At 45.2% G+C, this 72,089-nt stretch overlaps 1 protein-coding gene across 1 annotated transcript; it reads right to left on the reverse strand.

Annotated features, from left to right (window-relative positions):
- Positions 1–3,804: 3,804 nt before the first annotated feature.
- On the reverse strand, positions 3,805–27,710 carry LOC8041428 (collagen alpha-1(I) chain). Its single transcript, XM_029987646.4, has 5 exons — positions 27,264–27,710; positions 13,740–13,771; positions 13,062–13,096; positions 6,171–7,379; positions 3,805–5,136 (listed from the first exon to the last, which is right to left on the reverse strand). The coding sequence occupies exons 2-5, from the start codon at positions 13,768–13,770 to the stop codon at positions 4,042–4,044; spliced, it is 2,370 nt and encodes a 789-aa protein (XP_029843506.2). The 5' UTR covers position 13,771; positions 27,264–27,710; the 3' UTR covers positions 3,805–4,041.
- Between the last annotated feature and the right edge of the window lie 44,379 nt (positions 27,711–72,089).

Here is a 72,089-nt window from a genome sequence, read left to right on the forward strand (position 1 = left end):
ACCCAGTCTTTTCATCCCACGTTATTGCGAAGCGCGCAGACTGTGCAAATTAATTACCACAATGCGTCACCCCCATACAGAAGTTGCAAGCGGAAATCCTCCTCCATCACTCCCCGAGTCAAAACTAACCAGATCAGATTCCACGCTGCTCCATCGCCTTCGTGCAAACTGCGCCTACACATCAACGACACTTCACAAGATCTCCAGGTCTAGTACACCCAACTGTGCCAAATGCAATGTCCCAGAGGACCTTGACCACGTCCTCCTAAACTGTTCTCACTACGATCAAGCTCGACGGTCCCTTTTTACCACCATCCTAAGTGCCAGCACAACTGTGACTCAAAAGAACGATATCCTTTTTCCTACCGGAGGTCGACGAAGAAGAGAACTTGTCTATAAATCTCTTCTTGAGTACCTCAAAGCCACTGGACTTGCAACGCGCCTCTAGCCCACCGGCCCGCCACCTAGACCAGCCACGCCTTCTCGTCTCAACTGCCATCGACTAATCTGTGATCTCCATACCAGAAGACAGTTCTGCAGTGTCCCCCCTCCCTCAAGAAAATAGCCTCCTGATTCGACCCTACCCATCCAGTGATTGGTGACCAAATCACCCCCCAACCCCTCTTCTCTTCTTTTCTCACCCTCTTTCCCCGCCTGTGCGAGTCTTGCCCCTGCCCAAGGAGGCTAACATTACGTGCAGGCATCCCCTCTTCCCGTGTGTAACAACACTCAACAACAACAACAACAACAACCACGAGCGCGTGCAAGGACGCGCTCTTTCACGCGCTTCTGAACAAAAGAGAAAAATAAAAGTGTGGGACAAAATGGCCAGATGTCTCCACCTAGCAAAGCGCACATGAAGGCACCCTATGCCTGACGCGTCACGGCCGAACTCGGGTCACACATCGGATCCGCGAACATTGCGTTACCGGTCAGCTCAGGCTCGGTAATGATCGACCCGTTGGCGCCCGTGGTTCATTAGTACGACGATGGAAATCCACGAATTCTAACAGTGTTTTAACCGTGTAGGCGCGTGGCTAGGATCAACATCCACGTCTTGGGATTTTTTTATGATAATATTTCTGTTTACTTTGGCTAACTTTTGATCTTCCGCCGAAATCGATCAACATGTGTACACCCTTCATCACACGTGCACGTTATTTCAAAAAAGAAAATCGTTGACGAGGCTCCAATTGAAGGGAAATTGAAGCGGATCTGTACTTGAAGAAAAACACTTAAATCGTCTTCATTTGACCTCCAAGATCAGGAATACCCAGATTATATATTTTTTCAGTTTGGTGCACGTAGGCTATACAGAAAAATATTTTCAAAGTACCGCGAAGCCCCTCCTTCCCGTAGCGTGACGTCATATCCGGAGTGTTCGGAATCTCCGCGTTCGCGAATCTTCAGTACCTATCAAAGGTACCTTCAGTACCTTTATGAAAATAGCGAGAGTGCACACGCACTCTCGCTTTTTTTATAAAGCTTAAAAAACGACGTCACGACTGATAAATATTCGATCGGCACGGCTTATGTAGTGAAAAGCAGGACTACGGCGTTTTACACTTAGTCGATGAAAAACGAACGCTACAGACGAGAGGCCCAAGCCATGGGCGACTCCAATGCAGCGCTCGCGCACTGGAATGAACTGCTAAGAGCTCGTGCGCAGTATCCTCTCCCCGCTCATTCACACTGGAAGCGGATCCGCGTTCGCAAAGCGGTTGCGAACGCGGTTGTACAAAGATCCAGTACAATTTCACGCGCACTTGATGTCATCGAGTGCGCGTGCAAATGTACTGGATCTTTATACAACCGCGTTCGCAACCGCTTTGCGAGCGCGGATCCGCTTCCAGTGTGAATGAGCGGTTAGTGTGGATGCCTTGTCTCCACCCGTAGTGTGGACAGATGGAATCGCCACGGGCCTCATATATAGAGAACCATGAAGAAACAAGAGCAGGCTTCCCCTAAACTCATTTTGTGTCTCGAGGCGAATAGCTGGCAAGCTCGCATTCGTACGCGCTGCCTACACGTGCGACACACGCTTATTGGCGCCCGAGAGATCTGCGTAGGACGTAACGACTGGTCGAAGGTTGTTCGTGTTTTCTCGCGTTTAATTAGATCTTCGGCGAAAACGAACGTGATATTTATATTCACGGGCTAAAAACACTCTAAAATTTACCTCTAAATTGTTCTTTTATTTTTTTGTTATGCGAATGCGTTAACTGTCTTATGGAGCGCAGCCGGCGTTGTCTGTGACCGCGAAAAACGGCACCTAAATCCGGCTGAGCGAAACGGCACCTCAATTCCGGCTGAGCGAAGCGGGCAATAAATTCCCATTGACTGCCACGCGTTATAGTTCTAAGGAACGCCACCCCACAGTGAAGCCCTCTTCCTGGGGCTGCGGACTGCGCGCGGGAATAAAAGAGAGAGGGTGGTGCACGCGCGGCCGCCGCAGAGGCCGGCGGGCGGGCGGCCTCATCGGAGGACGGTGGGGCGCGCTGCTTGTAGGAATGTGCCGCGTGTACGAATGTTTTCGTATTCTTACACGTAAGCAGTCTTAGGTGTCCTCCTGAAATTTTTTTTTTCTTTTTCAAATACATCTAGTACTAGGGAAACCCACGACTTATCGTCTTTGGACCGTTACAGCTAGGGATGACACTGCATTTTTTTTTTATTCGAAGCATTCTTGGCACAGTTCCGTTTTGCTCCGTTTCACTTTAGGTCAGACCGCAGCCACCGGTACTACCCGATGGGGCCAATCGGGCAGCGCCAAAAGTGCTTCGTCACGGCACTCGTCCTCTTGGTGCGTCTGCTACCACCGACCAAACCAATCACGCGCAGTGAATGCGGCGAGATTCTGGGCTTTTTCTCTGCGTGCTATTGGTTTAGCCGTGGTGATACCCACAAAGACAACGAGTGCAGTGAACATTATGAATGCGCAGTGCAGTTTCTTTTTTAAACTGGTATTGCGACATCTTTATTTAATAGTTACTCCAGTGCCAAATAACCTCTTGGAGAATTGTGTTTGGTTGTGTGTGCTTCAGATTTTTTTTTTTGGGGGGGGGGGGGGGGGGGGCGGGGGACCGTATATCGGGCTGCTCGATATAGCGACTGCGAGTTGTTTTTCTTCAAAACAGTGGTGAGCTTCTCCCATAGAAAGGATTGGCTAGTTACCTTTCATCGCGGCCTTTTGCTTCAGCAGATTCGTTAGCTAATAAATATATCTAAATGATTGTGTTTTTCGATTTTGCTGATTTGTCGACGTTCCATGTTACGCGCTGTTCAGAGTAGCAATTCTTCACCGCGCTATGTGTAGGTCTAAATTCTTGCGCGAAAAATATAAATTCTGTCACTTCTGAGTCGTTAAAATGGTAAGAATGCATCGTTGCATACCCATATGACAAAGCGATAGACACGGAGTAACCGGCGCAATGATACCGAGGTATGTTTGACGAGGTCTCAACAAATGCAACTCAACGCGGAGCGCAAGTTCGTCTGTTTCTTGCACAGGGGTTGCGATGATGTCAAAACGCCAAACTCTTATTGGCTGATTAAAATATATATATTATTGGGTAGACTCAATACGGAAAGGATAGTGGGTAGACCTCAATGCTAGATGCCTGAAGGCATCTGGCATAGAGGTCTATCCACTATCCTTTCAGTCAAAGCCAATCAGATCTCGGCGTCCTTCTGACGTCATCGCAACTCCTGCGCAAGAAGCAGACGACTTGCTCTCCGCATAAGAACGGATCCAAGCCGGAGCTGCTCATTTTTCGCCGAAGCTTAAGCAGACAAAACGCAGTCTCAACAAAAACAACGTTTATTTCAACCTCTATAGATATAATAATATACTCGAAAACAAGTTAACAAATACATTTCACGTACTCAAGCGATGAACACAGACACTCGCGACTGGGGAATGCAGACTGATTTTGCAAAAGAGGTGAAGCACGCACACTCACTCGCGTGTCGGCACCGTCGTGGCACCAACCCGCCACGCACAAAGTATTTTACACAACCACTCAACCTAGGGCGATCCGCTCAGTAGTAGCTCGGGTATTTGAGCTGTCCTCTTTCAGCCGCGTCTTCACCGTTGCCTCCGCCGCCGCGGTGAGGCGTAGGCAGCTCGTGATGCGTCGTGTGGTGTCCGTGTCCTCCTGCCCCTGTGGTCAGCTTGCCTCCGCCAGTCGCGTAGTCGTCGCCACCCAAGCCCGCTCCAGTCGAGTAATCGGTGGGTGTCGTACCCAGGCCGCCCGTCGGTCTTCCACCTCGCGATCCGCCACCATAGCCCGGTCTCCCAGCGTCGCCGTAATCGTCGCTGTCGGCATCTCCACCGTGACTTGGACCGCCGTGTCCGAGACCGCCGTGGGTAGGTCCGCCGTGAGTGTGTCCGCCGCCGTCGTGTCCCGGTTCGGTATGTCCAGTGCCGCCATGAGTTGGTCCGCCGTGGGTTGGTCCACCGAAACCGCCAGTAAAGGGTGATTTATCCTCAGGGAATCCACCCCCGGGGACTCCCGTGAAAGATCCGCCAGGAGTGGTGCTTCCGGGGTGTCTGTGCGTGGTGTGTCCGGTGTGGTCAGCTCCTGGACCGCCGTGATGCGCCAGACCACCATGGTGGGCAGGACCAGTGTGGTGGGGCGGACCAGTGTGGTGGGCAGGGCCAGTGTGATGGGCAGGGCCAGTGTGATGGGGCGGACCAGTATGGTGGGCAGGACCAGTGTGATGGGGAGGACCAGTGTGATGAGTAGGACCAGTGTGGTGGGCAGGACCAGTATGGTGAGTCGGGCCTCCGGGGTGGGTGACACCGCCATGATGTGTCGCGCCGTCGTGGTGTGTAGGTCCTTCGTAACCACCGGGACCGACTCCGGGTCCGACGCCTGGACCGACTCCGGGCCCGACGCCTGGACCGACTCCGGGTCCGACGCCTGGGCCAACGGATTGTCCTCCAGATGGGCCACCTTGAAATCCGCCTTCAGGGACCACGTACAGCTGGGAGTTTAGGTCGTAGAACTGAGGGGTTTCGTTGCAGTCGAAGTTGTACCACCAGTCGCAGACGAAGAACCTCTGGTTGAATACTGTCCCGTTGGGGCACAGGAATGCATCATGCCTGCCGTCTTCTTGGCATATGTGGAAGACCTGTCGATTAAAAAGCCAGACGTTAGTAGGAACAAGTAAAACAACTACAATGCGTTATTATCCACAGCCTTTTTTGACTGACTCTTCAGCATTATTTCCTCTGCGCGAAGTTTCTGTGTGAACTGAAAAAAAGAGAACACAGTGACCAGTAATTTTTTTACTTTGTTTATTTACGAGATATACTCGTTAAAAAAAAACCGTATTACTTAACTGCCATCAAGTCACCCTTTTCTACACATGTATGTTACTCAAGGCCGGTGCGTAAACGCACGCACGTTCGTTCATTCATCGTCAATAGCGTAAAGTTCCGTGGACAGAACAAGCTTTATATGAACAACACCCACGAGCCCACTTTACGCCGCAGCAACAACCAATCAAGCTGCCGTTTGTAGAAAGAGGCAATGGAATAGCGATGCCCAGATATGAATTAAATCCTCATGCAAATCGGAATTCCGAGCCAGGTCGCTATTGACTTGTTGCAAAAAGTATAAAAAACGCTCTTACTATCAGTGGGTCTTTACGCCATGTCCTATAAGAATTGACTGACTAAACATGCTTTGTAAACATAACACTCTAAATACAACGCCGTCGTAATTAGCTGGAGCTGAATGTAACTCACAAGAGTTGAAAAAGCCTAACTAATTAAGAAAGCCGTTTTTCTTCACTGTCGTACGCGCACGACGATTATTTTAAGTTTCGATGGTGGATGCAAATCCGGCTTCAGGTGTCCAGGCGCTTTCATTGCGCTGCGGATATGGTTTCAATGTTCACTGGATTGATAGGAAATATGATGTGCATGTAATAATTCCACGTCTGAGGTGACCCCCCCCCCCCCCCCACACACACACACAAAAAAAAAAAAACAATTTTTTTCTTTTTTATTTTTGTCTTACTTAGTTTAATGTGTTTCAAAGTTTGGACATAGCTCGTTTTCTTCTAGTCATTATTTCAGTTTTGTTTATAGTTATCTTCGGCGTTTCTTACTTTATTCGGCTTTATCACTGTCTTAAATTCCAATGACTTCACAAACGTACCTGACATTGTGCTTCTGTGTCGCCATAATAACCTGGATACTGGTGGCTCTTGCAGCTAAATCCGGTCTGCGGCACGGTGTTGTAGATCGGGTAGTCCTGTCCTGGAGTGCCTCTGATGGCGGGCCAGACTTGTCCATCATCGCCGTGGTACTGCCCATCGTCATAGTCGCCGCCCTGTTGCTGCCCGCCATGGGGAGCTCCGTGTGAAAATCCAGGACCACTGGGCGGCTGCGAAGTCTCCGGTAGTCCCAAATCTGCCGGACCAACAGGTCCCCCTGGACCGCCGTGATGACTTGGCCCGGCCGGTTGTCCCGTGAACCCGAATGTGCCAGGTCCTCCCGCCGTGGCAGTACCAGCATGACCAGCAGGCCTAGTCGATGGGAAGGTCGGGAATGGTGTCCTCGGTCCGGTTACGCCAAATGGTCCCGAAGCTGGCCCAGTTGGTCCGGTCTGATCACCCCCAGGACCGAAGGTTGTTCCGGGTCCACCGGCAGGTCCAAAGGATGGTCCGGCAGGACCGGATGGCCCCTGAAAGGGCTCGGAAGGTCCCGATGGACCATAACCGGGACCCCCTGGCTCTCCTGGAACGTACGCAGGACCGGGTCTGAGATGGTCCGAATGTCCCGCAGGACCGCCGGTAGCCCTGAAGGGTTCAAATTGTCCTCCTGGTCCAGTGTGGCCGGTGGCGCCGCCATGGTGACCTGTGTGAAAGGTTGTCCCACCGTGGCCCGTGGGGCCAGTAGTTCCACCGTGGTGCCCGGTGTGAAAGATTGTTCCTCCGTGGGCGGTGGGGCCGGTTGTACCACCATGGTGACCCGTGTGGCCGGTGGTTCCAGCATGATGACCACCGTGGCCGGTGGTTCCGGTGTGTCCGAAGCCAGGATAGCCCGTGGTTCCTGTCGCGTCGGCCGGCCCCGTGTGGCCGAAGGGACTACCGGTTGCACCAGTTCCGTGGTGCGGATGGGCTGGACCGGTGGTTCCAGTCGCTCCGAACGGACCCGCAGGCCCGGTCGTGGAAGGTCCACCGTGCCCATTTTTTCCGTAGCCGTCGTCCCCGTTGGAATAGGCGTCGTGACCGCCCGGGTGCGGAGCCGGGAGATCACCGGTGGTGTAATCGCGCCCGTCGCCGTAGTCTTGGGGTCTTGCCGTGGTCCCACCTCCGACTTGGTTCAGGAATTCGTCGGCACCACCGTAACCGGCCGACGGACGCTGGAGAGAGGGAGAGAAAAAAAAGTCCGTCATATATATAAGGAAGACCGCAACACATGTCGTCAGATCTGTTTCCTGGTCGACCTGCCGGGCAATCAAGTCGCACCGAAGATCGATTCGTCTCCTCGCCCGTGGTCACCCCGATTCACTGATGACGGGTCATCCTCGAGTCAGGATTCGTAACGCACACACTCTGCATAGCTCGGTGGTATAATTCAATTCGTGGGCCGCTTCGATTAATTATTTATAACGGTCAATTGCGCTCGCTCGCGTGGGTTTCTTTATGTTCCTGTTCGATGGAGCGAAGAGGAAGTAACCGGCGCTTCCTTTACGAGAGTGCGCGTGGCCAAAGTGCGCGTGGAACGACGAAAGAGGGGAGAGAGCGGCCCTTTTACTTTGTTGCTCCGGAGAATTTCGTGACCCCCGCCTGGTGTAAAAGCGGCTGACTCCCTGAACTTTGTCTTCAGACGGGATGCCTTTGTACGTCGCCAACGGCGCGTGGATGCTTGGAGACTGGCGTGCGTGGAGCGAAGGTGCAATTCAGTTTTCGAAAATGAAAGCTCGCAGCGTCGCTAAAACAAACATGATTGGCTTTTTGAAGCTCTTGCTTTCCTATACCTTTTGACTTTGACGAACCCGCTGCGATTACTGCAATTTCGCACGATGTCGGCCATGGTTTGGTGAATTGCCGGTATATTCGGAAATTCGATTTTTATTATGTGCGGGAGTTATTCCTATAGGGTTGTGCTGCTGCGATAGGAATCGCGTGCGAATTGCGATCGACTTTTGCCCTCTGTCGTAAATAGTGTTGGCGGGTCTCAGTTAACGTTCTAGTCGGGTTTCCTGTGCGCTTGTGAGTCGCGTTGCATATAAAAAAAAAAAAATGCGCAACTAAGGATATGCTTTTTTTTTTTTTTTTTTTTTTAGTCTCGACATTTTGTACAAGGATGTGGAGACAAATTTCGAAAGAATACCAGGTGTACCAACATACAGGCAGGCATGGAGGGATGCAGACAATGTAATCGTACCATGCATGCATGTGACGCGAAGGTATTATATTAACTAAAAATGGTTAGGGGATTTCACCCGAACTATTATTTCCGGTATGTTTCACAGGAGTCGCTGAAATGAAGTGGGAAAGTTGCAAATTCAATTATTGTACAATTCATCAGTTTTTCCAAACGGTTTGTTGTTTGGGGGTGTACTTGACCCGCGAGTACTCATGCAGGGAATACAGAAAAGTTACTGGAGGCAAAATGAAACGGAGAGGAAAACATATTATGGTGCCACGTTTATCAGATATCTCTAAGAAAAAGTGACGAGTATCTGGCAACCACAAATTAATATATATATATATATATATATATATATATATATATATATATATATATAGGTTATGAAAAAAATAATTGATCGCACGCTTATTTGTGTAGACTGCCGTTCCTGTTGTGTGTACTATTAATGACCACGGGCATTGACAGTTACGCTTCGTGGTGTTACAACTGATACCAACCGTATTTCATTAGCCGTAATTTTGTGAGATATTTTTTTGCTTTTTTTTTTGTTTTTTGTTTAGACTCTACAATAAAATATATCCGTTACGCCTCGGCTGGGAGGCCAATGATATTTGGTTTTTACGGCCGCTTCAGACAAGAGCGGTATTGTTGCGCTAGAGTAAATTGGAAACTAGAAAACAAGAGGAGGTTGCAGAAAGCGGAAGTATTTTGAGCCCGAGACCCACGTTCATGTTTAGCAACTTCCAGGCTATGTGCGATAGATTGATTATTTTGCTTATGCTCCACGTAGCTGGAGACTCTCTTTCGATCGACATGCGGCTTTGCTTTAGATTCAGTTCTGGAGATCGAAGTTAGTAATGATGAACAAGATGAACGAACCTTTAGTCGCCTAAAAATGGACCCTGCCTAAAATTCATCGGGATCAAGTGGTGCTCCACTCCATAAATTATCGCGCTCACTGCGAACGAAGTTTTGGCGTTAAAATATCAGCATTCTCATCTGCCAAAAGACAAGAACGGAGCAGTATTTATTAAATAAAAACGCGTTCAATCAATCAATCAATCAATCAATTGATCGATCGATCGATCAATGTATCAGGTGTGTACTTTACCTTTCTTCACCGTGCGCAGCGTTCAACGCTGCAAGCTTCAAGTAAACGACGCGTCGCAAAATCCAAACCTCTGCCCTCAATGCAAAGGTACCACACACTCACACACACAAAAGGCAAAAAAAGAAAAACGAAAACTATATTTCCATTTTTGAAAGGGTCATCGAGGAAACAAGCGGGGCACTTAATAACCGCGTTTACGATCCAAAAAGGACTCTCCGCCGAGGCTCCGCGCGACGGATGTAACCCCAAATGCGACAGCATGCCGCTTCGGGCCATCCCCTCTCCTTCCCCCGCAAGCCGCTCGGCATTCGACGTTTCCTTTATTTGCGTGGATAATTACGCTCTCAGGCCGGGGTGTGCATCGACATTTTCCACCACGTTCCGCGAACTGCGTCTTCCGGGTGCGTGGTAGCTCCTCCAGGCTTTTCGCTTTGGGCTGCTGTTACCCGTTTGTTTACATTTTGCTTCGTTCCTCAGACGATCGTCGTGAAAATAGGAAAAGGGGAGGCTAAGAAAAATGTAGCCGACAAAGAAGGGGCGGGGGGGGGGGGGGGGGGGGGGGGGGGGGAGGGGGCTAAAACGCATCCGAACACATGTCATAGTTGGAAACATCTAAAAAAGGAGAGCCACTTTCCCCCCTTTCCTCCCTCCACGAAAAGAAGAGACAGCCATCGGGCGCACAGCGGGGAGCCCCGCGCGAAGCAATAGAACGCGTCTGCCGCTGCCAAACAGCTCGTTCCGCTCGACCTTATTTTATGCAAACAATGGAGCGCGAGAGTCCCAAAAAGAGGATGAAAAAAAGAGAAGCCTCCCCGGAGCATGCACGCGGCTCGAAGCGAGAGAAGGACCACAACGATTGACTGGAATATAAGCAATTCGACAAGGCGACAGACGCCTCGAGATGATGTAGATTAGGCGATCACGTCTTCAAAAAGATGGGGACCATATATGCGAGGACCGGGCCGACGGGCTGCGAGGAAGAAACCGCTTGACCATGAGGGGCGGCGACTAAATTTAGCGTCGGCCGCAGGCGCCGTGCGTCCCTATACCTTCTCTAAAATAGCTTGCTTAGGTTGCGTTAAGCGGTCTGGGACGACTTTGTGTCTCTCTCTACTCTGTATAAAAACGTGCGTCGATGATGCGACTGTCCTGGAGGGACATTGTGCCGCTAGATTTCGCGCTATTACGTTCGCGAACGATCCCGGGACTCGTGGACGAGTCTGACGACGCACGAAAGGCAGCGGAAGGGGAAATCGGTCTCAGGTAGCGGCGGCAGATGGCCGGCTTCTGACAAGGGGAGTGCCTTGACCACGGAAGTCGAGCTCGGCCTCCCTGACCCGCATGTCGTTCCTGTCGGCGGAGCCGCCGCCTCTTACACGCATATCCGTCGCCTTAAGATGATTCGTCTGGAATGGCAGAGATCTTTCTGAGCGGCCTTTCTCTAAGTGTGTGTAATAAGTCGGGCCGATGGGAGTCGCTGCGCTCGAAAACACCGGTTTTGTTTCTTTACGTCTCGAGGTAGACCCTGCGACGTTAAATGTACGCGTCGTAGAATTTGATTTGAGGTTGAATGTTTTCAGTGGGCGTAGCAATATACTTAGTCGCGCGAAGATTTACGCTAGGTCGTTGCCGATGCGTGTGTCGGTATAAAGGGTAAACGTTAGAGCCGCTTACTGGTTAAAGGGACCATGAAATGACTTTTCAACTTTTTCCTTAGCTTTCCTCCTCAACTTAAAAGCAATTTGGGAAATCACGTGGTCGTGACGTAGCATTTCACCCGAACCGATGACTCCAAGCTTCCACCGTGCTTTTTAAACACAACATAAAACTGGTCATTCTCAAGTGATGATAAGTGCGGTCACGGCACTTATCATCGCAAATCTAAATGTCACGGCACTTATCAACGCGGGTCCAAACGTTCGTCGACGGATTGATCGTTGACGAGCGCATTGTTGACCAGTTGTGCTCGTCATCGAGAAGTTGGCGGGCGAAACGTTTTCGAAGGAAAGGAGGTAACCAATAGTCCACTATATTTTCAAGCTTTGGTACCAAAAAGCAGGCTTTTGGCTTTCTATAGCCTCCTGTACTCTTCTCAAAGAAAAATATATTCTGTGACGCAAAAAAAAAAAAAAAAAAAAAAAAAAAAAATTAAAAACTGGTTTAAAAAGAACATCCAAAACTGTTTTTGCGCGTTTACTTAAAACTGAAATAAAATTACGAAGGAAGAAAAAAAGAAGCGTTTTTTGTAACGTATTTGTTAAGCAAAACAAGATGAGTAACGTATTCGTTGCTCATGAATGAGAAGGCGTAGTGCACGCACGCGTTCATCTTCCGACGGTGTTCGACGGCAGTGAAATTGACGCTTGACGTTGCCTGGGCGTGACGCGAAGGAACGCGAGAGCAGGTTACGCGAGGCCTATCTCTGCACCAAGGTCATCGGGGCGTCCTCCCTGCAAACTCCCGTCCCTCGCCTTTCCGACGTTCGACTTATGCGCGTTCGAGTTAAGCGAACCGGGTTTCCGGGGCAGGGTAACCAGTCGAAATTCGAACCCGCCTTATTGGAGTGTGGAAGCGCTCCGTCTAATAGAAACGAGTCTTTCTTTCCTAATTTATTTAACCATGTAAAAAAAAAAAAAAAAAGAAAAATGGTTTGCCACGCGAAAGTAAGTTAATATGTAAATGACGTTTTATTAAGTTTATGGTACTATCTAAAGCAGCATATAGCATTGTAAGCGTACGGTACATTCTTTATCTGTCTCACTCGTGCTGAACGCACCTCTTGTACAATTAAATGCCCCTAGAGCGTGCCGGAGAGTTTAATAATATCGAAAGGTTAAAGGGAACTCAAGCGATCAACGAAGTTTCCAGTCACATACTTTCAACGCACGAGAAATTGGAAGGAGCATTAAATCTGTTCAATGTAATTAGTTATCAGCTATCACCGCTCTCTAAAGACACGCGTGTATAGGGGCATATTAGACCATATTAATTTCTGGGCACCGTACATAAAACTTTTTATCAACCGGTGTTTCCATTCTCGTAGTCATTGGTACGTCTCTAAGTAATCGTGGTCGCTCCTACGTGACATCGCAATTATGGCGACGAACTCTGGTATTGTGTTCTATATGCCATTCCTTTTACCTGCGTCCTCCTTACAGTTGTTTCAGTGCTACGAACCACGAATACCCGACGGCTCTACAAAAGAACCACCATTCAGAGACCTACAAACTTTGGTATAAGTATTGGAAGTCAGTCCTCCAAACAATAAATAAGGCTACCCAATTTGTTCAAGCAAGAATTGTCGGCAATCTTCCGGTACAATAACAAAATGTACACTTTCCTAATTTTTGTGAGCGTTCTTGATAACACGTGGTCCCTGTTTCAAACATTTCCAACTGCGCACCTTAAAAAAAAAAAATAATAATAATCGGGCCTTTTTTTTTTACGCAATATATTGTTCGCGCAACATTTATCCATTTTTGTCTTAGATTTGTATAGTTAATAATTTTAAGTTAGGACTAACAAGAGGCACGGCTGACGCTCAGGCTAACTTACCCGAGCCGCGGATCCACCTTGAAGAAGCACTGCCCCTGAAAAAAAAAAAAAAGAAAAAAAAAAAAAAAAGCAGTCAGTCGATTGTTCTTCCCTTTCTTACCAGCTTTGAAAATCTGTTGGGGGCAAACTTGCTCAGTACGATGAACACAACATTCAGAACTGTCTAAATGAGTACCAAAGTTATTGCACTAACGCTTTGCACGTTTCAGAGAAAAAAATAATAATTAGATATCTTATTCCCTTCCATGTATGTCTTTCAATCCAGTGGCCCTTGATTGTCTCTTAACTTCACAAAGCAAACAAACTTTTCATTTATTTCCGCCCGTCACAACGTTTGTGATGGGTAGAATATCTTGTCTTGCTCCTCGTGTTAGAGAGGTTAGAAATTCGATGCAGGGGCCCTTGTCTTTGTTACTTTATGCCTCTCATTCCTTCTGACTCTGTCAAGGTAGAAAGGTCGAGTGTCCAGGCCTAATATTTGCATAGAGTTGTTTTGTTTTGTACTCTTCAAAAGTCGGCCGTAAGCAATATGTTTGGGTATAAATGACAAGCACCAAACGACCTCTCCTTGTTGCTGCAGTAAATCGTTCCTGCGCTCTACAGTTATTTTTAAAACGTTTCCCATCGTATCATTCCATGTAGGATCATATCTGGTAGTCGAACTGCCATTGAACATACCTATTAGGAACAGCACTGGCGGCGCCTTCATTCTGAAAAAGGAATTATTAAAAAATGTGGATGAAACGAGTACTTACGTCACTGCAAAAAGTCAGAAAAAACAAGGCTTTCTTACGCCATACAGTATAACGACAAAATCAAATCACTAGGGTTGTCAAAAAAAGAAGTGCTGAAAGGGGGGGGAAAAAAAGCACGAAATACCTGGAAGCCTTTAAGCCATTTTTTCCTTCCTCTTCGATGAACTCTGAGGTTATTTTAGTTTTTTTTTTTGTTTTTTTTAGACTATATTACTCCTGTTTTACTATCTCGTCAAAGGCCTTCACCCCGAAGGCCCTATAGAACCGGAAAATCAGCCTTCACGCCAAGGGGCACGCGCAGAACAAGGAATGCACGCTAATTCGCCGATCTTATAAAGGCCTTTGTTCCGAAGGCCTTTCGAATGCCCGTGAAACAGGGGTGTAATGTAGAGCAACGCACCGTTTACAAAACGAGCCCGCGTTCGCCCACACCAGGAGTGGGCACTGCGCGTGCGCACAAACCCCATACGCGTGAGATAAAGCGTCTGCTCATGCGCAACGCAAACAGCAGTGCCACCGCAGTAGCGTGGCGTCAGAGATTTGGTGTATAGACAGGCAGCTTTAACGTGGCATTCCAATGTCACTGACAGCCTAAGAAAGCGCAGAGCGTGGCCTATCATGTTCATGCTTCTTTTTGCTTAGGCGTGAATCGTTCACGGGTGTCCCACTCGGCTAATGCCGCAATCTGATTGGCTGCGGAGCGATAATGAGATGCTCGTGGGCTCTCCACGCCCTGCATTTCTTATAGCCCCGGTCGCACCGCAGTATTCCGTACAAAAGATTGTCTACCGGCCCTGGCCGAGGCGTATTTCTTAGACATAGGCTAGGTGGCGCAAGCTACCACCTGTTACAAAGGGTATAGCCATTAACATCCATCCATCCATCCTTACGATGGTGCCGTCAAGTTGGTCATAACAAAAAAAAAAAATAGAAAAGCTGTCTTTAGACATATTTGAAGCATATCGTACGTACGAAGCAAACATTCTTCGAACAAGCTTGTGGTCTTCCCACGGGGGTAGTTCGGTTATTGTGTCTGCAGCAAACACCGTGCCTTCTTTGTATGACGTATACGAACAGTGTGAAGCTAACCGCGTTGGAAACGTTGACTTAGCACAAAAAGAATACAACAAACTCGGGACAAGGGGCGACGAACATACATTTCACACATGAAAGGTACGCTCGTCCTCCTCAGCTTGTTTCATTGTTTCTGTGTCAGCAACAGGGGGACCGTGGCATTAAGTTCTGCATTGCAACAAACTCTCAAACGCTCTTTTAAGGTCCGGGACTGCAGTAAGTCGAGGAAACGGAGTCAGGGGAGGGGGCTAAAGCATCAATGTCAGGAGTGTGTTCGAGTGAAACGGACGGTGTGCCTGCCTTTCAGGCCCGGAAATACGACTCCGGGATGCGCCAGAACCTGTACTCGAAAGGGGCAGCGAACCCGCCTCTGGTCCGCCTCACGATTTTTCCAAAAATACTCCCTCAGACCGGCACCTAGAGACATCGTTAGTTTGTGGTCAAGAGCAGCGAGTCAAGAGTGGCTCTAAAAAATTGCTCCGGAAAGCTCGGCTCAGGTAAGTACTTTTAACAGGAGAAAAGAATGAAAATATTCTGTCACTTAAAAGGGCACTGACACCCCAAAGGTGGTATTTCTTGTTTTTGTCTAAAACGATGCTTGTTGTAGTCATAGACACACACAAAAAAATATCGCATCGTGAAAAAAAAAAAAAGAAATTACCACGCCTTTTTAAGAAGAGTGAGAGAATACCAAATGTTAAAAAAAAAAAAAAACACGCGCGCCTATTTTTTTTTTGTGGCACACTTCTCTCTCTCTCTTGTCACCTCCTTGCTTCTTTCATTTGTCACGTCAAAAATTGTGAAATTTAGAAGCTTTGTAAGGCGACATTTTTATAATATTTAATAACGGCATTCGTAAAACATGTTGTTTTGAAGCAATAGCGAACGCACTTCGGCGCTTCTTTTTGAAATACCGAAAATAGAAGTCCGGAGTGATGTCGCTTCCTGGTTTTTTATCCTCCCTCGGAAAACATGGCAGCGCTGGCTTCGCCCGGCACATGTTGCACTGAGGGTGATGGGTGAGTTGGGGAATCGGACGAAGTTCTCTCTTTTAGGTGTCCGACGACCTCCCAGACTTTGAAAAGAAAATCGTCAATCGGTCAAGACAACTGGGTTTGCTTTCTGTGTGCTGTAGTTTCGGTATTTACTCCGCCGAAGCAGCCTTTCACGCAGAACTGGCGCGACGTGGAAGCTCGAGTTCCAGGACGACTCAATCTTTGACGTCACTGCGCTTGCGCGGATCACGCGAGAAAGTCATATGTTGGCTTTTAGAACATTTTTTTTTTTACTTCACAAATACTGAGTTTTCAAGTATCGAATTTCGTGGGTATACTGTCAAGGCATCGTTTTCAATCGTTTCGGATAATAAACAAAAAAAATATTTCTTTTTTATCTGTCAGTGTCCCTTTAAGACTGCAAAGTCGGTGTCACACTGCTAATACAACCTACAAAAGGCAGTTTACAGACAGTGTTTTAGGCGTTTTTTTCTTGTATATGAGTGACCGTCACATGGGTCATACAAAAACATTTTTTAGACATGTTCGAAGCCTACATAAGTGTGGAGAAAGCATACTTTAAACATGCTTGAGGCAACATGTTTGCTGCAAACACCGTGTCTTTGGTATGATGTGTGAATAGTGTCATCTGCGGCTCCAGGTAAAAGCTCGAATTTACCTAAGAAATGAGTTAAAGGGTACAAAATTGAAGAAAAAAAGCGATAGTATTTTTGTCATACTTGGCAAAATCGTCAAACGGAAAATCCGTTTTTAGGTCGGCAAATTTTGGTGCAATCGTTTGCGTATATACCGCGGGACTCATACTGCGCGTCCCGACGATAACGCCGTTGGTTGTGACTATGATAACGTGTTTCATTACGCGTCAATGGGAGTAAGGTGCCAGACACCCGTGAACTCTGCCGCGGCAGTGACACTATTGCAATGGCTACCAGAATTTGAGATGACCGGTCAACAAAACCCGATAAATTTGACAGGCGATGTCTCTCCCGCTAAGTGCCAGTGAGCGAATTGTTTGTATGACGCTTTTTTTTGTAACTCTGGAAAGTGCTTAGTCATCCTTTATAAAGTATTTCACGTTGAACAATAACAACGACAACAACGAAAAATCTTGTTCCGCACGAAGAGCCGAAAATAATACGTTTGCCGACATCTCCGTCCTCCGAGCGAAATAAAAAAAAAGAAAAAAGAAACTATGCGGGAAACGAAACGTTTTTGATAGATATTTTCCTTACGTAGCCTTTGAAGTCACGACCTGTTCACGGTTTTCTCTTCGCTGAGCGATTTGGATATTTACGTGAGTTGTATTTATAGCGCGCTAGCCTCGCGTTCTCTGTAAGCGTTTGTTGAATTTGTTGTTCGTAAATATTTACGTCTCTCGTAGATATATACAGGACTCACGGGAAGAACGCTTCCTTCCGATTTGAGTGCTATGCTGCCAAGAAGACGCTAGAAGGACAGATACGACCCAAATGATCGTAACTGACAGCACTGCAGGGCGTGACTTATAACGTTCACATTTTTTAAGACGATAGCATTCTTTATCAATCGCCCCCCCCCCCCCCCCAACTTATTTTGTGGACCTTTCTGGCCTCCTTCTTTTCAGTTTCCCCGCTAAATTTGGCGGAAAAATTGATGTCGCGTGACCTGACGTCACGGGACCAAAAGACAAATTCAGGTTCCCCGCTAAATTTAGGGAAAAAATTGACGGTACGCGACCTATGGCCAATTCACTTTCCCCGATAAATTTGGCGAAAAAATTAATATCACGACCTATGACCGCCAATTCAGTTTCCCCGCTGAATTTGGCGGGAAATTTGAATTCATGAAATAAAGTGTTTACTCAAAACTTTTCGTTGTATTCACAGTGAGCTGCGTCGTGAGTCTCATGGCGAATGCTATCGCAATTCAAAGCCAACCAACTATAGTGGTATCCGCAGCCATTTTTCGCTTCTACGGTCGGGCACTGGCGCGATGTATTAGGTTGAGGAGCTATGATAAGATCCTCAGAACACGCCAAGCCCCGTGTTTCTAGAGCTGTCCGTGACTACAGCAAACATTCTGCAAAACTATTGCACTAAAAATTTACTGCCAGAATTTTTTTTTTTAATACGAATCCTTTCCACGAGGAGCGACGTTTCCCACGCAATTATACTTGTTTTCACCTCAAGTCCAGACGGAAGTCGGCAACGCTACAAACTGACAGGACCGATCAGTCCGCTTCAGGAGCGCCCCATCGTGGTGCTCGTCATAGTTCTCTATGTGATCTACCGTCGCTGAACCAATCATAAAAAAAAAAAGGGGGGGGGGGGGTCTAGTGACCTGCGCTTTGATGCTCACTGATTGGTCCCCTTATCCCCCAGCGTCGGCTGCGTCCGGATTTGTAACGTATACGTTTACCATCCTCTAACCAAATGTCCCCGTGTTTATCAACCTAAGAACGTATACCCCCAACGCCCGAGTATCATTTCCAGTACCCATACCGCGAGACCATACACTTGTCCTTATTTCGAAAGACTTGCAGCTCGCATCGGCTGCAGCTTAACCAACGCAGGGCGTACTTTTCTTATTATGTTCACGCTTTTTGCTTACGCGTGAACCGTTCACGGCTGTCCATATTGGCTAACGCCGCAATCTCGTTTGCTGCGGAGGGGATAAAAAGCGGGACTCGCCAAGCCCTGCCTTTCCTAAGCTCCCAGTGGCTATGACGTCATTTCGAGCTCCGAATAGCGTAGGCTTTGCTACCCCTATAGCGTCGAAAGTGTCCAGACGATGCCAAAGTAAACGATGCATCACCACGACGGAACCGCTTCGAATTTACGCTTTAAGTAATCTGAAACTCGCATCAATCAGTGTGCCGAGCTTCCTCCCGCCACGCGGTGGCGCTGCAGTCCACGCGCACATTGGGTCGTCAAATGCATAACCTGCAGGCTAAACGACACCCTGTTGAGCTCACAGAATCTACCACTTTCTATGATCGCGCCGCCCTGTGTCTCTTCCGCATGCCTGCACGGATTAGGCTGTTGCCTGTTGCTCGCCATCGGTTTAACGTCCCTTTGTTTCGTCCCCTTGAGTAAACCGCTCAGCGAACTTTGCGGAAGGAACCCTCTTTCGCTTCTTCAAGACGGACACTCCCAGCAAATACGAACTCAGCTAAGACGTAACAAAGAAGATATAGCATAATAGTAATAAAAGAAAAAGGAGCAAATAATCAAGCGGAACTGATTTAGTGGCTCAATTGCGACCGCTCCGTTCCATTCCGTAATCGTGTCTTACACTTTCACCTTGTTTTCTTTCAATCAAATAAAAAAAAAGAACATCTAAACAAAGCGAATGTGGCGTCTTCCCAAGAAGACACGTGGTGGCTGTCGAAGACCTCTGGAGCTCAGTCCGCCTCTAAACAGCTCATTGTTTTCTAATGTCCCCGAGACGTCACTCAGAGGATGCCGCCGTTGTAACGAGAGAGTTAAGAAGCGAAATCGTTGCCCGTCCGCTTGTCCTTCTTTAGTTTCTTCCTTTCTCTCTCTCTCTTCCTCCCAGCCCCGCGAACTAGGCCAGGTCTAAAGAGGGACGTCCTAGGAAGACGGTTACGGTCGGGTCAGCGACGGGGTGTCAGCGTGTAGCCCGCCACAGCAATGGACGACTTTCACCTTCGACCAGGCCTGGCAGGCCGCCGTGGTATTCCCGGTATGCCTTCCTGAGCGGCGGTCGTCCCGACGGACGGAACGGCCGTCCACGCTGATTGCCGTGCGTCCATGAGGAACTTGCACGTGCTCGGGGAGTCAACGGGGCGTCCCATACCCCGACGGTCTGCCGGGGCCGACGCCTCGGCAAAGCCAAACTTTATGATGTGCCGCGACGAAGGATCGCCAAGAGCAGCTGGTGGGTGGGTCGTCGTCGTCGTGTGGATTGTCGTCAGAGAACAGAGCTATCTTTGCGACGTATCCAATTTAAATCAGCAGACCCCCTGACTGTGCCAGGTTCGGGCTCACGTCAAGACGCCGCGCGCCGATGCTAAATTTGAGTCTGTGGCATTGTGCGGCCCATTGACCGACCGTTCGGAGATTGACTCGTGTGACGACTGGATTAAAGGCTTCGAATTTCTTTGAGCTTCTTGTCGGTCTCGTTACATACGGTCACGGCTCGTCGGTCTTTCTGCTGTGTCTCGCCAGGCGTGTCTCTCGGGGGAAACGTGCGGCGAAATGTGTCGGATTACGGGGAGACTTAGCCGATCGCATGAACTAATCTTCTTTCATTCGTGCGTGTATATCTTGTTCTAGGGCTTTTTTTTTTCTTTTTTTCACTTGGCGTTTGGTGTGACGTTGGTAATAGGAGACAGAGGCTGCAGAGGGGTGGTTAGATTCGGGAGCAGCAAAAATACAGGTTCGAGTTATGTATTGAATATACGACGAGTCTGCAATGGTCCAGAAACGTCTTCAGCGTCTTGAGGTCGACGTCTGGCCCTTCATGGATTAAACTTTGACTAGAGGTTACCAGGTGTGTCTGCTCACCCGACAAAGAACTGACCTTTCACACGTAGCTCCTAATTTATCGTCTATAACCCTTTTAAAACAATGCCGAACTAACTGATTCGTGAACAGTTGTGATTAGCATACCTGTCTAGGTAATGCCATTAATTTCTTACGCTCTCAATTTATCAGCGCGGGAAAACCACATTGTCAGGACAAATAGTTTATAAATTTGAAAGGCACCGAAATACTTTGTATAAAAAATTGAATCTCGCCAAATATATGTCTGCCACGATAGAGGTTCGCGTGAAACTTGTCTTGTCCTGTATGATAAGACAGGATTAACAAGAGGCTTGGGCATTACGAACACGGCGTGTGTGACAGGGCGGATCGGCCTTCGGTGCCAGGTTCGAATTAATACGACAGAGCAACCCTGAAACTTGTTCCGAGTGTAGTCACTCACTGCGTTGGGCGAGCTCACATTGAAATCTTTTTCGCCGACGGGTTACAACAAAATGGCGGCATCACGCGTTGCATTTTAGTCAGTCGAGAATATGGCGTATGTATATTGCGAAGTGGAAGAATTAAACCTATGGCAGTGAGTTAGACGGCAATGATAGGCGCCAAATTTTCTTATAGTATACTTGAACCGATCTTCCTCCGCTTACTTGCAAAAAATGTACTTCAATGTTTTAGTTAACCACCACATTAGAGAAAAGGAAAATGAAAACTACAAGGTGCCCGAAAAAAAAGCAGTATATTTTTTACCTCGAAAATAAACTATACGCATGGCCAAACGTCCAGTCTCAGAACAAAATGTAGCGCTAGCGGTCCGAACGAGATGCTAAAGTTTCAGAACTAACCGTTATCTCGATCAAAAGTTATTAAAGATTTTCTAAAATTTTCGGTGGGAAAATGGCGGCTGACGAAGCTCTCGAATACACGGAGCCAAATGGGCGCCAGTTACCGAAAACGGGCGAAAACTGGACCCTATTTTTCCATTGACATGTTCAAAAATTCACTCACAAATTTTCATTGAGATGGCGGGTATAGTTCCAAAACTTTGGTAACTAATTCGAATTGCTAGCGCTACATTTGGGGAAAAAAAAATAAAGATAATAAACACTTTTTTTTTTCGGGGGGGGGGGGGGGGGGGGGAGGGGAGGGGAGGGGAGGGGAGGGGAGGGGAGGGGGAGGGGAGGGGGAGGGGGAGAGCGGAAAAAAAGGGGTCATTTTATACTTTTAGCAACATTGAAATGATTTTTGGATCTAAACTACTGCAAAAATCGGCAGTGCTGGTGCCTGCTATACCCATCGACATCTTAAGAAACACAGGTCGTGTCTTATTGTGTACACGCTTCTTGCTTACGCGTGAATCGTTCACGGGTATCCTTATCAGCAAGTGCCGCAATCTAATTAGCTGCGGAGTGACGAGAAGATGGCCGGAACTCGCCACACTTTGCGTTTCTTAAAGTGTCAGGGAGTAAGTATGCTGCACAATACTCACGGGAGAGACGAAACTCACATGATGGCGACCATGTGCTATTAATGCAATCCTCTAATTATCTCGCGGGTCTTTGCTTTTACCATGACACGTAATCGTTCGCGAACAGCTTAAAATGTGTAAGGGAGAGGGACGCTAAAGTTCTGCGGACGTGTGACAGGTTCCTTAGTTTTTAATCTACTGGTATGTTAACTCGCGTATTCTATTTCCCATCGTGTCTCCATCCAAACGCACATCCCTTTTTTCGAGCTCCCCAACGCCATTTAGATGTCTGTCAGCCTCGATATAATTCGTCCCATTTCACACACACATACAAACGAGAAGTTTCACTCTCCTTCTTGGTTATGGTCTATGTTATAATGTGGTTGGTTAGCGTAAAAACAGCTTAGAGTGAACAAAAACCCATTAAACTTGACTTACAGGCACTGCATGAAGACAAAGCGATGGAAGTACATGTCATAAAAGCTACCTCTAGAGACTCAAGGCTAAGAACATTAAGTTACATGAGAAGATGCGAGAAGACGTTGCCAACGGTGACATCAGGGATTATACACATCAAGGTGTGTTGTGAAACTCCGAAACATGCTGCATGTGGGGGACCCTGGTGCAGAAAAAAGTTATGTCGCAACGGCATCGCGATGTGCCAGAGACATCGTGACATAAGTCGAATAAAAAAATATAAAGAAAAAAACGCTTCGCAGCACACGAGTTTGAGAGTGTAGTACCGCAGCAGTGAAGGTTTTGCATAATGCGTCTAGTCGATGAAAGTAAAACAAGACGAAGGAAAGTTAAACGTCTTTTCATGTCACTGGTTCCGCATGAGAAATTCCGTAAAAAAAGAGATATCTTCCACATCGCACGTCGAGGGATTTTGAGCTCAGACATGACACTTTATGATGCCAAACCAAAAATTCAAAGTTTTTGTTACTTGCTATGTATGAATGCTAGCGTATAAAGGTCGGGCTCATCGTTTCCCTGGCGACTCATACGTGAAATTTAATATCCGTACTTTTTTTTACGTAGATCATACTTTTGGGTAACAGCAGACACGGTGCGTGTGGCTATCATGCTCGAAATCTAGCTTTGTCTAACTTAATTGGTGGCCCCACAATACACGTAAGGTAAGACCGGGACCCTATCGTTTTTCTTTCTATCTTGAATCAATTCTTGTATCTTTCTAGATATTCAGGTGTAGAAAGCCAAGCGGGGCTGGGGAAGAGGGTATTTATGTCTACCGCCCGTGGAACTTTTGAGAGTATAATCGCCGAAACGATCTCGAAAACACTATAGATGGACAAATAGAATAAAACAAAGAAGCTCAAAACAAAACAAAACTTGTCCATACCTTTTACTTAAAAAAAAAAAAAAATCTATGTGACATAATAGCCGCGCTTCATAGGTAAGGCCCCAGCAGGACTGTAATTATCACTCATTGCTGCATAACGTGGCAATCATGTCAGCGTTTCTGGTTTTTCATTTGGTTAGTTCTTTGTCTTGTCTTTGATGAAGTTATATTACCGCTTGCTCGACCATAATGATGCAATTAAACCCGACCGAGCTCTCCGTTTGTCAATGTTTAAGTACCACCAGACCCTTTTCAAAAGTCGGCACCCTCGCCTGTTTGCTGTCATTGCTCGATTACCTTTCTCGTGATTTAAATCGTGATTTAAATCACAAGCAAGAACGATTTATAGCAGGCTGAACACGATCAGAAAGCGGTGCTCTTCTGAAGAAATCAGAGTGGTGGGCTTTTTGCTACCTCCCACTTTGTTGGTCAGTTAAACAATGTACCTTTGCAAGCAAAGGAGAACGTGAAAAAAGCAACGTCTTATTTATTGTAAGCAATCAAAATACGCAAAACAAAATATTTCCCTAACAAAACTAAGAATCAAGGTGCTTTCGTTCTATTATGACGGGGTTTACACCAATAAAAGGTTATTAATTAAACTATACCTTAAGTGTTTAAATACGGTACAGTAATTCTTTCTTGGGCCTTCTTTTTAACGAATTGACGAATTCATCGATTAATCTGTTATGTTTAAAATGAAAAAAAGGTGCCTTTGTTCTTGTGTTGCGGGGTTTACCCCAATAAAAGTTATTATTTAAACTATACCTTAAATGTTTAAATACAATACAGTAACTATTTTCCCGCATTCTTTTTGATGAATTGGCGAATTGATAAATTATTATGCCATGATTGTTATGTTTAAAATTGCATCCCTTGATAAATAAAAATCTTGTTTTTCTACATACAGTTATTTAAATTAAATTAATGTGACCTATATCAAATAAATCAAATGTTTTAATAATTATTTGTTGTTGTTGTTCAGGCGCGATAATAAGATGTCGAGCGTTTCCTAAGCTTCAAGTGACTTTATAACGTGTTTTAAGAACGATAGAACCTTGCTTATTGGGTACACGTTCTTCGCTAGGTTATTAAATTGTCGTTTTTATTTGTTCAAGCTACGCGGGAATTTTTGTGTTGTAGAGAAGTTGGTCACACGGCACGCCCTTGTTGGATATAAACCTCCCCAGCATCGGACCTGGTAAAGTCCCTTGCTTCGGGATTCGGCCTCCGGAGTCCCTATCGGCAAATATCGTAATCCTTTTGGCTGCGAAGCGTTAATTAGGTGCCCGGAACCAGGCCACGGCCCCCTTGCGTTCGCTAAGCTGTCAACGACAGTAGGTACTTTTTTAGAAGACCGTTACCGTGTTCCGCGTACCGCATTACCGGAGCCTTTGAAGCGTGCTTTTTTAAGCGCGCGCCCGGTTGATACTGTGTTCCGCGGGGAGCGTGCTTTAAAGAAGACTCCGGTAGTGCGGTACGCCGAACACGGTAACGGTTTCCTAAAAGTCCCTATATTACAGAATCACCAGGTTATCTTAGAGAGCCTGTATTACAGAGGGATGATTTTATGGGCCGCGTTTGCAACACGAGCTGCGAGGTGGCGCCGAAAGCGTTGACTGTCTGCGAACGTCTCCACCGTTCCTCCTGCTTTCCTCCTCCCAGCGCATGCGCACTTGAGACCAGTCTCGGCAGAAGGAGTCCGCCATTAAATTACAAACGCTACTCACTATGGTTTCAGATGGACCCGCTCTTGAATCTAGACTCTCTGTAGGCCTTGAATGGTTGGATGGATGAATGAATCCGGCTGAGCCCTTTGGATCGGGTGGTAGCTTACGCCACCTAGCCATTTTGTTTTACCATTTAAGCTTAGAATATTTAAATGTGAAAACTATACTCACTACGCCCTGAAAAGAAAGTGAGGCTATAAAACCCCTTTGCCATCAAATAATAAGAAAATACCCAGTTTTCCATCGCCCATCGGTGCTTCCGCTAGCGCCATCTCTCGGTGTGGCGCGTCCGCAGCGAAAACCAGGGGTCGCATCAGGAGCCATTGGGGCTTTACATTGTATTCCGACAATAGGGAGTTTTAGTAGATCATTCCGATGACTCCGATAATGATGCCTGATACTCCGCCGGCGCCTTTGTGCCTGCGTCGTATCGATATCGGGTATCGCTATCGGAGTTACCGGAAGGATTAATGAAAACTCCGTAATAACTTAAGTCACCGCTTTCCGGATTGAGACCGGTTCATTCGGTCTCGTTCATGCGTTAACAACATTTAACGCCGGAGCAATGATGTGGTGATTACTATACTGGCGACGCCCTCTGTGACTTAGGTTCTCAAACAACGAGATTTAAATGAGAGCAGTAACGGGAGGGTCACCCGCAAGACACAATCCAAACTAAACATGCTCGGCGTTTTTTTGTTTTTGCTTTTTTTAGATTAAAATATATTAATAATTAAAAAAAAATAATATACAGTGCGCCATTTTCCTTTCTGTTGACGCTTTGAAGAAATAAGCATTGAGATCTAGAGAAAAAGCTGCAGGAATTAGAACGCCAAAATAATTTTCTGCAAGAAAACAATTGAACCTCAATGTTTTAGGAACCTTACGCTTATAAATCTGTAGCGTCTACGTTCCCGGAAAGCATTTGATCGAGCCAATCACCCTAACCTACAAAGGGAGCTCGGCCAATGATGAAGCTAAAGACATGTTTACACCTAAAAAGAAAAGGAAAAAGAAAAACTGCTTGCGTTGTGACAATGAGAATGATGTTTTCTTTTTACAATCTCAATGTCACAACGCAGACTGTTTTTGTTTTTTAACGATTAAACATCTATTTTTAGCCTGGTCGTTCGCTGAGCTCCATCGTACATTGCAGCGATTGGCTCTCCCAGTTGCTTTGCAGGAAAGGGACGCTCCAGGTTTAGTAGAATGCCTAAAGGCCCGTTCATACTCTTGCGACCGAGTACGACTGAGAGAGACGAGATCTCTTACAACTTCTTAAATGTTTCTAGAATGAGGGAACACACTGTCATTGTGGCGCCATCTATGCGGTGACCCTAAAACTGCATTTCACAAAAGCGAAGGTTTTGCGAGATTTCCGAGGTCAAATGTGCGTAATACCCATAGAAAGGCTCGTTTATAACATTGACACAAGTTTTTCGAGCCAAAAAAGAAAGGATATTGCGCGAGAAATAAAAAAAAAAAATATGCCGGACCGCCGAGTTTACACTGCTTCCCAATACATGGCACCAGTGTGTTCTCTGGTTTAAGAAGTTTTAAGGAACCCAGGTTTAAGAGGTCGCAAGCAGTCGGAAGAGTGTGAACGGGCCTTAACACCACTCGAAATGTGGCAACTCAAACTCGTATTTCTTTTGATTTTTTTTTATTCGAAGTGTTGGAATTGTTTAATCTTTCATAACCTTTTTGAGAGATTAAATGATAACTGCTCTACGTGTTGAAGGAAGAAAATAGCTTTAATTTTTACTGTCACACTTTAGGGTCAGGTCTGCTTGTTCAAAAATCCTTTTAAGAAGTGACAAACGTAAGCTTTTCAGATCGAAGAAAAGAAACCGCACAGATTAGTTTAGGAAATTAAAAAAGAAATTTCCTCGGCATTGTATACAGCTAAGCTACTTTTCGATTTGAAAATCCGAATTGACTTCGTCGACTTCCCGGCTGTCGTAAACCTCGCAGACCGATAATTTCTTTTTTATTATTATTATTTTTTTTTTTAAATTCCGTATTTATCCTTGTTACACGTCTCGAATTCACAATTTTAGCAACTGTCGTCGTTGAATTAAATCCGCACGACAAATAGGGAAAAGAGTGAAATTCACGGTGGCGTACTCACGTAATTTCACTCAAGCGAACCGAACCGCAACGAAGCCAAACGAACCAATAAACGAACGGAAAGAAACTTCAGCAGGTGACGAACGACAAGCGACCCGGAGTTCTGGTCCCACGGCTCTCGGTCCCGATATCCAAACGGTGGTTGTGGACTCCCCTCGCAGTGAGCCGCACGCTGCCCTTACCTGTCTGTGGCTGCGCACGATCCGGAGAAGAAACCCGACGACTGCGCACACTGTTCACTACAGGGCCCCAACTGCAAGTTCACTCAGAGGGGCTTCACGACTCGAGATGCACCTCCGGCCAAAAAACCTCCATGGCAGCTTATATATACGCGGAATCATCCTCCGCACCACGTGACCTCCCCCTCCGGAGGAATAGCATTAGCAGTTTCACTTTCTTGGATGCTCCAGATTCGAGAGGAAGGCGAGGCTGACTCCTCTCTCTCCCGTTTCGGAGGATCGTCTGTCTACTCTCACCCGTTTCTCCTTCCCCCGTTCCTCCTCGGTGGTGCTCCTTCTTCTGCCTCTTCTTGCCTCTTCCCACCCCCGTCGGATCGCCTCTCGCATTCCCCGTCAACGGTCGGCGACGTCATTCGCAACCCTTTCCGATTCCCTGGGTGCGTGTACGTTGTACGTACGCGCTTGCGGTTCGACCTGCCCTTACCGCGGAAAGTGCTTCCGATGGTTGTGGGGTGGGGGACAACTCCCTCTTTCCCCCGTCTTCTCTGTGACTTCGCCGCTCGGTGCCTGCCTGCTCCGTGAGGCTTGTGTTGTTTCCAGAGGGCTTTCAATTTCCTTTGGAAGGACCTTTCTTTGTTTTTTTTTTTTTTACCTTTCTTTTGGATTTCGTTCTCGTCTTCTTCTTTATTCCCGCGAGTGCTGCGCTGGTGGAAGAGCCTCAGTGATTGACGGCAACACTCGACGGTTCGTCAGATGACGAAGAACAAATAACACACCGCCACTTTTTCCTCCATTTCTTAGTGCGGTTTGCTGAAAGTGGTGGAAGTTGTTTTCTTTTCTCTCCTAAGTTCGGGTCGTTTTCTTTTTTCCTTCCTTTTTTTTTTCTTTTTTTCTGGAGGCGCGGTTTTTATTGCTCCCTCAAATCAAACAGCATCTCCAGTGGCAGGGTAAGAGGAGCCTGAAAGGAAAGAACTTGGAACTACCCAGTATTTGACGAACCTGGCGTTAAGTAAGCGTGATGTGGCTTCACGAATCGGGAAATATTGTCTGTGTTTGGGTGCAGCGTGTGTGTGTGTGTGTATGTGCCTGTTTATTTTCGTACGCTGTTGACTGTAGGAAGCTCGTTCGCATCTCCTACCCACCACAGGCCCGAGGTGCTCGTTGTCAATCAAGTGTGCGCCTCTGTGGAGATGCCAGGGAGAGGCGTTCGTTCTGGTCTGTACACGTTCCAGACGAAAAAAAAAAAAAAAAATAATATGAGACTTCTATTTGACGTTTAAGGCACCTTCCGTGTAAAGGCGTATGCAAGAAGAATAGACGCCTTGGGGATTGCTTGATTTCTTGCTCATATATATGATTGCCTTTTTTTTATTATCCTACAGATTAATTTGTCGGACAATAGTGGCAGCCGCTTGAAGAAATGATTTCGTGTCGCTCCAATGTTTGTTAAAAATACCGTTCTCGGGAAAGCTTCTCCACTAGGTCATCTTCAATGTTCTCAGCTAATGGTATTTTGCATATTATATCGTATGATTAGATATAAAATAATATAAAAAATACCTCGGCAATAAAAATGACCTCCTTTTGAACGTGCGCACATGCATAGAAAAACAATGAGTGGCGAATTTTTTTGGATCGATGTTAACTGTAGGAGTATCTTGCTCGAACCCTTAATGGTAATTAATGTGTGTCATACTCAGTCATTATAATCATCTTTGCGATACAGCGTTTTTCAAACATATGATCTAATGTACTCTCGTGAATGTCGCAATTCACTGCAATATTTTTTTTCAGCAAGAACAATAAAGTGGCTCTGAAAAATGTAAATAAAACTTACTGATTATACCTAGCACAAACGTAGCCGAGATCATAGAAAAAAAGTTTCCTTTTGTTGTCAGTCCGCGGGCGTGGTTGAATTTTCATAGTTGGCATGTAAAGGTTACCCATTTTGAAATACGACCTGGCACATGAACAAAAGATGCACATGTTAGGTGCTTGGGTCCTTATTGATTGTATTGAGGGTACATTTTAGGTACAGACCCAGTTAGCCGTCAACAAAATACGCTGACTTCTTTTTTTTTTTTCGTAGTACGTTCAGGTGTAAAATTCAAAATTGTTATCGATGTTGTTGTTTTTTTTTATTAATAGCCTGGATGTGGTTCAAGGTGAATAATTATGTTGTTGCAGACGTTGTGATCAACACAGTTTACATCTAAATTTGTAAATTAAACTAGAAAAGCTCATGAATGATTATCCTGTCTCGTTCTTTACTTCATTTTATTTGTTTTATTCTTGACTTCCATATTCCAGTTTTTCGATATATGTAATTCTTCCACTTTTTCTGCAAAAAAAAAAAGAAAAAAAAAAGAAAAAATTTACTTGCAAGGTAGCTGTCGCTATATCTATTTCATTTCCTTGCGCTATTCCTGCTTTTAATCTTTAACCTTCCGTCTCTCCTTTACCTGAATTGAAGAGAAGGCTGCAAATACGAGCCCACGGCTGTGCGGCCGCGCGAATGATCATGCAGCAGGAGAAGATACTAAATAAGCCACGAGGCTCCGGACTACTATAACCTTGGCTGCAGTACAGTAACTTCAAGTGAAAAGAAGAATAGCCCATCAGGATTGTTTTGTATTACCCCACCTGCTGCAAGAATGTGGCTTGACCGAAAAATGTAATATTAAGATGTGCTGTATCTGTGTTTAGGCAGCAAGGAGTTAGTAAAAAAATGACATCTGCAGTGGTGCGTGCCTCAAAGATCTAGTAAACTGCTAACCTGGGGTTTTAAATGTGCATGACGCAGTAATGATTGTACGACCACACGCTGGCACCACGCATGTCCATATTGAAAACCTAAGTGTAAGGTTATGGCTACTGCGGCGGGAGCTTTTGCTCACCTGACCTTAAGACATCATGTATGCCTGAACGGCAAAGTATAAACCTCTTATAAAGTTGCTACTGTTGACAATTGTGCAACTTTTTGATACTTGCTTTTTAGTAGGCAAACCGGGTGTATATTTTTCCCTAAAAGTATCAGGGATTGTATTTGCTGGTGAATTACAGAAACCACGCTATATTAATTACTTGCCTGATCGTAATATTAATGACCCTCCGCAGTTTGTTCAAAGATCTACTGGTAGCACGGACTGAATTGTATTCTCATAAATTTACGATGTGTAATGCCCAAAAGTAGTTTAAAAAGAAAATGACAGAAACGACACATGCCGTTAAGTATTCGGGTATAAAAGCTTTCCCTTGGGGCACCCGTTGTTGGGTTTCATGCTGTGCATCGCCATATTATGTGTAAACGTAAATTGTTCACTCTTTAGATACCTCCGTATAGACATCCTAAATTTTTTTTTATCAAGTCGTATATTATTTTGCAATGTAGTGTCAAATGTCGCTTTAATAAAAATGGCTTTCACCACGTCAAGTTCCTGATTTGTATTGCTACTTCAAAGTCAAAACGATTTACCACTTAGCCTTCTTAATAAACAGATTTTCTCTCTCTTCTAAACGTTCGAACAAGATATGTTTTCGAAGTAACATGCTTTGCTTCAACATTTGAATCTGTCAAGTAAAACGTCGGAGGCAGAGCTTGGGAATACAGTCTCTTCGTAGGGGCGACGCCACTTACGCCATTCAAGACGACGCATGTGAAGTAACTGAGCGGCGTCTGGCGCCGGCAAGGGACGACACCCCCTCTCGGAAAATTTCAAGCCTCTCGATTTTGACTCATTCAATGTCTTTCCTGATGCTTCTCTTTCTATGGGTTCAAGCGTTGTTTTAACTTTTTGTGGTACGCAGTTCATCTTTAGGGGTGCGTAAATTGTGATACTGTTTTCTTATCCCTACCCGGAGAGAGAGAGAGAGCGCGAGAAAGAGGGAGGCGTGGTAGTCATTTACACTCCCTGAAACCCTCGCGCACTCCGCCATCACTCGCCGTAACACCAATAGCTGATATTCATTCCTCGGCTCAATCATCAAGAAGGGCGCATTAGTATCATGTTCTGATAGGCATACTCTCTGATTGGTAAAATAATTGGACGTGTTTTCACCCAATGAGTAAATACATCTTGTACAGCCTGACACCTGTCACCCTTTCCGCGGATTGAATGGACAAAGAAATATCTATGGTTAGCGTTTTGAATGCATTGCCTAGCGGAGTGTGACACCAGTCACCAGTAGCGGCACTGATTGAACTGACGAAGGAATATTAATGGTTGGTGATTCGAAAGCATCGCATTGCCTTGTGCACTCAAAAACTTTTAGGAGTGCATTTATTCTCTAGCAACCCAAGAGCTGCAGGAGAGGACGCGCCCTCAAGACACTGCGCTCCTATCGATGCTCAATTAGTTCTTTGTGCGTTGAGCATTTGGCAGAACTTTTTTGCTGTAGGAGCCAATTTTTAATGCGAAAGCATTAACTGCCCCATGGAGCAAAGCTGGCGTTGCCTGTAACCGTTTGCAGCAGAAAAAACGGCACCCACAAGCGGAGTTCCCATTGGCTGCGACGCGTCATATCAGATGCTTCGTCACGGAAGCTGGCCGGGCGCTCAAGGTCAAAGCGAACGCGCCTCAGGAATAAAACACAGACAAAAGCAGAGCAACGCAGATGCATCGTCACGGAAGTCGTCGAGCTGCAAGGTTTGCCGCGCCTGCGCAGTGGGGATCGTGATTTCACCGCCGGCGCGCCGTGCGAAAAAGGAAGACGTGGCGCGCAACTTGTAGGAATGCACTGCTGGTAGGAATGCGAAAGCATTCCTACACGCTGCGCATTCCTACAAGGGCAGTCGTAGGCAGTCTTTACTGTCTCTGCTAATTTTTTTTTTAATGGGGCTGACGGATGATTTTTTTTTCTTTTATCTTATGTCAGAAACATGCTGCGCTCGTGCTGAATGACGCCGTCACGACATTTACCACTGGGCATAGACCCTTTCCTAAATTCAGTCTGGCCACTTCGATAACTATTAACGGCTATTACCATCCGTAAATGATAATGGCGGCCTTCTGATGGCTGGTGAAGGAAGAGTTTGAAGACAGGCACCAATTTGGAGCCTGATCATTCTGGATGTTAGTTCGCTGGATTATTGTTCGTTGTCACCGCGACGCATTTGACGCATTGACGCATTTTGTTTTATAGGCGCTACGCATTCGAGTGTGTCATGTGAATTCTTGGAATAGTCGACTTCGGAACGCCACAGACAGCTCATGAAACAAAATTTGAGTAATTTTATCGAGAGTTTTACTCAATTAAGCGCATCGTACAGAGTGGTAGTTCCTTGACGCCATCGAAACTAACACATATGGAGAAACAACTGTGCAGCGAAGAACACCGTAACTTTCATCCGTCTGCCGTCGATGAGTACGTCCTATAATAAGCACCATTAGCGTACAACATTTTAATGGGAGGATCGGTGACCGAGTGGGCTAACGCGTCTCAGCTGGGAGTGAGGAGCGAAACCTTGCGCTGCAGAACGTCCTGAGCTCGATCCCCACCCCCTGCCCGCTTGGATCGGGGCAAGTGTCGTGCCGGCGCGCGTTCGTGTAATCACTATACTACGTGGTGCACGTTATAGACCCCAGGTTAGTGGTTGTATACTGCACTGGCTAAATTTCTCATTTACAGTTGAGAGACAGGTCACCTGTTGAGACGTATCAACTTCAAGGCTGTCTAAACATATATACAAGCCAGGCAATTACTTTACAATATTGTAGACTGATATTTGATCCACTAGCATGGCACTGAATTTGTAAAAGGGTCTATGAAGGGGGCCGAGCGACCGCTGCGACATTCTCGAGACACACTGAACCCCTTTCGTTAAACACCCTAAAGAAAAGAAAAAAAAAATCTAAACGGGAGGCGAGACAACTGGAACTCCTCCGTGCCGTTTTCATCCTGCCAGTGACTACGGCCGACCACGTACGGCACAGTCGTCTGGCCAAGTATCTAGGTTTTGATTGTATACTCGCTTCCCTTCAGGATTCGTCCTCGTCGAGAGTGTCCTGGTCTGTGGGCTGCAGTTGTCCGTATACCTTCGAGAAGACTCGACGAAGAACAAAACTATACTCCATTTCACATTCATTTAGACCGAAACCAACGCTACGGTATACGACAAAGCCGGTCGGTCAAGCAACAGCACCAGAGGTGTATCGTCAAGGAGCTCGTCACCATTGTAAGTTTGCCGTGAACCATTCGCGCACGAGGAATGCGCCGTCATCCTGCGCTTTTCTTTGTGCGTGATTGATTTAGCCGCTGATATCAAACACGCAAATACAACGAACGCCAGAATGATGCACTTTGGAGGCTGCTTCCGTCGCAGATAGCATAGAGTTGACTACGGTCGGATCGACTTGATGTGAAACCATGTACAAGAAAAATCCACGGTCTCGAGAAGGCTGTTCCTCCTCTTACCGCACACACTACGTAACAGTTCCGTAAGAGAGGAAACAAACGAGCCATTTGACTTGCCCGGACGTCCTGACTTAAAGTCGGCAAAACAGGAACCAGGCAATAAGAGTTGGAAACAACCCTAATAAGGAACAAATGTTTACACGAGGAACACTGCGAGAACTCGTGTCGTTTTCCTACGTCGTGAAATGTGTGAGGATTCAGTGTTTATTATTATTATGTTTTTCATCTATCTCAGTTTGCGGAGTCTTTGTTTCGGATTTTTCTCATCCTCTTCGTGGGTGTCGACGCACATTTTTACTTTTCTGAAAGCAGCTCGCGTCGTGTTTTAGTTACGTTGTGTGATGAAGAGGACGCGAAGACTCCAGAAATCGTTTAATATGTCCCACAAAGTCGAGTCTCTACTAAGGTTTGGTTTGTTGACCCATGTAACTCGAGTAACTTTTATGGTATAGATAAATATATGCGATTATCGCCGTCAAACGAGAATGCATGCATGCTTCATTTTTTTGGACCTTGCTTGCGTGTTAAAAAAGAAAACACAAAAGATATACCCTTGCTTTTTTAGGGTTATGTTTCTCTATGTATTTTTATTTAATTTTTTTTTAGAAGGCAGAGGTCTGAACTTAAAAAAATGCTAAAGCAACAAAATTAAACCAAGCACTTTAAATAAACACGATTATGTTGCTGTATTAGTAAGAGCCCAACAAGTCGGCGACAACTATCCACACGGAAATCAACGGATTTCCTTTCATTCCGATTGCTACGGCCTGCGGCAAAAAAAAAAAAAAAAAAAAAAAAAAAAAAACGTTGTTTCCCCATTCGCCACGTGCGTTTCATAAAACTACGAACACAGAAAACACGGCAAATCCGACATTAATTTGTCTAGATTGATGCTTACGTAGTGGCGGATAGTTTCTGGACGCTCGCAAGTTCACTGACAACCAGCAATCAAAACGGAGACGACGTAGGAGTTCGAAAACAAAGCATCATCGTCATCGCAATTAAACCCCGAACTAAATATACGTACGACGAATCGAAGAAGGTCTAGCGGTGTGGAAGGACAAAAAGAAAAGAGCAGCCGCATACCTCTGGTGCACATTTACAGCGCTAAGGGGGTTATTACGGAAGCTTACGTTCCCATAAAACAACCGTTACCTCATGCGTATTCCGCTACTCGACCCACGCGCAAACTTTCTTCCGCTAATCGTTTCGTGGACAGAGACCTCAGCGTTTATATCATCAGCGGGCGTTTCGAACGACGCATCCGAACCCCCGCAGTTCTCGGAGGAACCCCATCATGAGTGCTATACTTCGTTTCACCTCGCGATAAAGCGAAGCGAACGATACGAACCATCGAAACCAATCCAGCGCTCTGAACGTATGCGCAGAGCAAGTCGTCTGCTTTTTCCGCAGGAGTTGCGATGACGTCAGAAAGACGCCGAGCCCTGATTGGCTCCGTTTGAAGGATAGATAAACCTCAAAGCCAGCTGCCTCGAGGTTTACCCACTTTATCCTCCATTCAGAGCTCGGCGTTTTGAAGTCACCACAACCCCTGCAAAATAAGCAGACGAACTTGCTACCCCCATAAAGCGACTACGCCGTAGCTCTTTAGAAGGTCACGTGACTCGCATCCAGCATTGGATTGGCTGGGACGGCTTGAAGCGTCTGCTGCGATCCATCGTTAGGTGAAACGTAGTATAGCAGTGCGACTGGCGGGGCCTTTTTACCTCCGACGGCGTTGTCTGGAGGGGCGCGTCCAATCGGCATTTTCGTGGAACCGCGTACACGCAGTCTTCAGGTTCGAACAGGAACCGCGGACGTATAGATGTATACGCTTGGATTTCTCGATGTATCACTCCGCGTTCTGACGTTGTACGAGGCAATCAAGCCGCGGCAGCGTTTTGTGTACCGTCATGGATGGAGTGATGTTTTCACGGTACGCTTCTTATACGACTGGCAGCGGTTTCCAACCGATTTCGCTTTCGAGGGCTGCACGTCGCACGCACCTTGACGCACTCACGGGTTATCGTGTTCTCGATGCGCCATTTGTCACTCGTGGGTGCGTGACGTGGAGGGAATCCTCTTCATCTTTTACTTTTCTGTCTGTTGGACGCAGGGAATGCCAGCTGTCGTTATGACGTGACTATCGAGTTTGTCCGCTGGAGTTCGAAAGGGGTGAAAACGAAAAAGGGAAGTGTCGGAAAGAAGAAAACAGCCGACTCATTTCGCTTTATGATATTGTGTGTTTTGACTGGTCAGTAATGACTCATGAGTGTATGCGTTGCGAAATGACTGAGAGGTAAGAGCAGAACGAGGGGTCAGCATCTCAGCGAAGGCGGCGGCTGTGACACCCTTTGTCTGCGGGGGGGGGGGGGGGGGGGGGGGGGGGGGATTGCTAAGAGGGTCATTTAAGACGAACATAAACAATATAACATCGTGTTATCGTTCTGGTACATTATCTTTCACGCCATGTGAAAACAAAAAGAGAGAAAGAAAAGATACGTTAATTCGGTGAGTAGCGACTGTAAACAAAACGTATCAAGAAAAACGTGATGCTGAAGACTGTCAACTGACCGTCATGGATTGGTTCGCGCTCGAAAGAGGCCAGCGCGATAAACATTTTTCTTCGAGCCTTAAATCGAAGTTTAGTTACAGTTTATAACCGAACTCGACACCCGATCCGATCACATCGCTCTTCACCTGGGATAGTTCCACCTCCCTTCAAGAGCAATTTACGGACCAGGTGGCTTGACGAGACGTTGATGGAGTGACGGCGGAAACGTATAGCTGCACAGGGATCATTGGCTCTTCGATACCTCAGTTATTAAGAATCAGTATCGGTCCGCTGAATCCGAACCACCCCGCAGTGCGTTCCGGTTAAGCTTGCCTCCTGACCCGACCTGAAAAAAGAAGAAAAAAAAAAAAAGAAAGGTGATGAGTGTTGTGATGGGGTGAAAGGTCGTCAGGTATTTAACGGCGTGGAAGCGCCCTGGTTGCGCTCGCCCACACCACTCTCTCCATATTGATTCAAATTCATTAGCGTGACTAGCGTGGGTCGGGAAGGGCGTCGCAAATCGATCGATCGGAGGTGAGAACAGCAACACGGCGGCCGGGGCCAGCTCCTCACTACTCCGACCAAGCGGGCAGTTTGAAAGCTGCTCGCGCTGGGAGCGGCGACTTCGGTGTATCGGGGAGGTGACATCACCGGTGCTCACAAAGTGGAGCGTGTGCCGCCTTTTCGATCTTGGCGCGTCGAACGGCCTCACGGGGCAGCCTCACCTGCGCCCTGAGTCAATCGCCTCCTTGGAAACTGGCGTGGGCCGTTTCGCGATGTTTGGGTCTGAGAAAGCGTTCGTGGAGGTGTTCTTTGTTACAATGCGGCAAAGTTTCGACTTTTTTTTTTTTTTTTTTGCGAGGTAAGGTTGGTATGTAACGTTGGTATATATGTATAAAGTTCAAAAGGAAATCAAGTGGGCCTCGCATTTAGTAGCAGGCCGTCAGTGGCAGGCCGTCAATGACATGCCGTCAATGATTACTGTGATTTCCGTGGCTTTGCCTCTAGTGTGTTTCCAGTTATTGTTGACATCGGTTGTTTCTGCGGTATAATAAGCTGCGGGGTGGCAAGGAAGTCGTCGTAATGCGCCTGGAGATGCCACCTCCTACGGCTTTCTTATATCGCTGTAGGTCTCATGAACTCTTCTCCGGTTATAGGGTGATGTGGACGCACAGGCTGCTTCTAGACTGTGACAGTTATACCTTTTCCGTTGTCACGCGTTCCTGTACTAAAACGTGGTATTCTAATTAAACGCCGTTATTTAACGAAGCACGTATCCTGTACAGACTTGTAACGTAATCCGTTACAAGTAACGGATTACTTGTAATCCGCTGCTTTTTCAGAAAATTTTGTAATTGCCACGTTACTTTTTTTCGGAAGTAATTTGTAATGTAGTTTTGTTACAAAGATTGGTAACGGCTTACTTTGATTACTCGCTACTTATTTAAAAAATATGAGCATAATACAGTAACTGGAACAATACGAGCAAAACATTCAGCAGCATAAAGAGAGTAAGTTCAACAAAATAGAAAACGTCAGAAAGGTGAGAATAGCCGAAAAGAAAACACCATTTTTGGTATGATCGGTCATTAGAACCAATAGAAAAACGGGCAAGGCATGTACAAAAGACAAATATCAAGTAAGACAATGCCGAGTAGGCTCTCCGTCGCCTTCCATCGTGTTTTCTTCTTCTCCCGGGCAGGAGAAAGCTCTTCGTGATTATTTGTTTTGTCTTTTACACCGTTTCACTCTTTCCAACTTTTTCGACGTTTCCCGCCACCTGCACAGACATCAAACGCGGGTCCGTACCCCCTCGATTCGCGGGTTCACAACTCGCGTAACAGACGATGTAGCCTCGCGCGACGGAGTCGAATTCTCTTTGTCTTTGATGTGCGCTACTGTATTCCAGCACGCTCTTGAGGCTCGGCTGAAGAGCCCGGTGCGAGGTTGAGAGCATCGTCTTCGAGAGTACAGACGATACCGCTTTTGGTTTACTTGTCTGGGCATGGTGGTCGGGTGCACTCCTCACTTTACAGTCAACTGTCAACATAAAAATGGGGGAAGGGGGGGATAAGGCCATCTAAGGAGTGCTGACAGAGAGAGTGAGAGAACGCGTAAAAGTGATGTGATCCTCTATTGTTTTGTGAGGCCGATGGCCACCGCTTCTCTCGGCTCTCTTTGCCCTCCCCTCCACCGGCCTCCACGAATATTAGTATGAAAGCGAGAACCAATGAGCGATCAATAACCCGCAACCGCCACTTTTTCTCTGACTGGTCGAGTCTTCGGTCAGGGAGTGTCCGTCGTCTCCTCAAAATTCAGGGCATTAAGGAGAACGGAAACCTAGAGCTTCAGTGCATACTTTGTTTGCCCCCAAAAAAACACACACACATTGTCGTCAGCAAGAACAACAAACTCTAATCTACGGAAACACATCAAGGTAAGCTAGGACACCTGCTTGACACGTTGGCTGTAAACTAAGTTTATCTTTTCTTGCGAATAAAAGGCGAAACACCCGAGTCAAAAGGGAGCTTTGGTAGATCGCCTCTTTAGCTCCGAATCTCGTAGCGGAGGTAGACGCTGCTACTGAGCATGCGCACCGCTAGAGCTTTGTGTGCACAATTCCAGGGATAATTTCCGGAGGCCGTAAGCTAGCGGGATGGCGGGTGTGGTTTCAGCTTTCGGTGCCTTGTCAGCTTACAGGTGAAAGGATTGCACCTACACTCTTTCTCTTCAATACAATATTTTATTTTTACAAGGACTACCATAATATGGGCGTATGGAAAATGGAAAACAGTCTTTGTAAAATATCAAAATTGTTTCTATTTTTTTTTCAGGATAAGTGTTTGGAAAAAGTAACGTGAAAGTAATTTGTAACGTAACGATCGTAGAGTAATCCGTAACTTTTCACCGAAAGTAATTTGTAACGGTAATCTTTTACATTTGAGGCTCGCTAATTTGTAATTGTAATTAATCCATTACATTTTTCAAGCAACGAGCACAAGTCTGACCCTGCACTATTCAGTGCCGGAAGGTTGACAAAATGAACTTGGGGGCAGAACACAAACTCTAGAAAAAGACGTTATAGAGGGGCAGTGATATTTCTATCCGGAGTTATCACATTATTTGTGTCTCTTTAAAAAAAAACAACTTTTAGAACACATTTTATACTTCGTTTTGCCTCCATACGCAGGCGGCGTACGCAACGAGCAGACGGTACCAATCAGACAGCGTCAAACGTGCACCATCATGGTGTTCGTCATGTTTCTGCAAATGTTCTATCATCGCTGGAGAAATCGTAGACACAAAAGGCCTAGTGACTTGTGATTTTGACGCTGCTTGAATGGTCCCATTACCTGGTAGCATAGGCGGCGTCGGTACTTTAAGCTGAAACCAAGTATGAACCACTTTCTCAAACTGCTATCGACGAACACGTTGTTTGGAAACGAGGCTGCGTTTGCCCACACAGGGTATTAGCGCTCAGAAAATGGATTCGCGCGAGGCGAAGCATCTGCGCATGCCCAGTGCCCACAGCAGCGCCACCGCAGCGATGTGACGTCAAGGAGTTGAGTTGGTCTATACTTCGTTTCACGCTAAGCTGGAGCGCAGTCGACGCGGTGCCATGGAGTCAATCAAGCAGAGCCAAAAGTCTTTGTGCGCTTGCTATGACCGGCTAAAGCAATCGGGCAGACTGAAACCGCCGTGACTTTGTTTCTTTTTCTGTATACCCCGTTGATTTAGCCGACGATAGAGCAAACGCACAAAGACGACGAACGCCGTGGCGACGCACTTTGGACGCCGCTAGAATTGGCTCCATCGGATCCGAGCGAAGGCTACACTGGGACTTTGTGTGAAACAGAGCATAGCATTGCGTAGAGAGAATATGTTGTTTCGATTTTGCAGGTAAGAGAATGCACACTATCACCTCGTTTTACGCTATACGGAGCGCAAGTTCGTCCGCGTCATTTGCAGGGGGTTGCGTGGTGATGTCAGAAAAACGTCGAGCCCACGTGCTTTTGTTCCCCCCGACCTCAAGAACCAAGGCCGGCGCGTGTTAATGGCTCAGGCCTCGTCATCGCACGTTCGCCACGTGTTCTCAATGTTGTCCTTTGATTGGCACGTACCCTTCGTTGCTTTCCGGTGCGTCAGAAATACATATTGGGGGACACTTTCACGCCGTGTAGCAATCCGTAGACAACATGGTTGTTTTTTTTCAGGTAAGGCAACGCCCACGAGACAGACCCCTTCTTGGCCACACGAACTGCGTACGAAATGCATTCATCTCTCAACCACAATCTTTCCTTCCCACAATTATTTTTCTTTAATGTTGTTGATACACGTAGTTAGGGGGGCCGCAGCTCCCGCTCCTCAGTCACGCGTACATACGTCGCGGGCTCCCCGCGGCTACAACCTTGCCGAAAGGAAACGTTAATTTAAGACGACCTCCGGCGAAGAGCACGCGTGTGCGTTCCACGCGGCAGGAGTGTCACACGGGGTCCGTCGCTCACCGGAGCCATCATCCTTGGCCCGTGCGACGAAGAAGGCCTTCCCCCACTGTGCCTAGATCCCACAGTGCTCCCAACTTCTCGATAGAAGTCACGTGGTTCATGGGCTGCGTTTGCAATCCAAGCTGCGAGGACGAGTTTAAAAGCGTCGAGTGTCCACTAGCGTCCGCGTCTCTCCATTCACTTTTCTCCTCGCTCCGCAACAACGCGGCGCATGCGCACTAGCGACCAATCTTGGCCCCAACCGTCCGCCATTAAATTTCCAACGCTCTCCGCGGTTCGAGTTTGCTTGCCTCTCCTCAATCTACAGGCTTTCTACCTTCCCCGCGCGCGCGTACGGCGACGGTAGTTGATCGGCTAGGAGCAAGACGCGTTCCCCCGAAGAAGACCGCCGGTAGGTAGCACGGGCGATGAATATGCACGTACGAGATCGCGTCAACAGAAGTGACGCGTCGGAACGCGGCTCCCGGCCTTTCGGCACCGCGGAGTCGCTCGCGGGCGAGGAAATATGGCGGTTTACGATGACTAGCTAAGTAGATGGTTGCTGGTATTCGCGTTAGTAAAGCTTTTGGAGTTTTCGGTGCAACGGCTGTGGCAATGAGGCGCCCAAATGTGCCGCGTTTCGTGGACGAGGTCGCTCGTTGAGACTTCTGGGAACCACGCGACTCGAAACGGAACGAGGTCCTGGTTGTATACGCAGGGCCTGCTCGCGAGATTTGGTGTCTTCGTTCATGTACGTATCTCGGATACATGATATTAGTATCAAAGCTTGAGCTTGAAAGAGAGGCGACAATCGAATACAATTCCAATAAACTTTCCACGAAAGCAATATGAAACAATAAAAAAATTGCAAGCTTGGAAGGTATAAATCTAAAGAATAGTTCTCGACGTAAGGAGGACTTTTAGGGTGTTTAATTTTAATTCGACCGGATAAAACAAAAAAAAAAAAAGAAAAAAAGAAAGAGAGGCTGAAAGATAAGCGAGTGTCGTCTTCACCATGTATTTATCACGCTCGACGGACATTAGAAGAGGGAATGGTCGTCAAGTAAAGTTGACTCATTTACAAAAATGCGTTGATTAACTTTTTTAGTTATTGGTTTTGGGGGTTGTTTCGCAATTGCAGTACTGATGGCAATTACAATTTGACGCCGGACCAATTTGAATAAACATAGAAATAAAACAGCGCAAACAAACACAAGGACAAGTAGAAGGAGGGACACAGACACAGCGCTGAAGTCCCTCCTTCTACTTGTCCTTGTGTTTGTTTGCGCTGTTTTATTTCTATGTTTACAATGCATCACCGACTAGCCCACCTCCAAACATTACTGCAATTTGAATAATTTCTATATTGATGACAATTACTGTTTGAGGCCATACCAATTTAAATAATTTGCAAAAATGTAATGGTTCATTAGATATTATCCAATCAATTTACGCTTTTTTTTTTTGCCCGATTACAAAATTGGGTTTTAAAGAGGGCCGGAAGCCCCGCCCACAATGACGCTTAGAAGAGTGACGTAGCCATTTCAGTCACGTCGTAACTTGTGTCGTCGCCGCATCCACCAAGGACACGCTGCCGATGTAGTGACGACACGATTTAAACGATACGTCACTCTTCCGGACGCCATTGTGGACAGGGCTGCGCAAGCTTGCGGAGCTGTTTTTGAGTGCAATTTTTAAAACGGGCGGAAAAACGTGAAAATTGATCGGTTCATATCTCTAGCACGCCTTCACCTTTGCATTAATTGTATTAACATAAAAAAAATTAAACTATTACATTTTCGCCATTTTTTTTAAATTGGTCTGGCTTCGAATAGTAATTTCTGTCAGTATCGTAATTTCAACATAGTCCCTAAAACCGGTAATTAAGAATGTAATTAACATATTTTAGCTAATTATACAACTTATCTGGATGATTACATTCTCACCTAATGTACGCCGAGCTTGCTAAATGCATGAAGAAGTCGGCACTCGTCAAACCCTCATCCATTTTTTTTTTGTAATCTGTTTGTATTTAACTTAAACCTCCCAATGCTCCTCACTCGCAAAATTCAGAAATAAAATCAAATTTTGTTATTTTTACACGTATTGCTATTTTTTAAATCGCCGAGTGCGTAAAGGTGCAGGTACTAGGAAGCGAACGGCGGCGTACAGTAGCAGAATAAACTGAAAAATGCCATCTGGTTCTCGTGAATTGTACTTCTTAATTCATGCGTGTTGCCGTTGCTTTTATAAATAGATTTTACGTACAACTGAGTAGCGACATACTTTTCTGAGCCAACTACAGCGGCAACGCAAGATTTAGAAAGAAATGGTGGACTTTAGCTTCCGATTTGGAAAGTGCTTCGTCATGCAAGCTTAATGTCATCCGTTGTAAAACAAAAAAAAAAAAAAAAAAACAACAAAAAAAAAAACGGTGAACCGATGAACATTATCTAGACATTGGACTCGCATCAAAAGGTATTATTTCCTCCTGTGCATTCAATCAACGATGCTGTCGACAAAAAAAAAAAAAAAAAAAAAAAAAAACTCTGCATTTAGATAAAATTTTATACTTTTCTGTTTTCAACTTTCTCCTGTTTCCCTCTCTCAGGTCTATATTTTGTGGTTTTTTTTTATTTTCGCTGAACATTATACTGGCACGTTCAGCCCAATACTTTTCACTTCCTTATATACTGCTCGCCTTTTATTTAATTTTCTCTTTCTCTCCCCAGTAATAGAATGTGTACAGTGAAAAAAATATTATACATAAATATTAGGGATAAGTTTTTGGCAGTTACCTCAAAACACCGACAAACGTGCGTCGAATACTATTTTGGAAGCTCTGTAATAAACAAATAGGTACCCAAAACATTATGTGTAATCGAGGTGATTTTTTTTTTCCATGTCCCTTAATACGTTTAAGCTAAATTAGTGCCAACACACCGCTAACAACACTGTTAGCTTTGCACAGTACTTGTGAACGAAAACGCAGTGATCTAGTCAAATGAAGGTGAAGGCACGTGTATTTTTTTTATAGCGCTCTTATTCATTCAAAATTGCAGCCGTAATCGAACACTGCGGATGCAGATGTTAAAGTAAGGATGCGATCCCCGTTGGGAACACTAAACTGTGAGGATACGATTGATTACTGGTTGGTCATTAACGCACTAAATATATAAGACGAAAAAAACGACGGGTGGAAAGCTCACTGCGGGAAGTCGTATGCGGATAAATAAGAGTCTATTAGAAAAAAAAAAAAAACGAAAGAAGTAGAGATAACAAAGACTACAGTTATGATGGTGTCAAAACAACTGCTCTTTCCCAGCATATAGCTAACGCTTTGTTTGCCTGTCCTTGCCTTTGGTCCCAATCTCTCGGTTGTGTGTTCAACGAAGCACGACCCGCTCGACCCTTCGGTCGTAAATTGCTCACCGCCTCAATACCACTCGGTACCACGCCCTTAGAGCACTCGAGCGTCGGCGTTTCAACGGCTCACAAAGCCATTTTAAAACGGCAGGAACATAAGTTTTAGAGCGTTGAATGACCATACCGTGTCCCTTAGGATGATTTTGTGACTTTGCCAATAATTGCACGACCAAAAAACCAAACAGGCAAACAAACACACACACAAACCCAAAAAATCTTTAGCCACCATCATCTGGTTGGAATTAATGGTTGAAATTCACAAAAAATCTTAGCCGCGATAATCTGGTAAAAATTATAGGTTGAAATTGACAAGATATCCTTAGTCACAATTATCTGGTAGATGTGGCTGAAATTCACGAGAAGTCTTTAGCCAGGACTATCGGGTAAGAATTAGTTGTTAAAATTAAATAGAAATCCTTAGCCACGAATATGTGGTAGGAATTAGTGGTTGAAATTCAGAATAAATCTTTAATGACGATTATCTGGTCGGAAATAATGGTTGAAATTAACAAGAAATCCTTAGCCACGATTATTTGGTACGAATTAGTAGTTGAAATTCACAAGAAATCCTTAACCACGATCATCTGTTTGAAATTAGTGGTTGAAACTGACAAGAAATCCTTAGCCACAATTATTTGGTACGGATGTGGTTAAAATTCACGAGAAATGTTTAGCCACGATTATCTGGCAGGAATTAGTAGTTAAAATTAACAAGAAATCCTTAGCCACGATTATCTGGTTGGAATTAGTGGTTGAAATTCACAAGAAATCCTCAACCACGATCATCTGGTAGGAATTAGTGGTTGAAATTAAGAAGAAATCCTTAGCCACGATCATCTGGTAGGAATTAATGGTTTAAATTGTAACTCTGAGGAGGAAAATCGAAATCCGGCTCAAGATATTCGAGTAATTAATCCCCACTCCCGATTGCTTGAATGCGAATGAACATTGCAACGGCGTACGCTCGTGTAATCGTGACAGCGTGGTGTATTTAAAGTTAGTAGCCATACTGCACTTGCTACATTGCTCCCAAACGGAGAAGAATCAATGTTGCAATATATCAGGAGCAGACCCTCTCGCTCTGTAAGCACTCAGGACACAGAATTTGCTTTTATATATGCTTTACCACACTCACCGTACCGGAAAAGCTGCTAACTCATTGTCCTGGACGCTTCATTCTAACGAACTTGTATTCATAGTAGCTATAGGCAAGAAATAAAACTGACTTACATAGCGCCACAAAGCAATGATAAATTTGTCAAGAAAACACATGCCGAGTTCTGGGTTGTCGCGTCGCTCCTCCCTGGTAGAAAGTGATGTTCCAGTTGCGCATTTTCCTGTCGCTTATTTTAGTATTCCTTGAAGACAGAAGTACAAAAAAAAATAGAGGACCTCTAAACACTATTTGCCCTACAATTTGTGAAGAAGTAACGATGACCGTGGAAATTCGACAGCGTTCGCAAAGTAACAGGAAAGTGAGACATCGAAGAGCGAGAGCTGTCGAATTAGCCATGGTATCAATGCGATTTTTCGCGGACATCACGTGGAGATGCGCCTCCGCCGCAAGCATTCTATGCGTTGCCAAAAATAATAACCGCCGTGTCGAAATGAGCAACAAAAAACCAAGGCATATTCGCTGAATAGCATATTTGAGGGCGCTGTTTAGAGCGCATACTCAGAACAAGCTCACATTAATAGGTTGCTAAGACCGGCGATCTTGATGGTGTGGAATACACGTTGCAAAAATGCTGTGGAAGCTCGCCATCAGCGCGCGCTCAGCAGTCGCGCACACAACATGACCGCCAGTGAATACTTCATATTCAATTAAGCAAAAGAAAAGTTTCCGAACTTCCATAGCTGGCCTGTAAAACTTGTATTATCATGCATCGATTGACGAGTATTCTGCCCACAATAGATATTGGATAGGGACTGGAGAGAAAGCTCTCTCGATTTCGTGAGGAGCTAATGTATACATAACAGTGTATAAGTGGGATGCATATTTTTGTGCACTTCTTTTCTTAAAGAAACGTGTGTCCGAAAAAGAATTGTGACGAATAGAGATGCTATTTTAATGATATGAGTGACGAGTCTATCGTTTCGAGCACTTGTGTTAAACTTAACGTGTGAAACTCACACAACTTAATGTGTGAAAAAATCATTGATCATAAAATATTTGCAGTACTTATAGACTACTTTTGGCTGGAACAGCACTGGTTGTATCTCGCTTACCGTAGTGGACTGTGAAAAAAAAAAGGGGGGGGGGGGGGGGGTTCATGGTAGAGCAGAGTGCTCCGCGGACTCATTCAAGTTATGACACCATTCGGCGCGAATTTCGCTAAATACTCATATGTTACTGCGAAGGTAGATCTATGCATTGTTATAAGACCAATTATGACTAAAGTACGTTTACCTTAAGGGTTAAAAAAAAGTATACTTTCCACACCCTGAAACACTGAACGCCGCCTTTCTCACACACTCTCCCTCTTTTTTCTTTCACTGCCTCTTCAATATTTTTTATTTATTTTTTATCTATACATAACCCAGAGTGCTTTATAATTCTTATTACAGAACGCTTTATAAAAGTTTTATTTCCATTTTCTCTCTAAGTCAGGAAAATGTAACATCGATAAGACTAAACCACGCCAGACCTAAACCTACACGAAACAAGATAAAAAAAAAAAAAATCGACGCCTGAGAATTCGTTGCCCAGAATCTTTGCTTTATTTATTTCATTCCTGCCTCTTTGTTTTTTACGTCGAGAGATGTACCGTTTGTCTTTTCTTTAATTCATTATTCTAAAGTTTCTCTATAGGAGACAAACCATTTTTTTTTTCTCCTTGTATTTTGTCCCATGCGTCGATTATCATTTTCAACACGGCATGCCTGATTGTGAACTGTCAGTTTACTTCGTATTCTTCATACCAATGACGTCGTTTAAGTGGAACTATCTTTACGCGTTTTTAGTATAAACATACCACCAGTTGAAGTATATTTTGAAAACACCGAACTAATAACACTTTACCATCATCAAATTGTTATTTTATACTTGACTGTGCTAATTCTTTTGCTGTCTCTTTAATTTGCTCTGGATCGCACCAAAAAGAACACCATTAAAAAAAACAATTGACTACTATTAACAGCTAAGAAACAGCCGCGGTAGACATACGTGAGATCATGTGAATGACTGGAAGAAACAATTAACTTGGGAAATATGACGCGGAGAACAATAAAAAAAAATGACGCGAGATATCAAGCGAAAGGTAAACTGATGAAAACCTTGGACGTCAATCACGTTTTTCTTGTGAGTGTGTGTTTTCCAGCACGGCGGGTGTTGCTGGGTTTAGATCTGAAACTTGTTCCACGCCTCGTGTCCTGACCACAAACAATAGATTTCTTTCTTTTTTTTTATTAATCGAGGTGTTGAGTTTTTCGTAGGATATTTTCCTGCGTGGCAGAAGTAACGGGAGACACCAGAAAGCAAACCGTCTCGCGGAGGTCACGGGAGCTTTCCGAGGTGTCCCCCAAAATATTCATAAGTCACGCGAGGCAATATTGTTGCTTTGACAGTGCCGAGACTGGGTGCCTCTCTCATAGTCACGAAATGGGCTCGTTGTTGTGATCCTTCCGGGTCAAGGTGGCAAAGATGAGGTGTTGATATGTCGTCACGTCTACGGAGAGGCTGTTAAAAATACATTGTCTTGAAAACTGAAGACCAACTTTGGATACTACGCCCTGAAGAATAAAAAAATGTATGAGAGATGTGAGTTAGCGCATAAAAGGAAAATCAAAAATTGCAACTGAACACTCTTCTCTTCACACAACTTCCAACTTCACACATGTATGCCTCTATAGTCGTATCGATTCCGTAAAATGATGCGTAACAACTTACAATTCTACTAGGTTGTGTCTAACGAATTATAACTACGAAATAGTTCTACAGCCATGATGATGCCACACATACACAAACAAATGAGAGGCCGTCGGTAGAGGTATTTAAGGTAACCGTCAAACAGCGCCAGTTCACAAGACAATAGTAGAATTCGACGATTAGTCATATTTATAACTCTTTTTTTAAGAAAGAGTTCACCACTGTAAAAAGCAACTCCACAGAATTTAAATAACCCTATTCTGTCGAAAACAAATCAGGTTATCTTTACTTTTTATTAGACAAAGGATCGATTCATCTGATCACGATTTGCTGAAGTTAGAACTTCTCTACAGCACTGCACTTGCCTCTGGGAGTTTGTTTAGACGATAACTTGAAGGATCGAAATTGAATAGGCACTTGACGTAAGCAGTCCGTTTTAATTTACTAGAAGTCCAACGCAAACTTCAGAGTATCCGCTCTCTAAAGAGTGCATCAAAGTAGGAACTAAACTTCGCTAACAAAAAAGAATCGAAAAAAAAAATCGGTTTTATAAATATATTGGAGCGAGCTTTCTCGCTTCCTCAGTGCATTTGTTGGTCAACATAATTAATAGTTAAGAAAAAAGGGTCTTATCAATGATCTTTTGATGGTTCCTACGTGCTACAAATATAGCTGGTAATGCTGTTACTCTGGTGCGTAGCCAGGATTTTATTCCGGTGGGTGCCCGCGTAGCTCGAACTGCTCTGAATTTTGGTAATGGTTGGGCGTAGAGCAGCACACACGGATACTGATTAGTCGCAGCTTCGAGTTCCTGCTCGCCGGCCAATGAAACGCGGGAACGCCGGCGTCCTGCTTTTGCTCTCCCATTCGAACGCGTTCAACGAGTGCAGTGGAGGCAAAGCCTGCTAGCTTTAGGTCGACCCACTAATCGCTCCAATCAGAGTTCAGCATTCTGACATCTCCACGCTCTCTCGTCTCCTCCTCCCCCTCAGATTCTCGGCGCATTTCCTCTTTTACAACTGTATGTGTCGACTTGTCAGCGAAGTCGCGTTTATTTTTTGTGCGTTTTGAATTCCTCTGATCGACAATGAATTCCCAATTATTCAACACATACCTTCGTTGGCACTTCCAAGAAGTTTGTCAATTTCAGTGATTACTCTGTTTGCTTGCCGGACCTGTGGCTGGGATCCCGTCTTCGTTTATAGCCCCGTCTCGATATGTTAAGTACAGCTCGGCGTGCATTTGGAAGAGTACAGATTGTTCGCGTATACGATGAGACAATGCGACCTACGACAGTACTCGCTAGGTAATAACGAATGAAGCAGTTTCGACAGGCCTCAGAAAGAAGCGGAGCGAAGGAGGGTGTTGTCACAAAGAGCGAGAAAAACACTTGTAGGCAGGCAGACTTTACTGCATCCAACTATGAACAGGAACGAGTGTCACAAAAGCCGGCCTAATCTCCAGAAAGGAAGCCAGCAAACGGATAATGTAGAGCGGCGCGACGCCAACTGCCTTTTTGCGGGACGGCCTGCTGCTGGAGTCTTGTAGCAGGGGGCTCGCCACCAGTGTAAGATTCGGGCGAAAACCCTACTTGACTTATTTATGACCTTCATGACCTTCATGACTCGTGTTGGTAAGCATCGGGTAATCCACTCGGTTTTCAAAATTTTGGAATGTCTTCAGGATATTGAGGGGGATTGTTTTCTCGGTTTTTTTAAGTTCGAAGGTCCCGTCGTTTCACCACTGTGACGCTTGGTGAGGCGGGGGAGACTAATAGCCGATTCACACGACGGACCGAATCGCGATTTTCATCCGCGGACCGTGCACCACGTGACCGCCACGCCCACGGCACCGATTCCTGCGATCCGCGACTCGTCCGCGGACGCGCACCGATAAAGTCGAGCACCTTTTCACTCGCGGAGTTTTGGCGGAAGATTGACTTGAAAAATGCGTTTAGTCTGGCAACGTTACAATGTTTTCTTTTTTTTCTTTCTTTTTGTTTTTAAATGATTAGAACAAAAATGGCGCATCGTTGTATTGTGTGCGTTCGCTTGTTAATTTTGTCGCGCGATTCTTGGTTCTACGGGTGAAAGAAACTGCACACACTTTGCGCGGCTGACGCGACGCAGGTTCAGCTACTCCTCCGGGATTGTGCCAGGAAACTCCCTTCAAAACTCGTCTAGCACGCCGCGATAATTCTTGCATGTCCAATCGGGCTTTTACCGAGCAAGACTTTTCTTTTGGCTGTGGTATACTTGAGTGTTGTGCACGAGCGCGGAGTGCGTGAAGGCATCTCCAAACTCCCCTCCGCGAGCACAGAACTTCGTCGCTTCTACGCCGGATCCTTCTCGAGCAGGGCCACGCCAGTGTCACTGTCATGCTTTGGGTTGGTAAAGCTAGTGGCGCTTCGCGCAAAGTCTATGACGGTACCTTGTCTCGATCTGTACGTGACAGCGGTGTACGATTCTTTATCGCAGTGGCGAGCGTCGATTTCTCTCTAGGACAACGGTGCCACGATGGGATGTTGGAGTTTCGCGGCACTGTGGGGTGGCGAACGGGTTTGGCCCGTCCTCGCTGGCGTCTGCTCGTCGTCTCCCTCGCGTGGATGCGCTTGGAAGACGGAAGAACCGCGGATATGTCGTCACGCGATTAATCCGCCCACATAGCAGTCCGTCCTGTGAATCGGCCATTGATTGGGGGAGACTGGATTCTGTAACATTTGTTATGTATGCATTGTGCTTCGGCGCTGACTGGACGGCTACTGGAAGAGCACTCTCACTATCACTATATGCCCTGCCCTTGCTGGCTGCGGACATCGCCCTTGGGGCAGCATGGGAAAGGGCAAATAGTAGCCTGTAGGAGTGTGTTGTAATGCCCCTGAATAAAAAAGGTAGCGACATCTTCTACCTCCTCCTTTGACGCGCACACCTTTTATCTTTATGTTTTGCAAACCAGGCGTCGACTGTAGCGCCGCTTGGTTTGGCCCAAGATAGCAGAGGGCCTTCCTATGAGCGCAGTCAAAGGCTGAAAGACACGGACACGCAAATGCATACACACAGGCTAAAAGCGCACTGTCACGATCTACCAGCCTCAAAGAATGTGCTAAAAAAAAAGACGGTTTGCCAACAGTCGAACCACGCGGCATTTGAACCAAGAATATTGCGGGGACTCGTGTTTGTAGACTGTCTTTTGTATGATGGTATAAACCGTGTAACCCGGGCTCAATGTACATACGTTGTCGCATCAATAGAAGTTCACAAAAAAAGACAGCTGGACATAAAAATTGAGTTAATACCGACGACGTTGCCCTGAACCCACGTCTCCAAGGTCCGACGATGGTGGACGCTATACGTTTTCTTTTTTCATTTTATATGAACCTTCCCCAACGAATGCACTACACGCAGTATCAAAACACAAAATAATGAGCTCAACAAGTAGTTCACAATAGCTTATTGTTACAAGTTGACGTACTGCTCAGAATGGCTGGTTCACATACTGCGTCGTTAAGACAACGAGAATTCGTTGCGGATGCGAGCCATTGGCTCGCCGATTCTCCTCCATGACAAATGGAGGAAGAACAGTGCCAAGCGAAGTTCAAACGAAACGCGAAGATTCAATTTTTTCTGGTCACGTCGCCGGTTCACCCCAGCCAAATTTAGGTACATTGAAAAGGTAAAACCGGCCGGAATACAACCCTCGATACGCAACGCCGGGTGAGCTTGGAGGGTCACCTGCATGCAGCCGGCACGCTCGCGGTCGGTTATGGACCGCTCCCGTGCTGTCCGATGCTCCGCCCAGGTTAAAATACAATCCGAGCTGTACGCAGCTGCCGCGTTATATTTAGCGAGAGCTTTCGACAGCTTGACAAGTGGTTCGCGTCATTGTTTTTAACGTGATGTTTCCTTATTCTGATTCGTGCAGCTCTTTACATCTCGGTAACACCGGTTCGAAGCTCTTGCACCTGGCGATGGAATCTGCACCGTTGTATAGTTGGACTTTGTTTGGATGCGCGCGTAAGGAAGGAATGGCGGGGTGGGGAGGTGATGATAGCAACAACGATACTTTGCGGGCCGTGTGCTTAGTAAGCTTAATCAATCAGCCCCAACTGGATAACTGGCTATGTTGACTGGTCATGGTCTTCCCCAGAAATTTAGCCAGTGTAGTAAGACTTCTAGCGTGGGGGTCTTTAGCGTGCGTCGCACTGTAGTGATCACACGAACACACACGCTGGTTCGATGATGATCCAGGTCGAAGCGGGCAAAGGTTGGAATTGGGCCTGGAGGATCCCTGGGTTCTGCAGCGCGAGCTTTTCGCTCCACGTGCTCAAAGCTGCGGTACATTAGGACGCTCGGCGACCGATACCCCCTTTTATGAAGTAGGTAGTTAGTATTAAAATATATATATATATATATATATATATATATATATATATATATATATATATATATATATATATATATCTATATATATATATATATATATATATATATATATATATATATATATACAGTCTTGGTGAGTATAGATTACAAAACATTGAGTAGGACAAAGTCGAAAGTTCCATGCTTTGCACTTTTCATCTCACTGGAAACAGGTAATTTAAAAGGTAGCCTGCAGACCCTGTCTGAGGCGGGTTTCTTTCTTGTACGGAGGTCCTGTCAAGTCCGTAATACAAAATCTCTTGGCAGACATGCTCGAACCACACATATGTGTGAAGGAAACATATGCTTTGAACATGCTTCAGGCGTCATCATGTCTGCAGTGCGCACCGTGTCTTTCGCATGATTTACGAGTAGCGAGACTGTGGCTTTAAGGTTTCCAAACACTCAGGAGCACTAACCGAAATACCACTACATAACATTGAAACTCGACTGAGCGATCGCATTACCTGCAGGATTGGTGATATCTTTTTTTTAAGACGCGAATGCCAGAGCGAAGAACTCTTCTTATACGGTCTCTTTCTCGTTTATACGAGAAATTATTTCGACACTACGTCGTCTAGTCGTGCCCGTGTGCAGTGTGCACACTCGCCACAACGTTACCACATCGCCGCATTTCCATGAGCGACACTTTTCCTACAAACGGCCCTCCTGCAACCCCGCGCGTCAACCTGCAGACTTTTGCTCGACGCTCTGGAGCTAAGTTATTCGCCAGATTCCGCTGCTTATAATGTCCTCCGAGTCGACATCACTCGGCGCCTTTTTCCTTTTCTTTCTGCCCCAAAGTGAGATTTCGTGCCAAGGGCACCGAAATTAATACGCATCCCGTATACGCATCTCATTTTTGTCGTTCGCGCGACCCACTTACAAGCCTCACCTGTGTCGTTTGCTAACGCGATACCTTTTAGATCATACACCAAGGGTCGGGCGCTTTCCTCGATTCACCCATTACGTCTTGAGCTGATTTCGACACCTAGTCATTTGTTGACGAGTGCATTCGTCGCTTCGTCACAGCTGAGAGAATCGCTTCAATCGAACACTGCAGGAAGATCGAGAAACCCTTCCCTTACCGATGAAGCATGAGCACAATCAAAATCGGTACTATTTTGTATGGATTCAACCTAAACCAAAAACAACAATGTTCGTTGTGCCTTAGGTACACGTTGAGTAAATATGTGAACGGAGTACGAGCATTACAGGTGTGAAGCGTAGGTCAGTCACCTTTTTTTGAGTGCACTCTCACTGTTCAGTAAAGGTCGAGGTGTAATCTCTATCAAGAAAATATAGCTTTTTTTTTTTTTTTTTTTTTTTTTTGCACAACGGTGTTAATTTAGTTTGAAGGTGAAATTACGGAATCAAAACAGTATCTGGTGGTCGAAAATGAGAGAGCGTTGAAAGCTTCAGAAAACGCACCGTATCAAAATCGTGCTGTCTTATGAGATAACGTGTTGTGTACGAAAATTCATAATTTCAACTAAATTTAAATCAATTCAATTGGTTTTATTATCAGCAAGGCAGATGCGTGTTACCGAAAACTTAGATGAATCCTTACACAGTTGGCTAGTTTGGGTCCATTAAAATAAGGCATGTGAGGTGTAGAGTGAGCAGCACCGGTCAATTAGAAACTTGGAAGTAAATACTAAATACACAACACTCACGTAATTCTAAGAGCTGTATTAATGCTCCTAAGCCAAGAGGATGGTTATAAAAGGTAGTCTTTTCGTGCTTCGCTAAAATTATAAATTTGAAGATCGTTAGGCTGGCAGTTCCACGTATTTGTATTACAGAATCGGGTCAGTCTTTCCGTTCATGAGTTATTACATTTTGGCAAATAAAAAACTACAAAAAAATTAAAACAAAACAGTATAGTGCTTTTTTGTTTTTTTGCTTTGCTGACATTGATGTCGAGATATGCTGTGCCGGGGTGGCTCCGAGTGAGCAGGCTTGTCAATATAAAAAAGTGTTGAACGCTTCTGCCAACACGTCATCATGTGCGGTATGTAGTATGCCGTTCACTTTAAAACGACCAGAGAAAATATTTATAGAGGACAATGCTCTCTGATGCAACGAAGAAGGCTATATTAATAATTAATTTCAAACAGTTTTCAACGTCAGCGAGGGTGATTAAAACGCTCGAATTTGAACCGACTGGTCAAAATGTCAAAATACAAAAGAAAATTAAAAACAAAATCATCAACTTTTTTTGCGTTAAGTGTCCATGAAATTAAAATCCGATGAGTTTTAATGGCAGGGAGCTAGCTGGTGGGATATATGAACATTGCTATTTCTTATGTTTCTTATATATAGCAAATATACCAATGCACCAAAATATCTAATGCATTGAACAAAAAGAGCCAAAGAAAAAAGCACGAGGGGTTCGACGTCAACATCAATCGTTTAGAGGCCAATGAGCGAATGGCCTACGTTTAATCTGGGCGTATCTGATGATCGTGTTGACAAATATTATTCACCAGTTGTTCAGTTTTTATGCTCAGTGAGTTGACACTGACCAGTTTAGTATGGCATTTGTGAAGCAAAGTTAGACTTATGAGACAGTCTCAGTCTAGTGCATCTAGATGTACATTTTCGTAGCCATTATAACGCAGCTGTTTTAGCACAAAAGAAAGTAGTTCCTGTTATTTTGGCAAACGTTTCTTTTCTGCAGGCTTTGGGGAATTTTTTAAGAAATACAAACCGATATTGATCAATGATCTGTACAACTACAGCTTGATGTTTTAATACAATAGAGCTCTAAAACAAAATAAAACTTTTTTTCTTTTTCGTGTGATCACGTTTGGAGTTTCGACATGGCTGGGGTTGGTGTGTCAACACTCCACGGACCAATGACGGCTTATCATCATTAATGTACACACTACCATCACTTCGTAATGCATTTGGAAATAGAAACCTTAAGATTACCAGGATAACGAAGCATAAGTTACGTAACCGGATATTTGACACTTCGAATTTCGTGCAGGATTCTAATGTTGACTAATAATTTAGGAGATATTTTTCCACTGCTTTTTGTCAAAATACGTGAGGCAGGCAGAGCCTCGTCAAGCTGCTTGGAAGCAGCTTTTTGCCTGCCTTCCTCTTGCTTGCTCAGTGCAAAAAGGAAATAAACACATTATTATTATTATTATTATTATTATTATTATTATTATTATCGATTGGCGAAAAGAAAGCACTTCAAGAACAAGTTTGAAGAGGCGCGCTTTAGCTCTTCAGAGACATGGTCACTTGTTAATACTGTTCGTGGTCATCAGCGAAAGCCATCCGTGGATGACGCTGTAAAAAAACATTTTGGTAACAAATTGAGAGATATTGTTGAACGATTCAATTCCTACTTTGTTAGATCCACTTCTGCTCCAGAAAGAGTTGGTATTTCGGAAGCAGTAATAGAGATGAACGCAACCTCCGCTTTTCTTTATCCCATGAGCTTGGTCGATTTACGTTCGATTCTCTTCAGCATTAAGCCTACTAGGTCTCCAGGCGTGGATGGTATAACTCTTGGATGTCTTCAAAGAAACTTCAGATATCTGCAGGATACACTTCTTTTCATGTTAAACGGATTTATCGAATTGGGCGTGATCCCTAATGAGCTTAAGACTGCTATAGTGCGACCGATTTTCAAAGGCGGGGATCCTAAAAAGGTAGAAAACTACCGCCCGATTTCGGTTTTGCCCGTGCTAGAACATGTTTTTGAGAAACACATTTTCCATATAATGACCAGTTTCATTGATCAGTGTTCGCTGTTTTCTTCTAGGCAATATGGGTTTACTTCTGGGGGTAGTACGCAGTTACTTTTAGAGGATGTAGCTGACAAAATTTACTCTGGTTTTGAGGGCAACATGTTTTCATGTGCCGTTTTTCTAGACGTCAGCAAGGCCTTCGACACGGTAAATCATGAGATATTATTAGAGAAGCTTTGGAGGCTCGGTTTCCGTGGACCTTTTCACTCGCTCTTGAAAAATCTGTTAGAAGGTAGGGCCAAGGTGGTTTCTATAGATAAAGTTAATAGCTCAACCCAGTTGCTCGAAACCGGCGTCCCTCAGGGTTCGGTGCTATCCCCATTACTTTTTAATGTTTATGTAAATGACCTAGAAACTGTTATTTCTGGATGTGATACTTTTCAGTATGCCGACGACACCTTGCTTGTTTCACGACACATCCATTTCGAAAAGGCGGTTCACGCTCTGCAGTTAAATGTGCTTAAAGTTATGGACTGGTATGCGGCCAACCGTATAAGAGTTAACCCATTAAAAACTAAACTCATCTGTTTCCGTAATCCCCTGAACCCCGGATTCTCTAATGCCCCTTTTCTTCTACACAGTTCTGGTTGCAAACTTTGTTGTTGTAAGCCTGTTCCCTGGGTGGACTATACAAGATATATGGGTCTGATTTTTGAATATGATATGTCGTGGAACAAACAAATGGCACATCTGTGTTGTGTGCTAAGGAGAGTTGCATGTATGTTGTGTTGCATAATATGAGATTATTTGTTCCTTTTATGGTTAGAAAAACGATTGTCCATGCGCTTGCGTACAGTGTACTGCGATATGGGGTGACGCTACATGCCTATTGCACAACATCTTGGCACTCTAAAATTGACAGCATTTTGAAAGGAATTTTGCGAAGTGTAGCGTATAACTCATGTTTTTCATCCAGTGAGGATTTTTTTAGAGATTTGCAGATGCCAAGATTACGTAGTTTGTATACTGAAACTGTTGTGCTACGCCATTTTTGGAGTGAAAGTTTTAAAACAGTTCATTCACCATCGCGCCTCCTCAGAAATGTCTCCTCGGTATGAAGTGCAAAGATGTGTCACCAGATATGGAAAACGAATGCGGTCGTTTTACGTGTGAGACATTTTTAATACCTTTCCTGAAGACATTTTCAGTGTTACTGGCAAAGGAGAGTTGAAGAAGTGGCTTCGTCATAATGCTTGTGAAAGCTAATTATTGTGCTGTTGTCGTTTTGACTTGAATTGGGTTGCTGGTTAGTTGAAGCTCATGATCGGGTGTTTGCTTCTATGTGCGTTCTTCATTATTTTCTCGCTTATGTATATTTGTTTTGTGTTTTTTTGGATTTGACTTGGAAAGCTGGTTAGCTGAAGCCTTGTGTACGTGTTTGTTTATTCATGTGTTCTTTTTTTCGCCTATGCGAAATTGCTGGGTCCAGTCCTACAAGCCATTGTCGGCTTAGACGGTCCCGTCATTTGACATACCGAAAGCGTTGTGTGAATAAAAAGATTATTATTATTATTATTATTATTATTATTATTATTATATATCAAACCCAACATTCGGTTTTCTTTTTTTACTTTTATTAATTTTTGTTTTCTACCAGAAATGTCATTTTAGTCTAGTGTGAAAGGCGAAGGGGGCTCTCAACAAACCTAATTATATGTTTATTTATGTAAATACTGTAAAAACCCTGGGATCAGATTACCTAATAAAGCGTAATTTTAATTTAAAAAAAAATAACACGATGTTAGTCGGTCACAGAATGGGTCAATGTCTTCTATGGAAATTATGGCTTCAGGCAGGTAGCACCCATCCACAGATGTCGCCGGGAAAAATATAGTTGAGGAATTAAGTGTTTTTGGAAGAAAAGAAAGGAAAGCTTTTGCGTGCAGATTGATGGGAAGAATTATACAGTGCGGTGGTTAGATGAGAGTGTAGATGGTCATCATTATAAAACCCGTGAAAAAGGCAAAGTTAAACAATATGCCCTTGGGAACATGGAGAGATTAGTGATGAGCTGAGTTTATGCTTAGTGAGGCTAGCAGCTTGATTTTGAACTGGTTCTAGATTGAATTCGAGATCTTTAAAGTGAGGACCACAGACTGACAATCTATATTCTAGTTTTTGTTGTACTATTGTAACCTATGCAAGGTGCTTGACAGACGAAAAAGCAAGACGGGATTACGGCGTAAGAAATCGCAGATCCATTCATTGTAAACCCAAGAAACGTCCTGACAGAAATATATACCAAAATATTTGCACTGAGGTTCGGAACTGATATGAAAGTTAACGATAGAGAATATTATGATATTAGATACCATATCTAGTGGTGGCAGCGTCACCAAAATTTATTTGATTTGCGCCATCGTGAAGCGTCCGCTCGAATGCACTCTCGGTTACATTTGTCTGTGACACGGGCCGTTCAAACTTCAGTAACTAAATACCCGACATAAACCTCAGTGTTCTTTCATGGCGGTAGCTTTTTTCGTTTTACATTTTTCACTCTTCCCGCTTCCACGCGGTTTATAATCTAAAAGCATCGCGCGTGTACTGCAACGATTCAAGCAGCATGTTTTAACTCAAACATGCGGGTCGGATCTTCTCTCGTACGTCTCGCTCGACGCAAGCAAAAAAAGAAAAAAGGGGGGCCTCGTTACAATGTGCATTTCAAATGCTTATTGTAGCGCGGGACACCGGGCCGGACGAACCCATTGCGAAACCCGGCCAGCAGCGCTTCGGAGATCATCCCGCCTTCAAACCTTGCGAGAGCATGACGTCAGTGCCCAGTCGGAGCACCCGGGGCCATTCGGGTTGTCCAGTCGTCACCGTTGTCCCAAACCCGATCACTTCCAACGAAACGGACGGGACCCAGCGGGTACCCCTTTCCGCCACCTTGCTCAATTTGGTTTCCGTCAAACCGGGGGGGTCCTCTCCGAGCTAAAGCCCACGGACACGCACGCGTGCTTGGGACAGGATGCACCGGAAAACGGTAGTCTTTTACGACGTCCAGCGGCGAGGCACGGCGGGTCGTTTGTTTCGACAGCGTACATAAACGCGCGGTCCTGGTTGACCCAGGCGCTTAGGCCTTCTTCGCCGGAGGGGGTCTTCTGTCAGGGAGCGCGGGTTAGCCTCGTGGACAGCCCGTTTTATGAACGACCGCGGACAGCCCGTTTTATGAACGACCGCGGACCGTCGCTCGGGCCTGACAGCTGCGTTGAATGCGGCTCCGCTGTCCCCCGGGTTGCTCGCCTCCTGTCTTGTTTGCTGCGTGTCTGGAAAGCGTCGTTCTGACGTGTAGATGACTCAGGTTGGTATACCGCGCGGAAAACTCATTAATTTTCAAGTAGTTTGGTGTTTATGAAATACTATGTGTGATAAACGACTAGGGCTTGATGAAAGCGGTGGCGGTTAGTCGCGGCTGCGTAGACGTTAAGAGTGTTAACCTCTGGTGTGAGTCGGACGATGGGCCTGGTTGACCTAAAGCACGGCCGCTGGACTTGGAATGAATTTTTGTGACGTCAGGAGTATAGACGGCAAAGACCACAGCTGGAAGTGTGCACCTAGACCGCATGAGATTTCAGAGGTACTTCCGCAGAAGGCTACATTACGAGCTCAAGCTGTCGCGCGAGAGAGGTAAAGTGTATGCGTAGCCAGTAAGTCTCTAACGTGACCTCAACAAACAAGATGCATATTTCTTTGAAGAGCTTTCCTTCTTAGTACTTAAAAATCTACTTAACACCGAGTCTATAATGTTTTTTTTTTCGTAGATATTTCATAAATTGATCATACCGCAAATAAATTATGATTTACCGCGACCGTCACTTTGCAGGGTAAAATGGCCACGTTTTTTTCGCTATGAGCTTTTCATGACGCGTGTGTTTTTGAATTTATGTTGAAAAGAAAGCTCCTGAAGTCTGAGATTGGCAGTGGCTGTTTTACTAAGCGGTTTACTAATAAAGTCTTTTAGCAAAATGACGGGGGCCGCTTTGATGCCTTGCGGTTCCCTTTCAAGTACTTCATACTTTTATACCAGCTTCCTCTTGCTTTCTGTCTTGTTTGGACTATTTCCTGTTTCCTAATTATCCATTACCCTATTTTTTTCTATACGTATTTGCCGTTTCCCAGCCTGAAACGATTATCGTAACGTTCACCTTTCATTCCATTCGAACAGCGTCTGCTTATGAAGGAATAACGGTCCCTTTCCGAGTACGAGAAACGCTAAATATATACGGTTAGAGTATCGGCACTCCTGCATTCTCAGAATTTCTTGTTGGCGCCGCAGTGGCATAGGTATATGCCATCCGGCTCCAGCATCCGGGGCCCTTACGTCTCTCGTAGCCCTCCCCCCCCCCCCTCTTTTACTGCCCGAGGTCACAGCCTACGCCACTGGTGCGCCGCCATCTTGATGCTTATAGTGGACATGGGGCGCCATTGACAATCGTCTGCTTGTGACGAAATAACGGTTCCTTCCTTAGTAATAGAGTCACTAAATACGCCTACAGTATGGGCACTCCAGTTCCCACATTTCTTGTGGGCGCCGCCATCTTGGTGCTTATAGACATAGTGCACAGGGGGAACAATTGGCGATTATCACAATTTAAAAAGATGCGGCTTCTTCAGCTTTTTCCAGGAAATTCAGGCGGTCGCGTTTTGCTCTTTCGCGTAATTTTTTTTAGCATTTTTGAAGAATAAAAAAGCCTTTCCTACTATTAAAAAAAAAACAAAAAACTCATAGATAATTGGTAACACTAATGTTCAGCACCAAGATGGCTGAATGCGGTTACTCTGAAGCGGGGTTTAATTGACAATCATCACAGTTTAAAAAAATACGGCTCCTTCAGCTTTTGCCATGAACTTCAGGTGGTCGAGTTTTGCTCGCTTGCGTACTGTTTTAGAATTTCTGAAGAATAAAAAAAGCCTTTCCTACTATTACAAAAAAGAAATGTTTCAGATAACTAGTAACAATAATGTTTAGCACCAAGATGGCTGAATGTCATTACTCTGAAGCGGGGTTTATGTAGTGGCTCTACTGAGCACGATGCATGGCCAGAGTTTCAACAGGATGTTTATAGCCACCTATCCCAACAATATACACGGCGGACGGATACTTTGTGTTTCTTTGAAAACAATAAAGTATTTAACAACCGACGAAGCCAGACGCCATAGGTTGCCCGCGGCGGCGCTTATCAAACATCGTAAAATGGTGCTTTGTCTAGAAATTAAAACACAAGTGTATAACGCCCACAGAGCTTCTTGCTCAAGATACACACTCGGAGTGAGAGCGTCCTTATTTGCGCAATGTCTTGCTTCCGGGCTTTAATCCTAAAAGGGGAAAGAAAAAAAAGAAAAAAAATACGCTTATTATTTTTTTTTCCGTGCCATTTTTTTTCCCAGCTATTTCAGGCAGACGTCAATTCTATCGTATGGGGGGGGGGGGGGGGGTGCATTTGGCCAGGTAACAATGAGATAGTGCATTGCTCTTTTCTTGGGAGCTATTTTAACGATGACTTCGTGGCTCGCAGGATTCTTCTTTTTTACTAGGGCACACGCAATGTTTACCAACCGTCTTTCACGATGCCGAACTCTTTCGCAAAGTATTCCTCCGGTTATTTAGTGTGGTGCCATTCACCCTGTTGATCCTATAAATTGAATGAATCCTATATGGAGGAACAAGGAAACATTTATCATCAGTTAAAGGGTCAGTACCTTATTTAAAAAAAAAGAAAAGAAACTTGTTGGTCCAGTTTCGGCTACTTGCCAGTTACTGTTGTGTTTGTCCCTTGTCTTTTAGAAAGTTGTGTGGTTATGTTTGTGTATCCCGAAGAATCGTCGCAGCCTTTTGTTTGTTTACTTATTTCACTGCAATAGCTAAACTTATAAGACTTCATCAACATGAATACAATGTATCTAAATTAAAAGTCGCTTTGTGTCGCAAACTTATTTCCATACCAAAGCCAAACAAATTTCTCCAAAGTCCCCTTTAATTTTATTTTTTCTTATTCAAACATTGGATGAGCCAAATTATTTTTATCGATGTGAGATTTGTTAATTGTATTGTACGCATTAAAAGTAATAAAAATATTTATCATCACTTACGTTAATTACTTTTTTAATAATTGCACCGTTACCTATAGAAATCTGAAAAATAAATCGATTACATCTTGCAGTGATATTGTTATATGATTCTTATTTTTCAGGAACACATATATTGCATTATTTTCTGCAATTATACACAATTTAAACAAATATTTCCGTGGTACATAATCAAAAATAAAGGAAGTCTCTCGCGACGGGTAAAATATTAAGCAAATAAACATTATTGAGGCAGGTTGTTCAAAACAGAACTAATAAAAATTAATAAAAGAACGAACGGCTTTTAAGCGGCGTTCAATTCAAGTAAGGGCAATTGAACTATTATAACAAAATACTGAACCAAATTATATTTTATGATATCTATATTTATATACAAATTATATTGAACGAAAACGATATTGAACCATATATATATATATATATATATATATATATATATATATGAAACAAATAAAATTTATAGAAGGCGATTTCGTTACGGATTATCATTAGATCAACTAAACTTACAGAAAACAAAACACTGCTCCCATACACGCCAAATATACACCTTTCTTGCGCTTGTCCATCACTAACTGACCAAAATAGAACATGTCTAAAGAAAAGAAATAGTGCTGAATATTTATCGGCGTGACAAATAAAAAAATCTAGTTATTCCGGCGAGTAGTAAAAGTTGTTAGGGAGCTCAGCGGGACAATGCCGTTCAACCGAACAATGCCTCCTTAGAACTGGGTCCCACTTGGTCATTAGTACTTCTTCAGGTTGACATCTACACTTCCAGAACTTCCTAAAACTAAAACGAAACACGTAAATCAACCTATATATAGAGAGTTTCCACAAATAACCTGATGTCGCATTCGCTGAGTGGCATTACGAACTTGGTTGCGAACTAGCCCCGGGAAAACAAAACAGCCGCAGAAAGAGGGTGCCAAGCGTGAGCCTCGCAGCTTGGAACGTGTCGCCCGTGCTACTACTATACCACCGTTTAATTACATACAACCCTTTAGTGAAATGCGCCTCTATGGAGAACTAATCGCGAGTCGACAACATCACGCGAGCTTCACAGACTTCCTCGCCATTCTTTAGGAGTCAGGAAGTCGGCCCGATGTCGAGATGCCACGCAGACAGAGCCGCATTGAAACACAAAACAAGAACCACCTTCTGATTAATAATATGGAGCTCGGCGATGCAAAACAGATGAGTCCTATTTCGAGTCCGCGACCAAAGCAGCAACGAACGAAACAAGACGTTCGCGCCAAAGCTATTGTTTCTTTTTCTCGCGCACGCCGGACCACCGCCACAGAGTAGTACCACCACCGGGAGCACATCTTTATGGTCTTCCTTCCTATGCCGGTAGCGCTCTCGCGAGGTGTCAGGCAAGGAGCGACAGCAGCCTCCGGGCAGCAGCCCCGACCGCCGCAATGTGACAGGCATCTCTCCTCGAATAGATCAAAACAATGAAGGCCCGCAGGTCTAAATCTCCTCGCGCCTGCGCGCGCGCGTTGGCCCGAGGACGGCTTGACCCGCGGCGCCGTGAAATAAATTTGCGCTCCACGGCGGGTGGTCGTCGTAGTTGAGGCGTGAAAGCTCCGGGCTCCGCGGCGGCGTTGCTGAGTGCTAAGCTGCCTGCCCCCTTAGATTCGGTCCTCGTTGAGTGGCAGGTGTGTGACACGCTCCCCTCTGCGCGGCGTGAATAAGGACGTCCCTCGAAACAAACCGGCGGCTGCGCGCATGGACCGAGAACGCAGAGGCGACCCTTGTCATCTTACGCGGCGAGTCGTATATGCTGAATCTGTAGAGTCCGTTCAGCCCCGAGCTCAGAGTGCGGTGTGAGTTACGCGCTGACCGTACCAATCAAACGCCTCCCGACACTCTCCGCGCGTGCTGGTGTGGGCGGGAGCCTAGTCACGCGACAAAGGAACGACGTGTGACTGGTTGAACGAGCACGTAGCTTCCACCGCACTGTCAGCTTAACGTTGGACGGTGAGCCCCGTCGAACTTCTGTTCATATTGTACGGAGGTCGTTGTGGCAAAAAAAAAAAGAACAAAAAACCGCACTTGCAGATTTCGGCGGTATATACGAACGGAGAAAAGCCTGCAAGGGTGTGAGCTGTCGCAAAGATAGACGGAGGTTGGCGCGTGGCCTCTGGGGATTCTTTTCGGTGGCGAATGAGCCAGGAATGACGGCTCAGGCGTGAAGTGACGGCTCAGCGCCCTTTTGCGTTTCAATGTAACACGCGTTAGACGAGGTCTATGATGGCCCCAATTGGCGGCCGTCATAGAAGAGTACGAGATGAACAATGTGTAAAGCCGCTGTCTCGCTGCTCGTATACCCGTGAGCGATATGAAGGTGAACAGCCCTCTTCTTGTTTTTGACGCTCCTGCAAGTTTTGGAACAAGCTCTGTTCCAGAAGAGGCCTAGAGCGCAAAGTTTAGACCCCCAAGCCACGTATCATTTAAGACGTTGAGAGTTAATATAGCTTTCGGGAGCCGTAAAACAGGCAAGAAACCAGGTAAGGAATTCACTTTCATATTGCCGGCGGGTGTACATCATGCAAAAGACACGGAGTTTCTCTGTAGACATGATGACATAAATATCCGCGGTCACGTGTCAAGCATCTTCGAAGCATATGTTTTCTTACAAGTTCCTACATACGTATGCTTCCAACATGTGTGAAGACAATTTTTGTATTACTTATGTGACGGGACCGAGGAAAAAAACACGCCGCCCAGAGCGTATACTGCAGACTGTCTCTTGTATGATGTATATTAACTGAAAAATTTGCTAAATACACCACACCAACAAACATGGGTGAAATAGTATCCCAAATATTAGGTCAAAAACATTATTATTTTCCCCGCCAAGTTATTGAATTCACAGTTCTGTTCCTCGCCTTGTTTTTTTATTTTTTTTTAAGCGAAAAGTTTTTATTGGCGACGACTAAAAAGTAACGCCAGCGGAAAGCAGGGGTTCACTCCTTAGACTGTAAAATTTGTTCCCAACTGATTCGAAGCAGTTTCATGGGGTCAAGTGAATGCTTTGGAAGCTCGCATCAGTACTTCCGCACCAGCACGGAACAAATGCTTGACATATTCTATATTTTAGACTGCTCGTTCGACAGGCAAGCCCACTTTCCACTGACTTCACGGCACGGAAAAGTACGGGTATATTTTAATGTTGGTCTTTGCATCATTTTCATTTGCCGATTTCAAAGTAACTATTAAGAATTTCGCGATACTAAGTATCGTACGGGAAATGATAAAAACCGGGGTTTAAACAAATATAGTCACAGGCGTTTAACCTTTACTAAATGGTATTCATTATCGCGAAATTCAGAATAGTTATTGTGAAATCGGCAACTGAAAAGGATGCCAAAGCTAAAATTCAAATATACCCGCGCTTTTCAGTGCCGTGACGGCAGTGGATGGCACTAAAAATGGACTATTCCAAGCATGTGTTTCGTGCTTCTGCGCGGGTGTTGGAGCGAGCCTCGCAATCATTCATTTGACACCATGAAACTGCTTGTAACGAATTGGGAACAAAGTCTACAGTCGAAAAAGTGAACCCCTGCTTTCCAGTGACGTCACTTCTTCATTGTTGCCAGTAGATACTTTCACCTTCAAAAACACGGTGAGTACTAAATTTGCAAATTCAATGGCTTTCGAAAAAGATAATATTTTGGACAAAAATTTTAGTTATTATTTCAGCGATATTTGTTGGTGGGTTTAGCAAATTATCAGGTAAATCGGGGTTCACGAAGAAATCACCGAAGTAGCCCCTCTAAGGGTTGCGGACCTGTGGAAAACTTCCCCGGGTGGCGCCTTATTACGTGGGCCGTAATTATGTTTGGGCTGGTGGGCGTGTTGGCAATTTCGGACAGAACCTGCTTCCTCGACGCCTATTTCCGCGTAAAATCGCATCGGCCCCTGATGGGTATTATCTATTAGTGTCTGTTTCGGTTTTCTCCGGGAGAATTCCTTCGCTGTTTTCTGGGTAAAGGAAGAACCTATATTGCTTTTGTTTTCCCCGCCCATTACTGGCTTTCCTGCCTATAGTTTCAAAACTGTAGATAAAGCCGGTACGTCGTGTCTTCTCTCTGCATTGTAAAAATTAACAATTGCGCGGGATTGTTCAAATTCAAAGCACTATTCGCACACTCTTGAATATAGCGTGTAAGACAAATAGGGTAAACGGTATGATAATGAAAAAAAAAAAAGCGAAGGTGCAAGCGAGTTGGACAACTATGATGAAAATAATCCCCGGAGAAGGGTGACAAAAGACAAACACAAATCCCAGGCTGCGTTTGGAGATCTGTGTTTGTCCTTTGTCCCCTGTTTCCCTTCTCCGGGCATCGTTTTCGTCAGGGTAACAACCATTGAATCATATAATGAAAGCTTTTAATATATGTCAATAAAATTATTGTTTCAACTGAAGCGCGCGGCGCCGTCCTCGGTTGAGGTCGGTTGGGGGGGGGGGGGGGGGGGGGGACAGCAGCACGTGGGTGCATCTGGAGTGTAAAGGAATGCACGAGGTGGGGTGGGGGGGGGGGGGGGGGGGGGGGCGTGAAGACCAGACAAATTTGCACGCCGTATACACCATAGAAAAGACAGTCTGCCGATTAAGGCGTGTCCCTTTTTGAATGGCGGTTGTCACTTTGGTCATACAAAGACTGTCTCTTCGAAGCATACGTACATGCTGATGCATGGGGAAGGAAACATGCTTTGTGTATGCTTGAGGAGTGCTCGCAGGTATTTCCACAGATATTTCCGGTGTCTTTTTTATCTTGTGTAAGATGCGACTCCTGCTTTTGAGTCTTCAGTTATACTATAACTTAATCCGCGTCCCGAAAACAAAAAAATTCCTATACGCCACCGGAGTTCCGTGAAAGATACAGGCATCCTCGCACGACAACAAGCGGTGAGTATAATGTCGTTGAACACCCGCTATAAAAGACGACATCACCGAGTTGCTTCCACCTTCCTGCGGACACGGATATGTTTCTTTTTCGGGTGTTGGGTTGGCATGAGGTGGCATACGCGAGGAGTCGCGCCGCGCGTAAAGTTCAGGAAGACGTAATTGTTCTGTCAAATTTCGCAGAACGCCCCAACAGAACGCACCCGACAGACCAAATTGGCGTCCTCGTTGAGTCGTGTGAAGTGCGATCCCGGTAGAGTGCATATACGGCCCGCAAATAGAAGCTCGCTCGACGCAGAGAAATTCTGGAGACCCTAATCTAGATAATGAACACGACAGGGTGGTCGCTCTTTAGGCCGAGAACAAGACGCGTGAGTAGATAACATTCTGTAATGAAAGGGGAAGCGGGCCTTTGACACACGTACGGTAGTTTCAAGAAGAGGAAGAGACGAGAAAAAGAGCAGAATATAAAAAAAGCATATGCGCCTGCAATTTCGTTAAAAAACGGCTGTGAAAGTTTTTAACAAATGAGCGAAAGGTCACGCTTCACTGCTTAGCTGACAGCGCGGTGGATGTGACCTCCACGGGGTCACGTTAACGCCCATACCCACGGGGTCAGGTGACGAAATAGAGTGTGTTCATTGGTCCAGCGAAGCCGTAGCTTCCACCGCACCACCAGTTTAGGGAAAGTTGAGTACGGAGCTTACATTCACGAACCGCACCAGTTCCCTGAGGCGCTCGCGGCGTGGACGCGCCAATACCACTGTGACGCCATCTTCCGCGTCTGCTCGCAAACAGGCATTTGTTCGATGATATCGCAGAAACCGGCGTATTGAGAATGGGATGTGTGACACTGAGCGCGGCGTTTCGCAGGCTTGCGTTATGCTTAGCGTCACATCTCGAATATAATTTTTTTTTTTTTCAGTAGAAACAATCTCTAGATTGTTTTTACTGAAATTTTTTTTTTTCAGTAGAAGCTCTAGATTGCATTGAGTAACTCTCCGCGTGTTTGGTACGCACTTAGACGCGCGAACATCCTTTAGAGTCTTTCCATCGTTATCCCGACGCACGTGTATATGCAAGCAACTTCACAATACCTGCGGGCTTTTCAACATTTTTTTTTCCTATTAGAACTGTAAGAGAATGAAACGCGCTACCCGAAGATGTCGTAAATATAGATGATAATAATGTTGCCCTTAAGAAACCACTCGGGTAAAGCGAATAAGTTGTAGGAATTGCGCGTCAGGTGAACTCGGAGTGTATCTTCTTGCCATTCCTTTATCCTCTCATTCCTGATATTTGTGTTTTATTCTTTATTCACTGAATTACCAGACTGCCCGAGAGCATTATGACAATTGACTTCTGAAGTGTGACGTCGTGGGTCTAAACAAACCGTTGCTAGGGTCGTTGTTATGGACCAATACATGTGGCTAGGTTTCGCTACGAAAACCCGGCCGTTCAAAAATCAGGGGTACTATTTGAACATCTAGAAATCCCAGATATAGAAAACTTGAAAGTCATATATGTTGCCACAGAAGTGCGCCGGTAATCGCTTGTTTCTGAAACATTTACGAATGCAACTTCCGGTCGTCAAAATGTCTGCAGCAGCAGACGACGAAAGCAAGAAGTATGCCGTCTGCCACACGCCGGCCGGCCGAGCAGGCGCCGTTGTTTGAATCGTGTGAATAGAAACGATATTCTGATATTGCATTTGTTTGAAATATAATGAGTTTCAGACATTTATGAGAATTCATAGTGGGGTGCGATGCAAAATATACTTATCGAAAGTCCGGGCGTCGATCGAGATGGTCGTCTGCTTAAAGATATCATTGCACCCGCATTACACCCGTATAAGAAAAGCACAAGTTGAGATCCCAAATCTTGTTTGTGGACTCGCGCTATGGGAGGGTGCTTCGTGCCTGGCTTTAACCATCGCTGCGATGGTTACTGCGAAATCGCGATAGACGTGCAATTCTTTAATAAACTGGCAACTTCAATAATAATAATAACAAACGACTCACCTCGACGGCGTACGATTTGTTTCTCTTGCTGGCCTACACTACGCCGGTAATGCACTTCAGGTCTTCGTTGTAACTGATCTGCATGACGTGGTTTGATTTGACGGCATTTTCACCCGTCTAAACTAAACTAAATTCTTCCCAAAAACACACACACACATTGCAAGGGTTTTTACGGCAATGGCGATACACTTTTTTTTTTTTGTCGCTCGTTTATCGACGCAATTCAATGAAAACGCCCGCTGCAACAGAGGCCAGCATATCTATGGTGTCGTCTGCTACCAAAACAGAGCGAAGTGTAATACTTCAGAAATGGCTTTCATTGTTGCAATACGGCACTGAGACGACAAGAGCATCTTCATAATTAGATATCGTGAAGTCAGGCTGCTTTCAAAAAATTATTTACTTACCTTTAAGCAAAAATCTATCCTCATGTGGAGTCTCCATGCATTAGTCCATAGCAACGTCCCTAGCAACGGTTTGTTTGGACCCAGACGCCATGTTGTGACGTAGTCACTTACGAGGTCAATCATCTTCGAAATCGTTTGAAAAAAGCGAGGACATTTACAATGTGACTTGTGCTCGCGAGGTCGGGTTACTTTTTATACCCTTGTGCATGGTGTTTTCTTTTCTTTCTTAATTTTTACCTGCGTGATTGATTTTATCATGGTTTTATTAGAGCGATCCGCATTGACTAATAAATGCACTGAACTCATCTAAAACGCTTGTCGCCGCACCCATGCATTTACATGCCCGCTTCGTATTTTTCATTCACCTCTTTTGAGAAGAACCAGTGCAACGTACAACTATATGAATGGTCCACAAATAGACCCTTTCTGTCACGACAGCGCTTTCTTTTTCTTCTTCCTCTTCCCTCTTGTTCTCGAATTGCTCTTCAGCATACGACATTCTTAGAGCGAGCGCAATCGGAAACCCAAGGCAGCAATTCCGTTGCGTTCCATTTAACACTTTTTTTTTCTATTACCACGCAACATATTTCACGGTAAATGGGCTCTTCAAAATGTCGGCGGACGACTCTCGTCCTCTGATGTCTTTGAAATCGCTTTGCTCCCTTAAAATTAGGGTGTTTAGCGGCCAGCACCCCGTCAAGGAAGGGATGGAGAGGCGCTATAAAAAGAAAGACGGGCGCACCGAACCTGTCTCAGTTTTCATGGGGGCACAGAACAGAAGCGATTGTGAGATTTCCAAGCGTCAGACTTTTTTTCCTCACATTCTTCTTATGACGCAACGCATACCTTCCCCCCAAAGTGATTCGTTCTTAGGACACTCCAGAGAGATATGATCTTCAGTGACTAACAAAAGATAGCTCATATTATAGATTCCGCGCTCCACGTACGTTAAGGATTAAAAAAAAATGAATGAAGGGTACGGAAACGTTATTAGGGGTTGTAAGTGTTCCTGATATAAGGAGGAAGCTATTAAGCGCGTGTAAAGGTTGTGCCTGCGAGCGTTTCATTGAAAAGGATACGTCGATATGGCGCGAACGCGGGCGGCCTTCCTTTAGGTGTATATACGGGGTCAGGAATTAATGGCTCTATTCTGAGTCCCCGTGATCCGCATTCCCCTGGAAGGGCTGACGTGTTGGGATTTCTTAATGTTCACGCTGTCATCGGCGTTGTTCGCATGCATGCTTGCACGCGCGTGCCGAAAAGATGTCGCCGATCGCGCTCTTCATCACAATTCCTCGCTTCTCCGAAGCGGAACCGCGCTGGGGAAAATCGGACGTCTGGCGGAGAAAAGTGAAAGTTTGTATCTGAAACTGTCGGCAAGCTTTCTTGGCTTTTCGTTGTTCTTGTTTTTGTTTTGTTTTATAAAGTCGCGAGCGTTCCGCTTCTCATCACACGAGAACCACGCACCGTGTCCGCTTGGGGGTCGTCGTCGGTCAGAGAACGAACGAAAACTGCAGATGACGCGTTTGTCTCGTGCATGATATTTTGTTCGGAACGTCAATCATTTGAGATCTCTTTGCGCCATTGACGTCGTCAATTAAGCTGCCGTCCCAGATCATACAAAAGACTGTCATGCGGACACTGTCACAGGGGGCGCGTTCCTTCCTTACATGGCGGCCTTGTCACACTGGTCATGCACAAACCGTCTGCAGACATGTTCGCGGAGCATACATATTCGTATGAAGCAAGCATACTTCGAACATGCTCGAGTCGTATCCGCATATAATTTTGTCATAATGTCTGCATAGAAACGCTGTGTTCTTTTTTTCTATTAAATAAACAGTAAAAATATATATATATATATATATATTTTTTTTTTTTTTTTTGCCGGAGCTTATTGCACGACTTCAGAAGTGCTTCATTTGAACATTTAATCTACGCTGTCATGCGGTCTGTGCTCGTTGTGGGCCCGTGAGGTATACCCTCCGAACGCTGCGTTTCGTGTAACTGCTCTGCTCTTACAGTATACACGTTTGCAAGCCCGGTCTCAGGGCGCCGCCATCTTCCTCAGTGGGGTGCGCTCTCGGGAGCGGCCATAATCCGATTACGACGCCTTAGCAAGGCTTCGTAATCGGATTATGACTGGTCCAAGCGCACCCCAGACAGGCAAAATGGCAGCGCCCTGAAGCCGGACTTGCAAACGTGTATAGGCTTGAAGGTAAACGTTCGGCAGCCCTCTGCCTGGTTAGGAGTAGATATGAAGCGAAAAATAGGGACTCTAAACAAAACTTTAATAAACATTTACCCGACGTTTCGGGACCAGTTCGGTCTCATGTTCACGGGTGAGTGACGAAAAGAAAAAAACACGTGTCGCCTAAGTGCACATACGGATGTAGGGGGCTTTGCTCACGTCACGCAGTCCCGAGACGTTGCTGCGCATGAACACTGACAGCTTAAATTTGTAC

The sequence above is a fragment of the Ixodes scapularis genome, unplaced genomic scaffold, assembly GCF_016920785.2.
Source record: "Ixodes scapularis isolate PalLabHiFi unplaced genomic scaffold, ASM1692078v2 PGA_scaffold2__306_contigs__length_199485367, whole genome shotgun sequence".
In the NCBI taxonomy this organism is placed as follows: domain Eukaryota; kingdom Metazoa; phylum Arthropoda; class Arachnida; order Ixodida; family Ixodidae; genus Ixodes; species Ixodes scapularis.

Excerpts from the sequence above, each read along its gene's own strand:
- LOC8041428 (XM_029987646.4), bottom strand. The coding sequence starts at position 13,770 with ATGAAGGCGCCGCCAGTGCTGTTCCTAATAG. Across the intron at positions 7,380-13,061 it reads AAGGTGGATCCGCGGCTCGG|CGTCCGTCGGCCGGTTACGG; the intron begins GTAAGTTAGCCT and ends CCCTCTCTCCAG. Across the intron at positions 5,137-6,170 it reads ACACAGAAGCACAATGTCAG|GTCTTCCACATATGCCAAGA; the intron begins GTACGTTTGTGA and ends TTTAATCGACAG.